The sequence below is a fragment of the Gastrolobium bilobum genome, unplaced genomic scaffold, assembly GCF_033153095.1.
Source record: "Gastrolobium bilobum isolate Gb01-03AN ecotype WA unplaced genomic scaffold, APGP_CSIRO_Gbil_v1 utg3966, whole genome shotgun sequence".
In the NCBI taxonomy this organism is placed as follows: domain Eukaryota; kingdom Viridiplantae; phylum Streptophyta; class Magnoliopsida; order Fabales; family Fabaceae; genus Gastrolobium; species Gastrolobium bilobum.
In genome coordinates, this window is record NW_026898636.1 from 4,749 (window position 1) to 76,324 (window position 71,576).

The 71,576-nt window shown below is 33.7% G+C and overlaps 6 protein-coding genes across 7 annotated transcripts; 3 read left to right on the forward strand and 3 right to left on the reverse strand.

Annotated features, from left to right (window-relative positions):
• Positions 1-7,450: 7,450 nt before the first annotated feature.
• On the reverse strand, positions 7,451-9,401 carry LOC133317897 (large ribosomal subunit protein uL23). Its single transcript, XM_061519798.1, has 4 exons — positions 9,365-9,401; positions 9,225-9,288; positions 8,087-8,450; positions 7,451-7,756 (listed from the first exon to the last, which is right to left on the reverse strand). Exons 2-4 carry the CDS (start codon positions 9,238-9,240, stop codon positions 7,672-7,674), a joined length of 465 nt encoding a protein of 154 aa, XP_061375782.1. The 5' UTR covers positions 9,241-9,288; positions 9,365-9,401; the 3' UTR covers positions 7,451-7,671.
• Positions 9,402-11,119: 1,718 nt separating this feature from the next.
• On the reverse strand, positions 11,120-14,895 carry LOC133317877 (monofunctional riboflavin biosynthesis protein RIBA 3, chloroplastic). Its single transcript, XM_061519769.1, has 7 exons — positions 14,752-14,895; positions 14,348-14,672; positions 13,982-14,203; positions 13,324-13,649; positions 13,089-13,218; positions 12,581-12,877; positions 11,120-11,519 (listed from the first exon to the last, which is right to left on the reverse strand). Exons 1-7 carry the CDS (start codon positions 14,805-14,807, stop codon positions 11,265-11,267), a joined length of 1,611 nt encoding a protein of 536 aa, XP_061375753.1. The 5' UTR covers positions 14,808-14,895; the 3' UTR covers positions 11,120-11,264.
• A 6,500-nt stretch (positions 14,896-21,395) lies between these two features.
• Positions 21,396-27,540, forward strand: LOC133317903 (UDP-galactose/UDP-glucose transporter 5-like). Its single transcript, XM_061519803.1, has 11 exons — positions 21,396-21,748; positions 22,382-22,495; positions 22,627-22,719; positions 22,828-22,893; positions 23,939-24,037; positions 24,985-25,064; positions 25,564-25,676; positions 26,209-26,297; positions 26,473-26,559; positions 26,649-26,717; positions 26,944-27,540. The coding sequence occupies exons 1-11, from the start codon at positions 21,632-21,634 to the stop codon at positions 27,061-27,063; spliced, it is 1,047 nt and encodes a 348-aa protein (XP_061375787.1). The 5' UTR covers positions 21,396-21,631; the 3' UTR covers positions 27,064-27,540.
• Positions 27,541-28,877: 1,337 nt separating this feature from the next.
• On the reverse strand, positions 28,878-43,195 carry LOC133317870 (nodulin homeobox-like). Its single transcript, XM_061519751.1, has 19 exons — positions 42,954-43,195; positions 42,768-42,823; positions 37,452-37,514; positions 37,224-37,349; positions 36,986-37,144; positions 36,369-36,452; positions 36,163-36,291; positions 35,441-35,659; positions 33,526-33,651; positions 33,325-33,420; positions 32,831-32,986; positions 32,317-32,605; positions 32,077-32,202; positions 31,924-31,993; positions 31,391-31,454; positions 31,194-31,262; positions 30,406-30,942; positions 30,292-30,326; positions 28,878-29,912 (listed from the first exon to the last, which is right to left on the reverse strand). The coding sequence occupies exons 3-19, from the start codon at positions 37,491-37,493 to the stop codon at positions 29,399-29,401; spliced, it is 2,841 nt and encodes a 946-aa protein (XP_061375735.1). The 5' UTR covers positions 37,494-37,514; positions 42,768-42,823; positions 42,954-43,195; the 3' UTR covers positions 28,878-29,398.
• Positions 43,196-51,900: 8,705 nt separating this feature from the next.
• Positions 51,901-54,239, forward strand: LOC133317899 (glutelin type-D 1-like). The gene is made up of 3 exons (XM_061519800.1): positions 51,901-52,210; positions 52,631-53,354; positions 53,847-54,239. Exons 1-3 carry the CDS (start codon positions 52,015-52,017, stop codon positions 53,998-54,000), a joined length of 1,074 nt encoding a protein of 357 aa, XP_061375784.1. The 5' UTR covers positions 51,901-52,014; the 3' UTR covers positions 54,001-54,239.
• A 4,000-nt stretch (positions 54,240-58,239) lies between these two features.
• Positions 58,240-59,642, forward strand: LOC133317904 (large ribosomal subunit protein uL29). Of its 2 annotated transcripts, none has more exons than XM_061519804.1 (4): positions 58,240-58,365; positions 58,468-58,645; positions 58,699-58,855; positions 59,490-59,642. In XM_061519804.1, exons 1-4 carry the CDS (start codon positions 58,362-58,364, stop codon positions 59,562-59,564), a joined length of 414 nt encoding a protein of 137 aa, XP_061375788.1. In that variant the 5' UTR covers positions 58,240-58,361; the 3' UTR covers positions 59,565-59,642. The 2 variants fall into 2 exon arrangements, with proteins under 2 accessions (XP_061375788.1, XP_061375790.1); XM_061519806.1 differs by having other exon boundaries at positions 58,468-58,603.
• The last annotated feature ends 11,934 nt before the right edge of the window (positions 59,643-71,576 follow it).

The following is a 71,576-nucleotide window of genomic DNA, read 5'->3' on the forward strand; positions in this document are numbered from 1 at the left end:
GAGTTCCGTCCTGATGTCTCTGCCCATTTGCCTCTGTTGAAGCGTTTTGGATCATGGGCTGCAGAGGAGCGTTTTTTCCCTCCAGAACCTGGTTTCCCTGATTCGGATTTGTCGTGTTCGCCGGATTAGGCCTTTCACGGTTTTCCACCTCTATAACCCGATTCTGATGAACCGAGTTGCGATTTCCTTCCCGGCCATTGGCATCCTGGCCTTCGTTTCTTCCAGTTAACCTCATTAAGCGTTGTTCCAGGTCTCGCATTCCCCTGGTACTTTCCTCTCGTATTGTTTGGAAATCTTGTTGCCGATGGAGGTTATTGCAATTTTCCAACTCTGCCATTCGCTGCATACTCGAAGCGAATGCATTCTGAGCCAGCCGAGTATCTGAATCGGTTGACTGGGCAATACGCGCAGCAAGATCCTCAGGGTGCTGGGGAGGGTTAGTCCTTACTGGAGCCGTGATTGGATTAGGACCCCTATCACGACGTGCTGGAATGGAAGCGGTGTCTGAGACATCTTCGCTGACATGGACGTTATCATAATCCACATTAGTTCCTAGCTGGTGCTGAGGCTGATTTGCCTCTTCCAGAACTGGATCCAGCGGTTGGTTCTGGTTTTGGGGTGGCTGCTGGCTTCTGCTCCTTGTTTGGATGCCATCCTTCGTCAGATTAGTGGGAACTTCAAATTCAGAGAAGAATTCTCCACAGACGGCGCCAATGTTCTGTCCTTGGGACAGAGATGTCCAGCCCAATAGGCTGATATGTTTTTCTTGGATCTAGTGCCCTCTCCAAGGTATCTATAGAGGAGATACCCTTGAGTCAAGCAGATCACTATGCACAGAATACTATAACAGCGTTAGCCAATGGGGTATCCTTGTGTGTGTGCGCACAGTGACAGCATAACAGTAAGAGAGATAGCGTATCGTACCTTTAGGGTTTACCTTGTATTTATAGAGGTTACCTGAGGGTAGTATGGACGGGCCTTTGGTGCCCCTGGTAAGGGCCTAGGCCTGCTTGCTATGTTGTTATATTAGGATTAGTATCCTTGATGGATATCTATCCATGATTATTATTGATTCATATCTTGGATTGTCCCTTGTTGGGCTTATCACTTGATGTGCCCCTTATATGGGTCCATAACATGTATGTTTATGTGAAACTCATAAATTCTAAAGATCATTTTTCATGTTCTTGATATGATTATTATTGAGCATGAATTATTGATTAATGCTTACATTTAGTATCAGAGCCTGGTTTAAGAATTTATATTTTTTCATATATAATTATGAATTAATTCTTAATTCATAAAAAGTTAAGGTTTTTGAAATTTCATAATCATCATTGAAAATAAAAGTATTAAAGGTACTTCTCGATCATTAAAAATAAAATTCACCATCATCATTGAAAATTCTGATCATCATGGACAAAGGTACTTCTCGGTTTTCGCGTTCATATTTTTAATGAAAGTTGGAAAACGTAGCCATTTAATACAATGTGAAGGGACATTCATTTTTTTATTTTTATGAATTATTGCCATTCGGTTTTATGAATCATTTGCACTGTAATATCATTGCCATTCGGTTTTCCGTAGCCATTCATTTATTTCTATTTTTTATGAATTATTGGAAGGCTTAATGGGAGATTGAGTGATGTGGTTTCCTTTCTTTTATCCTTTGAAGTAAGCTACTATGTCCACGGTTTTAAAACTACTATTAGGTTAAGCATGTTACAACAGGATCAAACATGGACTTGGTTCCACTTTGATTTCCGTAACCATTCATGTTATAATCATCCTTTCCGTAGCCATTTGCACTGTAATATCACTCGTTATTTTTCCGTGGCCATTCTGCTAAACCGTGAATGATTATGTGATGTGGTTGGATTAAAATTGAATGTGAAAATTTAATCCTATTATTGTTTATGAAATATTCTAGTTTTGGAATTAAATATGGTAGATTTATTAGTCACCGAAGTGGCCAAATCTTAAAGAGTTATTTTAATTTCAAATATTATGATTTTGTTTCAATTACCATGACTATGATGCTATGAATAGTATGAAATAATTGTTCATGTTATGGTATATTGAAGTTCATTATTATAGGACAGTTAGGGATCAACCCAAAGGATGATTATTTGTTTTATAGTAAATGAACATGGACGTTGGTATTGTTGGTATACTTCTGTTTTTATTTGAACATCCAAAGATGACAAATATTTCTAGTTGGGGGTATGCATCATTGCCAAATTATATGAAATTTTTATAGCATCATTATGGTTAATGTTGTATATTAATGGATCCCCAAAGGTGAACATTAATATGCGTTGAAGTTAGTATATTTGAATTTGTGAAGTATGTTAGCATGTGATATGTATGACTCAAAGCATTAATGTTTTAAATGTTATTCCTCGCAGTACCTTTTGCCACATATTTCATGTTCTCAATTGTTGCAGTTTCTAATGGGTGAACTTCTCTGAATGGAAAGAGCAAATCCAATTTTACCTTGGGGTAATGGATATGGATTTGGCTCTTAGAGAAGAGGAACCTGGTGCTGTTACTCCTGAAAGCACTGAGGATGAAAGGAACCATTTTAAGAACTGGGAAAGATCCAACAGATTAAGTCTGATGTACATGAAAATGAGCATTGCAAGCAACATTAAGTCAGCTCTTCCACAAACTGAAAGTGCCAAAGAAATATTGAAACTTGTGGAAGAACGCTCTCAAACTGCTGATAAGTCTCTTGCTGGGACACTTATGAGTACACTGACCACCATGAAATTTGATGGTTCGCGTACTATGCATGAGCATGTTATTGATATGACAAGCATTGCGGCAAAATTGAAATCATTGGGAATGGTTGTGGATGAAAATTTCCTGGTGCAGTTCGTATTGAACTCATTACCGTCTGAGTATGGTCCTTTCCAAATGAACTATAATACCATGAAAGATAAATAGAATGTGCATGAATTGCACAATATGCTAGTTCTGGAGGAAACCAGACTCAAGAATCATGGAGCTCATTCCATCAATTATGTGAAGCATCAAGGAGCTGAGAAGAATAATGCTAAGAAGCATTAGAAGAAAGGAGGAGGAAGAGGACCCTTAAGATGAATGAGGCATCTTCTTCTAAAATCCACAAAAAGGAACATAATGCAAAGAGATGTCATTTCTGTAAAAAGGAGGGGCATTTCAAAAAGAATTTCCTTAAACGTAAGGCTTGGTTCGAAAAGAAAGGTAAGCCTAGTGCTTATGTATGTTATGAAACAAACCTAGTTGAAGTTCCTTATAATACTTGGTGGATTGATTCTGGTTGTACTACTCATGTTTCTAATACGATGCAGGGATTCCTTATGACCCAAACCACAAGGCCAAATGAAAAGTTTGTCTTTATGGGCAATAGAGTGAAAGTTCCGGTGGAAGCTGTTGGGACGTACCGTTTGATTCTCGACAGTGGATTTCATTTGGACTTATGTGAAACTCTTTATGTCCCTAGTATATCTAGGAATTTAGATTCAATTTCCATACTTGATGTTGTTGGATACTCTTTTAAATTTGGTAGTGGTAGTTTCAGTTTGTCTCATGTATAATATTAAGTGTTATTTGATTTAATTAATAAAAGGGCATAATGGTAATTGACTGCTAAAGAAGTTGTTTAAAAGAATAATTGTTGATTGGTGCAGTTATCTTAAGAGAAGTGTGTAGTTTTCTAATAAATAGGGGTCTAGAAAACTGACTACCATCGTTGTCTGCCCATGAGCGTTGTATCTCATCCCTATCAGAAGAAGATACAAGAAGTGAAAGGGTCAAGACTCTGAGAAAACATTCTACCGTTAAAGATCTTCCGCAATTATGGACAAAGGTATGTTTATATGAAACTCAAAAATTCTAAAAATCCTTTTTCATGTTCTTAATTTGATTGTTATTGAGCATGAATTATTGATTAATGCTTACGTGCACTTAGGAACAAAATCAAAGTTTCTGCATATAACTAATCCAAACAAGGAATCAAGCACAAGGATCAAAAGATTCCACTTACTGCTGAATTTTAGCAATTATAGTTTTTCAAGATCCCAGCTGTCTTTTGGAGCATCAGAACCAATGTTCGCCTAATTCAGCATAAGATTGATTATTATGTTACACAATTAAGGTACAAAAGGAACAAAATTTTAGCCAGACTTACCTCTAAAATGTCATCCATTGTCAATTCAGCATATTCAATAAGAAGAGATAATAAGAACTATTTCTTCTTCTCTCTGTATAAACACGATCTCTTTGGCTGTTAAGTACTTCATCATACTCAAACAATGAATGTCAAAGAAATAGTTCTCCACTTTTCTCTGGGCTTCATCTAATGTTTGGTCAACATCTTGGACTCAATAGGTAGGTCTTCAACTCTGAAAGCTCGCATTAAGCCCTACATATCACAATATTAACCATGCATGTTTCAGGCAATCAAATTCCAAGTGCAGCAAAAACACCAAAAATGTATTACCTGAATTTGGTCTCCACCAAAAATCCGAAATATGTTATCTTCAAGACTTAAAAAAAAAAGCGTGAGCTTCCAGGATCCCCTTGTCTGCCACCTCGACCACGCAGCTTTATGGATAGAAATCCAAGCTATCATATTATGGATAACAACTTTAGAAATCATGTTATCGCATTCTTTTTGTGTTTTAACCTTATTGATATTATCAAAATATTATCATAGAGTGAGTGATTTCTATGTGTAATATAGTTTGAAAATTTGCGTTAAGCTTTGACTTTGAGGTGGTGTTTGGTTGGGAGCTTTTCAGCGGATATCTATGTTTCTCAAATATGGCTTTTAGAAACACCATGTTTGTTTCAACGTTTTTCACCAAAAACTCATCTATCCAATTTGTCTGGATTTATGAGAAACATATTGAATTGGTCAAAATACGCGGAATTTCTTACTTTTCGTAGAGGATTAGATCCCATAACTGGCGCTATTTCACTTAACTCATATAGTATGGAAATGCATTCATTTCCTATGCATTGATTCTATTTATGATACTGTCGGAGTGAAACAAGTAGATCTAAAGAAGACTGTTTAGAAACCCAATTTGAAGGTGAGATTTTTCGGAAAACCAGTTATCTGACTTTTAATGCACTGTTGATTTCATAAAGTTACCTAATTTTCCCAGTAAAGTTTTTCCCCACCAAACAATTTTTTTTTACATTTCTCTACCTATCTCACTTTATCTATCTTTCCAATCATTTCTCTATCTATCTCATTTCCCTACTATTCCAAAAAAAAATTCATGAACCAAACGCCCCCCCGAAGGCTTTTTGATCAAAAACTAATGTTTGTTTTGAATAAAAATAATTATTTAATTCATTTTTTAAAAGATCTTTTAAATTAATGCATTTAATTTCATAGTAGGAAACAAATCTCATAGGTCGTCAACGATACAAGGCTCAATGTTAGGGTGGAAGTTTCACATTTACTATGCGGGACTTAGTAACAGCGTGGCAAACATCCGAGACTTTATAACAAATGTTGAGACTTAAATGATGGCATTAAGTCCGGCATAATCAACATACAAGTTAAAAGAGTCTCGGGTGGTTTGGTTAACGTGCAAGACTTTCACCTTGACATTAAATCCTATATCGTTTACGTGCAACACTTGTCTTAGCATTATATATACACAAGCAAATGAGTTTATTCAGTCCCTTGCAAATTCTCCGTGTCTTAGCATTTATACACAACAAGCAGATAAGTTTATTCAAATCCCTTGCAAACAATTTTGGTATTGGCTAATTTCAACCTGACTAGGTCTCTTAGCACTAGCTGGATTTTATTTTACTTTTACTCCGCCACTGCTTTCAAATTCTCCGTAACTTCACATTTTTGTTAATCTGATTAAAATGTCTGATAGGCTAAACCACTGGGAGTTTGTTTGATTTTTGTATTATATGTGCTCTTTCTGTGTAGTTGAGAGGATTTTTTAATATGCTTCCGGACTACCGTGGTTCTTCCAATCAAAAATTGACACCTGTATTATTTATTTATTTTTTATTTTTATTTTTTCTCTCTCCTCAACTTTTTCTCTCTTTCTTTCACCTCAGTCCCACCCAATGCTTTTTGGTTCCGGATCACTCTAAGTTTGCTCGTAGTTGAGGGTCTCTTGGAGTTAGAAATTGGGTTCAAGGGCGACCTCTAGATAGGGGTGTGCAAAATAACCACAAAACTAAACTGAACTATGAACCGTACCGAACCGTCCTTAAAATAACCAATTTTTAAAAACCAGTTCATGAACCGAACCGGTTTTTAAAGAACCAGTTTAAGAACCGAACCATTTTGAACCGAACTGAACCGTTTCCGAACCGAACTATTTTCAAACCGAACCAAATTGATTTTAAAAACTTTATTTTTAGAATTTTAAAAAAAAAATTCTTTTCAAAAGAGGATCGACCCGAACTGGTTTCGAACCGAACCACTTCCGAACCGAATCAGTTTTGAACCGAACCACTTCCGAACCGAACCATTTAAACCAATTCGGTTCGGTTTTTTTTAAAATCCGGTTCGGTTCGACTCATGCACATCCCTACCTCTAGATATGTCCATTCCTGATTATGATTCAGGTCTCATGCACATCCCTACCTCTAGATGTGTTCATTCCTGATTATGATTCACTACAATTTTAAAGTAGTGGCTCCGAGTTCTCTGTTATGTACTCTTTTCCCCTGTCACAGTTTAAGAAAATGGAGGCAGAATAGAAGCCAATTAATGCAGACTCTGCCATTTGCTTGGGGGAATTTGAAGATGGGGAATGGCTGCTTCTTCCAAATTGCACCCACCGCTTTCATATTTCTTGCATCGACTCATGGTTTCTGTCTCATTGAAATTGCCCCCTCTGCAGATCCCATGTAAATCATAACCTCGTTGCTAAAATAGTGTTCAGCATCTTTAGACACATTGCAAGAAACTTTGAGGAGTCAAAACTTCCCCCCACAAAGGTATATCCGTTCCCTCTAAAATCTCACAAAATTTGGAGATTGGACATCAACAATTTGGTCCATTAATTTGTAATAAGAGTAACGCACTCTCAAAAACTTCGGATTTTACATGACAAAATTAGACAAATTAGACATCTACATTTTTTACACGGACTCTTTCACATAAAGTGGAGTATGTTTGAAATATAATAAAATCATTCTTAAACATATACATTTCAGGATAGTGTATTTTCAATTATAGTTTACAAAAACCTCAAGTGTTTAACGTTCTTTAAATGGCGTGAATATCCCAAAAATAACAAATATAAAAGTTTATTTCCAAAGCACTCTGGCTACTGTTTCTTTTTTTGTTAATATCCAAAAAAAAATTACGAATTTCTCATTTCTGTTAACAGTGCATCATAATTAAATTTAATTCAATATAGAATTCGTCAAAGTGACAGCACTATGACCACCATCCTTTAGTTGAAAAATCTGCCTAAACTAAAATTGGACAATAATAACGTGCTGCTTCTTTACTCATCAAATTGGAAATTGTAACAAAAGTAAACTTAATTCCGATTAAGCTAAAATACACCAAATAATAAACTGCAAAATTTAGAACTTAACGTTGCTTCAAAAATCTCCATCAATAATCACCATAAAACAGACTAACATCTAAATAAAAACCAACTTCGGTGAAGCCCGGAATTAACTTACTTAGATAATCCCAATCTTGTTTGCTACATCCAAGGCATCATAATCAGGTGTCAACCTGACATAGGCCTTCTTGGTGCCATCAGGCCTGCAACAGAAAAATTCAAATTAAAAAGTGAGAGTAGCTGTTTTAAGTAAGCATGCAACTTTTTCATATAAATTCGTTGTTCCATTTGCATGTCATTGTCACAGTGGACTATGTTAAATACATTTAAAATGTGTCGCATTTCAATGTTGCCCTGTGCAATGCGCAACATGAGCCCTTGTCAAAAACAGTAAGGGAGATTGCAATATCAAATTTAATAAAAGATTAGAAGAGAGATTGCAATATCAAATTCACTGCCGGTCAACCTTTGCCATTATTAGCAAATATGAATTACCAGACAACTTATAAAATAATCACTACTTAACGGCTCACCTGATCAAGGTGTTTACTTTCTTGGCCTGGATGTCATACATTTTTTTTACTGCATCCTTGATCTTCTTCTTGTCAGCTCGTAAGTCAACAATGAAAACCAAAGTGTTGTTGTCTTCAATCTTCTTCATTGCAGACTCAGTTGTCAAGGGATATTTCAGAATCTGATAGTGATCAAGCTTATTCCTTGGTGGAGCACTGATTCGGGGATATTTAGGGTTCCTATCCTTTTTCAAAGTCCTTGGCCGGTGGAATGTAACAGATGTTCGGATCTTTTTGGCCTTCTTCTTAAAGGTAGCGCCTGACTTGACTGCCTTAGCAGTTTTCAAGGCCTGCGCCTTTGGATCAGTCTTCTTTGAACTATCAACTACACAAAACCCTTGATCTCGTCACATTACGTACAAGAAAAATCAAGATCCAACTTTTTATACAGTATAATCTTTGATGCAATGCAAAAAAATGATTGATTAACACTGCAAGAATGAACCATACACACAGATTGAATAGCATTAACTGTACACAGAAATATATCTAATCACAGTTACTAAAACTACTTGCGAACCTAGGAATTTAGGAAGTCAACAACACAAGGTTAGACAAGAACGCAGGTTTCAGGCAACAAATGAGGTTGACAAATAGTGTAGGCTAAAAGTAAACCCAGATAATAAGCTCAAGTTTAGGCTTAAAAAATTATAAATAAAAATCCATGCATTATAATTATAATTATAATAATAATATTTATATATGTAGTCTTGAGTAATGCTCAAAAGCTTATAGCTTTGGTATAAGGGGAAAGACGGTTCCACTGAACTTGGTATAGCTCATTTATAGATGGCATAAGGAACAACATATTAATTCTCCCCTCATTTCAACTCCCCACAGTACAACAAACCAGACGACTATGATTAACATTGCATCAGATCAATATGTAAAGAACATAATTATACCGAAAAATTCACGGAAGCCCTAATTTTCGTTTTTATACAATTGCATAATGAAACAGAGGCAGAAATCTCAATACCCAAATTAGGGACTAAATACAAATCTTCAATCACTAGTTTGCAGTTTTCCTAAGCCGGATTTGGAAATCATAGGGTAAGAAAGAGTTGAAACAGAAAAGTGAGAGTGGCGAAGGACATACCTTTAGCTGGAGCCATGGGTCAGCGAATGAAAAGAAACCCTAGCTGTCAAATCTTCGTGAAACCCTGAAAGTAAAACAAGACGAAACTAAGTTTCGTGAAAGGCACTCAACAAGACACGGATTAAGGTTTAGAGCACCACCTGCGCGTGAGAAACAGAGGCACACGACATTTTTAGGGTTTGGTTTGGTCTTATATATGCTTCCTATGAAATTGCAAACCTTTCAATTCATAATTTTTTCCATCGTTAGCCCATGCGCCTAGCCCATTGACAAGTTTATATATTCAAACCCAGGAGGACTAGCCCAAGAGGATTATTTTTCAGTCCATCTAAAGAATAGGCAATAAACCATACAATTAACGGTGCTAAACCAACCAAGTCTTTGCCCCCGAGTGGTAAAAGTTTGAATTTATATGTTTAAAATTAATTATTGGAATCAGATTTAGACTTGAATAAAAGTTCGTTTAATAAAAAATTCTCAGACTCTAATTCAAAAGTTCGGCTCAGGCTGGCCGAGTATACTAATTTTATTTTATTTTATATTTTTTATACTACTTATAATAGCTCTCTCCTCAATCCATTTCATCTCATTTTATTGGCTAAACAGATTTTTCAATGATTTTATTCTATATTATGTTATTTAGATACATTAAATTCATGAATCTGTGTGAAATTATTAGTGTTGTTAATCATATATTTTGTTTAGATAAATTTTTGTTATCTTATTTTTTCTTAACAGGCTAACAAATTAAATCAAGTTTTTTTTTTTGTATATAAGTCATGTCAGATCGATAATTATATTTATAACAGGTAATAGGCTAGGTCAGACTGACATATTTAAACACAGACTTAATCTTTTAAGATCAAAATTCGACTCGACTCAGTCCGTTAACACACGGACAATTGTTATTTAGCCTCAAAAAGGGAAAATATCTTCTTTTGAAACAATGAGAAAAATCATAAAAAATATTATATTATGTTTTTTAAAACAAAATCCTTTGTCAATAAAATAACAATTAGAAATCTTCCAGAAAAGGCAGTATACAAGTCCTGTGTTTCAGGAGATATAATTAACTAGTTTAGTATAACATGTTTGTGGATCGAACAATGTTCTAAATAATTGTATTTTAAATAAGATGATTGAAGGATTGAAATCCAGTATTAACATGAATTATCGGAACTTTGAAATAGTTTTTAAATTAAACCTTATACTAAAATGTTGAAATAGATTACTGTTAGATATTGATTGTAATAAATTAATAATTAGAATTGTATAACACTAATAACCATTGGTTTAAGTGGACAGAAAATCATTTACTTTTTAAAAAAATGGCAATTGTAATAACTTAATAATATTATAGACTTCTACTATTTAAATATTTCGTGGCAGTATATGGCTCCTTTTAATACTTCGAACTAGGTCGTGATCTTAGTTTAAGTGTCTCCAAATTCTTTTAAAAATTACGTGATCTTAAGTTTAAATTGTGCTCCTTCTCGAACCAAGCTTCAGACATCTGCAAGAAAAATAAAAAAATAAAAAAATAAAATAAGTATTAAAATTAAATATTAATGATGTAGGTAATTTTAGCAATGTATTTTAATTGTTAAAATATGCAAAATCTGAACTCGAATTGCATTTTTTATTGTTTAGATTATATTTTGAAAATTAGACAACGTTGAATTTGTAAAATTAGAAAGTGAATAAATACGTTTGGGTTCAAATATTTGAGCTTTTGGTAGGAATATGTATTGATAAGTTTGGGTATTATGATTCCCACCTGAATCTATTTCGTTTCCGTTCTTCTGATTTTGTAGAAGGTTTAGCAATGGCTGGCAGAGATTTGAAATTTCTGATTGTAAGAAATAAAAAAATAAAAAAATAAAACTAGCATTGAGACATATGATAGTCTGAAACTTTTGAGTAGCAAACTGTACACACAGTAAACTGATTACAATCTTTACAAATGAATTTCATCGTTTAAATATCTATACCTATATATGTTGTTGTTTTGTGTGTGTGTGTGTGTGTGTAGAGTGTAGACTATGTGTTCTTCGGTGAGTCTTGGTTATTTACATTTGAATCGGTGAATCCAGGTAATGATCCTTGTAAATCAGACCCATAAATGTGACCCATTTTGGTCCTTTTAGTTTCAAGGTAGCGCTTGTTATCCTCAGTGATTGGTGTCAACACAGGAACGCGTCCTAGCACTGCCAAACCATATCCTCTAAGACCAATGAATTTTGCTGGGTTGTTAGTCATCAGCCTCATAGTTCGAACACCTATATCCCTCAGAATCTGCATACTTCGTGATCTATTTATGAGTAGCAAGATATATATACTTCATCAAATAAAATGCAATCACAAGAAGGCTGATCACTACGGAAGGTAGCATAGATAATAGAACATAATCCATAACAAGAGAATATGTGATAGCAATACAATAACTTTACAAGTGTATTTTAGGAAAAGCAATAGGGGATTTGGCCTTTCCCAGATGAGTGTGCGATTGATTCAATATTTATGAATGATTGACTTTGTAATTATGAGTGATTATTCTTTATTTATGGGGTTGTTTTATTGGTAATTGATTCTAATTCAATTATTTATGGAAAATTTATGATAAATGAGGGAGAAGGAAGAAGTGGTTATTGGATAGACTATTGAGTGAATCAAAATTGGAAGCTGGGAGAAGTCAAGTTTTTCTGCCCTCAAATATTGTTATAAGAGGTCACTTATTCCATATGCATATCACAGATTTAGTAATGATACTCTCTTCTTCCTTATTTATCACATATTCTTCATAAAAACATGATCAATCACCCATAAATTGACCCTCTAAATACATAATTAATTACTCATAATTATTTATCAATCACCGTAAACCTACCCATAATTACATAATCAATCAATCAATCACTCTTGCACATGGAATCAATCACCTAACACTCATACTCAGAATGGAACGGGCGTAGAGACTTACCCCTACCTAAATTACATCCATAGGGTCATTTATTCCTACCAAAATATCTGAATAAATGAATTTAATACTTTTAATCCAGAGGTTTCATATTTCACTAGCTAGAAGCGGGTTGTGTGAAATTTATAAAAGAAAGAGCCTACATTGTGTATATAAAGTCCAAATAAAAAAATAAGGGAGCATAGAATACAAAAAAATAAATTCTTTTGCAGGATTATGCATATTATATGATGGTTAAATATCTCTATCACATAACATTTTCTTGCCTGTAATAGTGGGATATAGATAAAGAGGTCACATATTCAAACCTACATCCATCATTGTTTATATATAAACACACACACACACGCTATAAGCAAAAATGATTGATAAATCTGACCTGGGCACCAATCCCATACTCACGAGCATCAACAGCTAACCCAAGTTCTATGTTTGCCTGGACTGTGTCATGACCTTGATCCTGCAAATTATAGGCTTTAAGTTTATGACCCAAACCAATGCCTCTTCCTTCATGACCTCGAAGATAGATTACTAGTCCTCTTCCAGCTTCTTCGATTAACTGCATTGCCAAATCTAATTGGTTGCCACAGTCACACCGAGCTGATCCAAATATATCCCCAGTCAAACATTCTGAATGTACTCGTACTAGAACATCTTGTCCATCACCTATGTTTCCCTATGTATATATTTAGAAGAGACACAACTAACTGATAAGAGATTATAAATAAGAAGAGATTTTTTCAATTTTTTTAGTTTCAGATATAAGTTTGTTTTCCCAAGGAAATCATTAACAAAGTTATGTTTAATGAATGTATTAGCATCTTAGAAGTGAAAATGAATCCCATACAACAAACTACTTTAAATTGTTAGAGAACTTTCTTGCATACCTTCACAACAGCCACATGTTCCGTTTCATCCAACTTGGAGCTGTAGCTATATGCTTGAAATAGACCCCATTTAGTAGGCAAGCGAGAAACAGAAGTTCTTTCAACCAATTTTTCTCGCTTTCTCCGATACCTTGAAGCAATGCATACATTCACATCATTAAAGTGAAGTTTATAAGCTTATAGATCAGATTAAAGTCTTTTATAGTTTCTTAAGAAGTGATGGCAACTTACTTACCTTATCAAATCAGTTATTGAGACAATTGGTATGCTATATTCCAATGCTAACTTTCTTAAATTTGGCAAAGATGCCATAGAGCCATCATCCTCATCAACAAGAGCTGAAAGAACAGAAACTGGTCGCAAGCCAGCCAGTGCAACTAAATCCACTGAAGCTTCAGTGTGACCTGCTCTCCTAAGAACCCCACCGTTTCTATACTTTAAGGGAAACACATGACCAGGCTTTCTGAAGCCTTCTGATTTTGACTCTGGAGATGAAAGAGCAAGAACTGTTTTTGCTCTATCAGCAGCTGACACACCTGTGGAAGTTCCATATTTTGCATCCTACCCAAGGAAACAACAGAGTTTTTACCTGAGATAATTTGTTATAGTAAGCTTGCAAGAAGAAAGTAGGCTACAGCAATAAGAATATGATTATACATAACCATTTCAACTCAAAAACTTAAAAGGGATAGTTAAAGACATTTGATATTATATTTCTCAAATATGTTTCCACAAAAGAATTTATTGAGTTTGAAAGGTGAATAATGCATTAGCTCCACCTCCTTATACTAAGAAACTCCACGATGTTTAATTAATAGAAATTGTAACCATTTAACCACGGAAGCTCTAATATAATAATGTAAAAAATTATTTCAACTCAAAATGATACTTACCACTGTGATAGTGAAGGTGGGGGCAGAAGAATCCTCTTCTTCAGTCTCTGGTGACATAAGAGGCAGGTTCAGTCTTTGAAGATCCTCATCTTTCATGCCAACAGAAACAATCCCTGATCCGTGCTTAATCATAAAGGCTACATCCTTGGGACTAGTAAGAGATGCTGCCATTATTAGATTTCCTTCAACATCCCCGTTTTCATCATCTACCACAATCACAAACTAAAAAATAAAAATAAAAATTGCGTTAGTTGTTAGATTAATCCATCATTCTTAAAGCACTTATTTAAGAACTGTTTTCAAGATTAATCTAGCATGTTTATATGTATATCATGCTCATAAGAGTATGTTATATATAAAACCAACCTTTCCTTGGCGTAGGGCATTAAGCGATTGTTCAATGGAAGAGTACCCTTTAGAAGGACAGTCTGGATCACCATCGGCATCACTAACAAAGAAATCAGTGGTTTCTGGTGTTATTTCAGCGTCTAAAGTTCCAAATGGTGCTGAAGAAGACTCATCTAGTGCACCTAACAAGTATCCGTTCTCGTTTCTCTTCAAATTACTATCATCAAACGCGTCTTCAACTCCAACCGCTGAGAACCCAATAGCACAAGAAGCTGAGCTCCACACCCTGTTCTTCCATAGGCCAAATCTTGCACTCTGATGAGTAGCGTAAGAGCGATGCAAGCTGCAAATAAAGAATAATCTTATTTAAGTTGAATTCAGCAAAAAGAAGAATGATAGTGCTGTGTAGAAAATGAAAATACCTTGAGCTGGTGATGGCGTGGGAAATCAAAGGATGAGGGAATGAAGCAGAGTCCATAGGCTAGGACTTCAAAATTTATTATCAGAAACTGAAAATAAAATTACACAAATTTGTGTTGTTAATTCATGTCACGCACAATATAGAAAGAAAGTCCACCTCTAGTTATGGATGTGTTTCCACAAGGAACCGTTATCCAATATTCCTAGCTGTACTTTCCAATATTCCTAGCTGTACTTTCGCAAGCCTAAGAACTACAGTAAACTTTTGAGTAAATGCCCAAATTGGACAAAAACAAATTTTGGTACCTAAATTAGTCCCTTACAAAAATAAATTAGTTAGAAAGTTCTCAAAAAAGAGAAACAGGACTCACGTTAGTCCTTCTGTTAATCCAAAACTCACGGTGTCAACTGACGTTACTGATGTGTCACGTTAAGTGACATGCTGAAGGCCACTTTGGTTTAGGAACGACGTCTTTTGGAGAGACTCATCCACGTTGGTCAGAATCAGTTCACTTTCATCCAAGGAACGTCGTCGTATGGTTTAGGGTTGTTCTTAAACCAGAAAGCATGGGATTGAATCGAAGATTGAACACATGAATTTGGGGAAAATTGATTGATGGTTTAATGAAGGTGGGTTTATACTGTACGATTTAGGATTATTCTTACTTTTTATGCCATGAATATCTCTTCTGGAAGGGGAAGCTCAAGTAGTTCATTTGGGTCCAGAAGTGGAAGAAGGAGAGTTACTTCATTGTGTAAATGTGGGAGGCACAGTGTTGTTTACACCTCCAAGACCATTAGAAACCCTAATAGATCATTTTTGGGTGCCCCAACTTCAAGGTGAGGTTGATTTTTTCATGCATTATTTTTCTAATGTCAATGTTATTAACTGTATAGTTGAATTTGGTTTAGGAAAAGAAGCCACACTGTAACTTTTTTACATGGGTGGATGATGCTACATCTGATACCATAGAGCTGGAAGATTGAACAATTAACAAGCTGGAGTTGAACGTAGCTGAAATGGAATTCAAGTTGAATTTTTTGGACATGAAGCTCAATGATGAACTGCAGCTAGAGCTGAATGACCACAAAAAGAAGATTAATGAGCACTGTATAAAGATTGAAGACATATCAATGAAGATGCAGGTAGACTTTGAAAAGGGTTGAGAAGGAAATGATGCATGTGTGTAGGTGTGCTAAGGTGTTTGTTGGATCCATTATCATTGTCTTTGTAATATGTCTATATCTTTGTAGTAAGGTGGAGTGAAATGTTCATTTTTAATCTCTAATATGTATGCTTCTTTGTAATGGAAAGACCAGTGTTGGGATGTAATGAGATGTTGTTCATGCAATGTATATAATTTGGTTAATGTCCTTGAACTTGATTGTTCTGAAAGCACAAAATGTACTATTAAGTTATCTGGAAATGCCAATTAAAAATGCAAAAGACTGTATGAACACTAACGACAAGGATGTAGGGAATTATACAGAAAAGGGGAATGAGCAGTGGGTTTGGTAACAGCTTTTTGTGGCATTGGTGTCACTGTCATGTTTAACAGGGACCAAAAAAGACCCCGATGAATTTGTTAGGGACCAATGTGGCCAGGTGTGGAAAATAACAGGGACTAAAAAGGTCCTCAATAAAAAATGTGGAGGACCTATAAGGTATATAACAGGGACCAATGTGCTAAGTTCAGGTATGTTTACACATGACCCCAAAATGACACAACATACAAAATATGAGCACCAGTATTGACAGAAACAAAAAAGTGTATCAGTATAAGTTGTAATGACAACAATGACAGCAAAGAGATTGTAAGAAGACCAACACAATCTTCCATTCATTTCACAGCAATGACAGCAATGAAAAATAGTAATGACAGCAAAGATATAGTATTTCACAGAACATACTCCATTCATTTCATCAGATTGTACTTACAATTCCAACTGACATAATATACCATTAAGACCAACACAATAGTCTTCCAAAAAACAAAGTGTTCCTACTTAAAATGGCCATAACCAGAGGCATACAAAAAAAGCCATTGGTGAATCATTTGAACAGGGCCAAAACCAAACTAATTCCAAAAAACTGGCCTAATTACAATTCCAATGAACTGGACTAATTACAAAAAAAATGCCAACTGTCACATTTGAACTGGCCTAATGTTAATGATTATCAGAGTATTCCAAATCATTTATGTGGGGCTGGCCTAGGTGGCCTGAACCCTGGTGTAGACATGAAGCTCATGAATCTGGCCCTGGTGCCACTGCTAGCTGCAGTTGTTGTCTTACTGGTCACTGCCTCCGCAGGATTGCATGGAGGTGGGCTACTACCTCTTGATGCTCTTGTGTTTGGTTCAGCTGCACTTGTTGCATGCTGGCTGCTTGTCTCTAGTGCAGGGCAGCCCTGACTCATGATGATTTCTTCAACTGTCCTTGAATGAACTTCAACATTAACCGATTTATTCTTTGACTTTGATCCACCAGCAGGTCCCTTACATGTCTTCGGGTAATGACCAGTCTCACCACACTTGGAGCATTGAACTGTGTAAGTCTTTCTAAGCTTCTTGTTGGTCTTCATAAGCTCTTCAGTGGGATCCTTCTTGCGATGCTTTTTTGGACGTCCAATAGGCCTTTTCAAGCGTGGAGGAAGTGGTTTTGGGGTATCACAATGTATCATGATGATACACAATCAGCATGTATTCTGACATCTGTCAAAACCAAAAAACCAAACCTATCATTAATCAAACGACCACACACAATAGACCACTTAAACAATACAAAGCAATAAACAAACAAACATTTTTTATGGATGCTGACTTTTTTTCCAACGATTTCCATAGATTTTTAATTGTTACTGGGTCAACCATGGACCACTTTCTAAAACAGGGACCACACCATCCGGTAGTTACATTCTTTAACCTAAACCCTAAATGGAAACATGGACCACAATGTCTACTTGGCAATCAGGAAAAAAAACACGCATTAAACAAAGGGGAACAACATGGGGACCACAAACAAATGAGGACAAAGAACAATAAAAAAATGTTTCAAGATATAACTACTCTCTTACCTTTTTGTACAGAAGGTTCTGCCTCACACAAAACCAAAGTTATTTTACTTCCACCGGCTCCCTCCGATTGTTGAAGAAGTTCGTATTCCAAACGCAGACGAGTGTTTACTCCACGGTCCTCTTCCTTCTCAACAATGGAGCGTCGAAGTTAGAAGAGAAGGAAACAGTAAAGCGACCAATGGTTAGGTGAGGGGAAATTTTGGGCTTAATAAAAAATGGTCTGACCAACGTGGATGAGTCTCTCCAAACAACGTCGTTCCTAAACCAATGTGGCCTTCAGCATGTCACTTAACGTGACACATCAGCACCGTCAGTGACACTGAGAGTTTTGGATTAACAGAAGGACTAACGTGGGTTCAGTTTCTCTTTGTTGGGGACTATCTAACTAATTTATTTTTGTGAGGGACTAATTTGGACACCGAATTTTTTGTCAGGGACCAATTTGGGATTTTACTCTAAACTTTTTTTCTTTTCTTTACTTCTTATATCTAGTAAATAAAATGGGGCCATCAATTTAGAAAAAAATATTTTTTATATGAATATCAAATGAGAGATGAATTTTATATAACATGAGAATATACTTTTTTTTTATCCCAACAATTGGTGTGCCCCACTATTTATCTTGTCAAAGTATACTTATACTTAAGTTTAGAGTGATTGTTTAATAAGAAAATTAGGAAAATCTTTTATCTCTTAATAAAAATTGCAAAAGGAATATATATATATATATATATATATATATATATATATATATATGGGTTTATCGTTTCTTAAGCTGTTTGAGATAATCTTAGAATCATAACCATTCAAAGGTGAATCAATTAATATAAAGAAATAAATAAATAAAGTGACGTAGTTTTGGGGTAGCCGGAGATAAACTTATCTCAAGCTGCTCGAGAAACTTATCTCAAATACAGCAATCAAATACATATGTGTATATATATAGATATATGTATATGTATTTGATTGTTGCACATACAGCAACTGCAAAAATGTAAACCTCATATATGTGTATATATGTATGTGTGTGTGTGTATATATATATATATATATATATGAGACATGATCCTTTGACAACAGATCTTAACCATTAATTTTTGTCAATGTAACAGTTATAATTTATTAAAAATTAATAAATAAGTACAATTTAATAAATTATAACCGTTAGATTTACGAAATCAATGGTTAATATCTTGTGTCAAATATAACCATATATATATATATGGATCCTTTGACACTAGTATCAAATTTTAAAATTTAACACCAAATTCTAATAGTTGATTCCCGTCAATTAACGATTATCAATTATTGAAAATTAATAATTAATTAATGAATTTGATTGGCGGAAATAAATGGTTAAGATTTGGTATCAAATTTTAAAATTTGACAATGGTGTCAAAAGACCATATATATATATATATATATATATATATATATATATATATATATATATATATATCAGGAAAATATTTCTACAGTTATGCATTTATTCCCAAAACGACATCGTTTTGGTGTTGAAATATTAAAAATTTATAATTATAAAGACTACTATAACCCTGAAATAAATTAAAATTACAAAAATACTTTGATTTCTTCCCCAAAACGACGTCATTTTGGGTTCAATGCAAATAATTTATCTGCATTAACTGCATTAATTTCGCAAATCAAATTTATTAATTAATTATTAATTCACAATAAATGACAACCGTTGATTGGCGAAAATCAACGGTTAAGATATGGTTGTAAGAGTTTGTAAACTATTTGGGTTGTAAATATAACCCCTCCTCCTATATATATATATGGGATAGGTTATTGTGCCTACTCCTATTTTACCTACTTTTGCATACCCCTTTCGTTACCGTTCGATTACCATCTCATCCAACGATCCATATTTGTGATATAAAATAAACCTTTTTTTTTCCTTTCTTTCTTCTCACTTTCTCCCATACCCTTTCTCTCTCCTCCCCTTTCTCTCTTCCTCTGCCATATACCTATTTTTTTCCTTTATCGTTAATCTCTGCTCAGGTGAACGGCGCAGAAGCATTTGAAATCAATTACCACAGCATTTGAAATCATCGTCAATATACATTAGTCTCTGTTTTTATTATTGTAATATAAATTTTCTCCTTCTGAATCAGTTTCTATCAAATTACCAGTGTCAATGGATTGAAAAATCACAACAAGTTTTTAGATCTGAAGAACAACATAAATTTTATAAATTAATAAGATTGAATCGATGACTAACAAAGAAGTTTTAATGTGATTCAAAAGATCTGTGCAGAGTTGGAAAAAATTCAAAATAAATAAAAAAATTAAAGAATAAAAAAAATTGATATTGGAAAAATCTGGAAAGAGGGTTAATTGGTGCCATTCCAGCAATTATGTTGATACGGATAGCCAATTAATTATTAGAAATTAAGAGTATCTATCATGTGGAAGAACAGATCGACATATTGAAGCAGAGACAAGGAGGATTCTGTGAACAGATCGACCTAGTGGCACCACCGCTTTGAATCACATCAAAACTTCTTTGTTAGTCATCGATTCAATCGTATTAATTTATAAGGATTAAAAATATCATTAGAATCGAACAATTTGTCAGGAGATTGAGGTCCACGACGGCAGAAGGGAAAAAAATTAGGTATATGGCAGAGGAAGAGAGAAAGGGGAGGAGAGAGAAAAGGTATGGAAGAAAGTGAAAAGAAAAAAAAAGGGAAAAAAAAAGGTTTATTTTATATCACAAATATAGATCATTGGATGAGATGGTAATCGAACGGTAACGAAAGAGGTAGGCAAAAGTAGGTAAAATAGGAGTAGGCACAATAACCTATCCCTATATATATATATATATATATATATATATATATATATATATATATATATATAAACTCATTGGTACCAAAGAATCTGTAAAAAAAAATGTATGTGAATGTATGATATGGGCAAAACACCTTAATTTTCTTTAAATATTAAAAGGATTTTAATTTTCTTATATAATAGGAAAAAAATTTCTCATCAACATCTTGTACGAGGCCCACATCTATTAAAAAAATCAAAGAAAATATCACATAAAAATCAAAGAGTGAAGAAAAAAATTCTTGAGAAAATATTTCCCCTTATTAAAATGCAGCAAACTGTTGCCACATCAGTTCTTGATGGTTTCTTATATAAGAAGGAAAAAAAATTCTTATTTTATGACATGCGCAATCATGGAAGGACATTGGTTTTTGCTCCATTTGGATTCTTGAAGTCTCATTGTGAGAGTAAAATGGATCCAAATCCAATTGGGCCTTGACCAAAGAAAAAGGTAGAATGGTTTGATTGAAATCTAATTGGTTAAAATAGAAAGGGTTGACCAGACCAAATAAAAAGGGCTTTTTGATTTTGAATTCATCACATAAGCAAACAAAGGAAAAGAAGATTTGTTTCCAAAAAAAAAAAAAAAAAGGAAACAGAAGATTGCAAATCCGAAGTACGGTAACATATTGGTGTTGGTGTTAGAATGCTGAATGCTGACATGGCAGACCAATTCCTTTCCTCTTTTCTTTATCTCGCAGGATACAACGCCGGACAAAGCGTGTCGCATGCCATGAGTCCTAACTCCTAACAGAACACAAAACTATGTTTCACTCTGAGTCTGAGGTTAAGAGTTAACTTCCATCTCTCTCTCTCACCAACATCTACACTTCAAAAGTTCCATGTTCGGTGTGTTTGATCCTCAAGCTTAGGGTCCCACAGTCACTACTCGCCCCCAATACTAATACGACGCCGTTTCCTACATTCTATGTTTGTGTCCTACTTGTGCTATGGCGGAATCATCCACCTCTTCTCTTTCAGTTGATTCCAGAGACAACAAGTTTTGGAAAGGGGCATTCGCGGTCTCTGGAATCATGGTTACTCTCGTTACCTATGGCGTCTTGCAGGTTTTCCCATCAATTTTTTTTTCTCTGTTTTTTCTTCTTCATTGATTTACTTGCATCTCTTCATCTATCACAGGCTAGAACACTAGGATCTCCTTATCCTGATAAAAAAAAATATTTTACTGAATATTTTTTCTCTTTCAACCCGATTATTATTGTTGTTGTTATTATATTTTCATACAAATGTAGATTTTGGGTGGCAATGAGGTAGTTCAAAACCGAGTGAAATTTGTGATCTTTAAAGGTTTCGTCTTAAAATGAGAGGCCTCTTCCGTTTTAGGATATTCCCTTCTCTGGGTCTAATTAACGTTAACTATATCTGTTTGAAAAAAAAAAAAAAAAAAGAACCATGGGCAATCTGTTATTTAAGGTTTGGTATTGTTAAGAGAGAGAGAGAGAGTAGCATAAGCAACAAACATTAACGGGTTGGTAATACTCTTGGTTGAAGTACTCTTACTTAGTAGTAATTTGATGCTTATTTAACTGTATAATTTACATTTTACATACATAGTATGAACATGTCCCTACAAATTAGACTAAGATTTTTTATATTTTTAATTTTTTGAGTGGATAGTATCAAAGCCCTCTCAGGGTCCAACATCTATCCAGTGACTTATAGATATTCGTTGATTGCAGGAAAAGATCATGAGAATACCATATGGGGCAGAAAAGGAGTATTTCAAGTATTCTCTCTTTCTTGTCTTCTGCAACCGCATCACAACATCAGCTGTTTCTGCTGCTTCTTTGCTGGTAAGTAGATGTTATATGCAAAAATACTGTCATGTGCATGTGTAACTTTGACACATTTTGCAGTTTTTGAATTGTTTTGTGTCTTTCTTTTGACTAGTTTTGTTCTTCATAATTTTCAACCTTTCTTATAGGCAAGTAAAAAAACGATGAACCCAGTAGCTCCCATTTATAAGTATTGCCTTGTCTCAGTATCAAACATACTAACCACAACTTGTCAGTACGAGGTAAGCTTCGCACTTTCTGTGTGTTTGTAACTTCATAAGAAGTCGCTAATATTAATGGTTTTAAGTTAACAACTATATTTAATGGAATGGCCATATTTCTTACTCCAGGCCCTCAAATATGTCAGTTTTCCTGTTCAGACTCTTGCAAAGTGTGCGAAAATGATACCAGTTATGGTATGTCAAATTTTAATACTGTACCCAATGTATAAAATTTTCTTATGTTGATTTTTCTGGAATGCTTGGCTGATTTCTTTATTCATTATATTATCTTGTCTCTGGTATTTGTCTTGTATTGTTTATTTGTAGCTTATTTTTAACCTTCTCAGTCACCGCTGCTTTTGTTGATGAAGAATAGTAATAATTGCTTTGTGTTGTTGTTCAACATTGAATTTTCATGCTCTTTTCCTCTCTGTCTTCTCCCCTCCCACCCACAATGAAGTTCAATTGCCATTACTAGTGGCCCCTTTTCTTTACTCAGATGGGGACATATCCAAGAAGACTAAAAAATGTAAAGTAGATGGTAGAATTTTATTATTTACCCCTCTTGAAAATTTTGGTTGAACATACTTTTCAAATTGATCTAATACTTGACCCGACTCTCTCTCTCTCTCACACCTTTATCCTGCCGTAGCGTAAATCAGGGGGGGAAGGAAGGAAAATTTGGAATCTTTGCATTTTCACAATAATAAACTGGTCATGACAAGCAAGAATCATGTATACTCTAGATTCTACTGTGGGGTTTAAAATGTGATCCATGAAAATGATTAATTAAATGATTTTAAAGTTGATGCTTTCTCTCCATGAAAGAGAGAATTCAGAGAGGCATGGAGCTATGTGGAAATTATAATGAAGCTAAGAGGAAACTATACGGGTTTGAAAGTTCTTGAGGATTTTTACTTGTCAGCCACGTTGGTTATGAATGTAAAAGGGCATGTTATGTGTAGAACGAGGTATAATTTTGGTTTTAATATTTATTCAATGGACTTTCCTTAAATTCTAGACTAGAGTAGCAGAGTTTCTACCTAGTGGAGTCTGTCTAGGTTTTCTACTTTTCTTCTGAGCAAATGCTACCCCTTATTTGTTTTTCTTCCATCCTATGTAAAATTTTGTTCTTGATTCCATGAATCTCATTTCTTCTTTATTTTTTAGTTAAGATTGATTGATATCTTTTGCTAGTCTTGCACCTTGAATCTTATAACTTCTTTTGTATGTTATACAGGTCTGGGGTGCCCTCATAATGCAGAAGAGATATCAGGGACCTGACTATTTGTTGGCTTTTTTAGTTACCCTTGGCTGCTCAGTATTTATCCTATATCCGGTAATTATTGGGTCTTTAATCCTAATAATTTTCTACTTGTTTATCATCATTCTGTCTGTATGTGATTGTATTCTACCAAATAACTGACAATGGGTGGTACCGTTATTTCTTTTGGTAGTAAAAGAGGGGTTTTGTTGACGACATGATTAGGAAGTTGCACGAACCAGGATGCTATTATCCTTTAGACAGAACTAAAAGAAAATAACAAGGCTCTTGAATCATCTGGAATCAGTGTAGAAACACTCTTAAGAAGGCTATATGCACTATTTTGTCCCAAAGAGCTGGAAGTTCTAAACTGACCAATAAGATTTTTGGCATTGGTATCTACTTAAATATACCAAAACAAATAAAGCATGGTTCACCTTCAGCCCTTCACAAAATGTACTATAATTATGCCATGTTTAGTAAGTGGGGGTAATAAAGGCTAAGTTTTTAATGGAGAAAATTTCATGAAATCAATTGTGTTTGGTAGTTTAATGTCAGAAACAAGAAAATTTTGAGGGAGTCAAATTTTCGCTTATTTTGAGGGTGAAATTTGACATTTACATCTGACAATTATATGTCTATACATTGCTTTGGTATCTTGATATGTAACAATGACCCAAAGGGAGAGAGGCGATATAGATAGAGTATACTCTTTTGAACAATTGAGTAATTAACTGCAGAGTTGATATTGATATTTCGGATTGCAATTCTTACCAGATTATATGCTTATAGCAACTGATAGATTGCCTTTGTTGACAAATGTTTTCTGGCTCATGTTCCGTTTAGCAAGCATGATATAAGAAATAGTACCTTTTACTCTTTATTGATCATGCAGTTGCTGATACACAATCACCTCAATAAGCTGGCTCATGCTGATACACAATCACCTCAATACACAATCACCTCAATAAGCTGGCATCATTCTGTAATAAGCTAATGTAATTCTTGTGTTTTTATTGTAGGCAGGAACTGACTTAAGTCCGTACAGTAGAGGAAGAGAAAATACAGTTTGGGGTGTTCTCCTAATGCTTGGCTATCTTGGGTATCGCTACAGAACTTAATATCTCTTCCTGATGAGTGATTTTATGTATTATATTGGGACAAAAAAGTCCAAAATTCATTGCTACCTTTACTCATTGTGACAAGGAAGGTATTTTATTTGTTCAACTGTTCTCATTGTTGGGGAAAAAAAGTGCCTAGCCTACCTAAAAGCTTGAATAATTCCCTACATATAATTTTTATTTTTTCCAATTTAGAAGTTCAGAATTATTATGGGCAACAATATAATCAATGTGAACTGTTTTTTGTTGGTTTGAGCTGTGCTGTTTATTTCAAGCTACATTATACAGTTAAGACTTTATTTTAAAAAACTTTGCATTGTTTACTTATTTTTAGACTCTTAAATGCATGCTTATTTATAGGTGCACTGCATTACTAATTTTATGCTTTATCAACTTTTTTTTAAGAATTTATCTTCGAAAGTGATTCACATACAAGTCTCTCATTGATCAGATTCTGATTTTTTTTTTGTGTTATTATAGGTTTGATGGCTTTACAAGCACGTTCCAAGATAAGCTGTTTAAAGGCTATGACATGGAGATACATAATCAGATATTTTATACTACATTGTGTTCTTGTATTCTTAGCGTGACAGGTAGGTTTCAGACAGTCACAGTGGAATGCTATGTTGAACATTATACTTTGTCATACATATCTTGTCGGGTAATGTAATGAAGATTTGTTTGCTGGGGTACTTAAGGACAAAGATTTATGATGGATAAAATTTCCTATTAAGTCTTGGATGTTGTTTGGAAAATATAATACTTTCACCTGAAGAGTTCTATATAAGATTATTTAATACAACATTTGACCCTCAAGCATTTAAAATGGGAACTTTTGCGTTGGTATTTCTTTTGTTTTTTAGGCCTTGCTTTCTCTTTTTTTAATCTGCTCGCAGTTCACCAAAGACTCCCAACTTCAAAACGAGTATAAACTATCTTGACAGCCAATAGTCTGAGTTGGCCAAAACCTTTCTCTAGACTTAATTTGGATAGTAATTTTTCTTTTTCTGGAATGCGAGTTCTCTTATATTTTTCCATTCTTCAGTTCTTTTAGGTTCAGTTCTGTTTCTTTTCCAGCTTCATGGTTTGAAATCCATTATTTTGACATTTTATTTTTTTTGTTAGGTCTTATCTTACAAGGACATTTATTGCCAGCGGTAGAGTTTGTTTATCGCCATCATGATTGTTTCTTTGACATAGTATTGCTTTCGACTGTAAGCAAACTTCATCCATCTGTTTTAAATTTTGTAATGCATTTTTTTTTACTGTTTGTTTGAAGAGATTTTTTTAAATCTATAGCAATCCCTAATACAATAGCAAAAACAAAAGCATTCCCCCTTTTCTTCATCTTCCATTTGACTGAAGAATTTATATTATTGGGTTACACAGGTTGCAACAATTAGTCAGTTTTTTATTTCCTACACAATTCGCACTTTTGGTGCTCTGACATTTGCTACCATAATGACCACAAGACAGGTAACTTGCATAGAGAAATCTAGTTTTCACTTTCCCTACAATAATGTATTTTTTTTCAATGTTTGTCATTTTTTATTCTAATTCTTCAGTTGGTGAGCATTATGCTGTCATGTGTGTGGTTTGCCCATCCTCTTAGCTGGGAACAGTGGATTGGAGCCGTAAGACTCACTTTACCCTTTAACATTTTAATGAATTGCCCTTTAACATTTTAATGAATTGAGTCATGCTACACTTGCACCCTTAAATCACACTCTTTCTTTATCCTTACTTGCATTTATTTTGAACCTAGTAGATGATGGATCAAATCTTACACTTTAGATGTGTGATCCAATCATTTACTTGATGAATTTTGTGGTAAGCATTGTGACACAAGTACATTATCAGGTCATTGTATTTGGCTCCCTTTATGCAAAAAGCTTCTCGAGGAAAGCACCTCAAAAGACAACCTCCTCTGTAGCACTTGTTCAAAATGAGGGTTCAAATAATTTGAAGGACAACCCGTGACTGAGATGGAGGTAAATTTTACTGACATGACACCTGGTAATGTCTGAAGTGGTGGGGTAGCTTCAGTTTTAAGTTCTGAGCTGCACATTCAATATTTAAAGATCATGGATGGTTCATTATACAGAAGTGGTTTGACTTAAATCCAGACAGCACCGACTGCAGCTAGATTCTTGTATTTTGGTATCACCATCATAACAACAGAGAACATTAAAGGATGTTAACCCCACATTTTTTTCTTAGGGGAGATCATTTATAGACTGACTAAGGCCAAAAGATGTTTATAGATTGAAATTGTGCAATGCTTTTGCTCAGGCAAAGTTGTTTCTTTGTTCAGTTTTCCAGAAATATGGAGGGAAAGATGGAAGGTTTGTGGTAATTTACTGGGCCCATCATTCACTTAATACCATATTTGGCAATTTATTTTATGATGGTATAATCTATGATCATGCTATGCAAAATTATAACAGGCATAGGTTGTACGTTTAACAGAAGGGAACTACGATTCGCAATTTCATACTGCATGCACCATGCACTGACCGGTTTTTGTTGCAGGAAAATACTATCATGAAAAAAAATTTAATTAATTTGATTTGCGAAAATTAATGTACCATAATGTTAACGATAGAGACTCGTTAATTTCCTTTTTTTTTTAAAATAAAAATAATTGTGGGGTAATGTATTTGTGATAATTTGCCTAAATTTGTTTTGGGTTCCAAGAAATTTTATAGGTAGATATTTCGGTTTGAACTGGCACGTCTTTGAAGTGGGGCATCCCAAATGCAACATAGCTACTTCAATGGCTTGCGTGGGTAATCAGACATGTTACTTTTTTTTAACAAATGATGTCGTGCTCTACACATCAAAATATTTTGTATTTTTAAGTTCACGCCACATTTAAAATGGCATAATTTCTGTCTGTCAGTTTCTGTTAGATTCATACATTTAACATCCTTCAATTTTTTTCCCCACCAAATCTTTAGGCCCTTACATATTTCTCAATCAGAGATTTTTCCCATCGGCAGAACTGCAAGAACTTTACGTTGCATTCTTAAATACGATGCTAGGAGGAATTAAATAACGAATTCAGGGGCAGGAAAACGGAGCATTCAGTCGATAATTGCCTGTATCAAATAAACATCTTGCAAACTAAGAGCACGATTGTTTTTGATCTGCAATAATGTAAATAAGTTATCTGTATTTACTCTCAAAACAACGTTATTTTGGAATTGAAATATTAAAAAATTATAATTATAAAGACTATAATAACCCTAAAATAAATTAAAATTATAAAAATATCATAATTTCTGTCTCAAAACGATGTCGTATTAGGCTTACTGCAGATAATTTATCTGCAGTAACTGCAGAAAAAGTGAACCCATTATTTTAAGAATGCTCCTTTTATTCAAATCAAGCTTTTTAGTCTTCAAATGCAAACATTTTAAGGTTGAAGCATAAAAAATTATTTATTTTTCATTAAACAGTTGTTTCTCTAAAAGTTAGAATTTTAACATTTCTGTTACTGATTCTAGATTATTTTATAAGTTGAAAATAAATATTTCTTTCTCCATTAACATAACTATTCTAAAACGGTGATAAATATAACCTTGTACATCATTATAACTCTTTATAATTTAGGATAGAAAAGAAATTTTTATAAAATCTACACAAATAATTTTCTCATAATTGAGTTTCTTGAAAATCAACTTTGTGCATAATGTTAAACATTATCATTTTCATAACTAATCCAAACATAAACAATCACATAGTTGAAATTTTATTATTTAAGTTATTACTCTTAACATGAAATGAGCGATGTTTGCCAATATTAATCCTAATAGAATTTACGTCCCCTGTTTTCCTTCAAATTAAATTCAACTCTCTTGCCCTTTTTTTGGGGGGGTGGGTTACGGGGTGCATCGGACAACTAGTTTATTCTCAATATCTGAGTATGGAAAATCATATAATTCCAGATTATATCACGCCCTACATAGTTTCTGCATAGTCAGTTGCTGGGAAAATTCTGAGAAGCATGTTCTGTATAAGACCCTACTAACCATTTTTTTCCGCCGGCTGTGGCTGATATCCTAATCTATCTTTCATTGTTGAATCGCCCTTGCTTTCTCCATAACTGTCCTCTTCTACTTTCTATAGTCCCTTCGTAAACAACCTGGACTCTTTCTATTCGTTATCTTTGTTCTTCTCAGCTATCCCTTCAATTACTGTTTATGGGAATAGAAGACATGTACATACAGGGAAAACCGCAAGCAAGAAAGATTTATAACAGATTGCAGCAGGAAGCAAAGGAATAGCTGCAGCCACCGAAGCATCATTGAATTCATTCAGACCGCAACACATATACTCTGTTCAAATCCCATAATACTCTCATGACACCTAACTTTGTTTCAGCCTCTGCAAATGAGGTGCCAGTGGCTTCTGAAGGGTAGGGTAGCCGTAACCCATTATCAACCTTAAGCTCATAAACATCCACAAGACAGGTTGCTAATTCGTCCAAGCTCTTCCCATACCACTTACCATGCACCTGAAATACCTTTCCTTTGCCAATCTCCTCTCCTCGCCCACCTACAAGCACAACATATTGACCTGCATGGCAATGACCAAATTCTGGAGAACCAACATTAACAAATCCAGCCAGTGAAGGCTCAGGTTTATGCCCTGCAGCGAAACTAAAAAGGTCTTTTTTTGCATGTGATGCATCACCTGGACTGTCAGGTGAGTCATAGGACCCAATTACCGGTCCTCTTTGCTTGTCTGGGACTGGATTGTCAACATCAGCTGCTGCTCGAACATCCCTAGCTGTGCGAGCTAGCCTAGCTTTTCGATTATTCAACCTGATAAGACAAACATGAAATTCCACAGCAAATCAAGCCGGATAAAAATAAATTGACCTAGCTATAATGTACATGGGCAATTGCTTAATATGTTGCAGGCTTCAAGACCAAGAAATATGTCAATGTCCACGAGTTGCATAATATTTCTTGACACCAAACATTGTTAAATAAAATTAGAAGATACATGAGAAATAAGATCCATACCTAGTAATATTCAGCTTCATACAAAATATAAACAAGATTAAGTAAATTTTGGTAAAGAAACCTTGATATACAACTTGATACTAGATGTTCTACTAAATCATCCTATATGGACAAAAAGGTCGTGCTATGGATCCTGCATTCCTAAAAAGGAGTATGCATGTAAAATTAGGCATACCAATTTTTAAGCTGTGAAGATGTAACCTCAGAACCCTGAAAAACAAAATGCAGAAAGTCTCAGGAAAATATGTCAATGAAATATTACTCAAGAGTTGAGTTGCATTTCACATACATGAAAACTCAATTTATCAGCCCATGATTGAAGTGAAGCTGCATTTCGCTGCATATCAGGCTCATCCAAGAGTGCCCTCTCAATCAGTGTCACTTGTTTATCATTCATTATAGTTCGCTTTCTTTTTCTCCTCTGTGCAAGTTCAATCTTTTCATCCTCTGCATTTTCTTCAACTACAACTTTTCTAATATGCTCATTTGATTTTGAAAGCTCGCCGTTATCCATATGATCAACAACATTCTTTCCTTTTGCAGAACTAGTATCTGAACCACTCGTTTCAACATTCTGAGCATCCTTGTCTGTATCTCTTGCTCCTCCTGATGCAGTTTTACCAGATATTCCTTTATCTTCTACCTGATCTTGCTTATTCAGGCCATTGCCTGGATTTGTGTCTTCAGCTCTGGTATTATGTTGGTCCATGTCTGGAAATGCAGAACTCTCAGACATTCCTTCCTTGAAGTTACCACCCTTCTTGTTAAGATCAGCAGATTCTTTTCCAGTTAAAGGTGATGGGCATCCCCCCGCACTCTGAGCCTCCTACAGGAAATCAAACTTTACTTTTCAAGTCACTATGTTAAGGACAAGCTACATAGTAACCAAATAACCCAATTTGAGAATTGGTTTATTTTGTTATTTAACAGTTAAAGGCATTTTCTAGTTCTAAAATAGGAATAATTTTAATTACATATCTATTGGCACACTAGCGCTCATAACAATTTGAACAAACATGTAGCTGTACAACGTGATCAATAAATGTGTTAGTCAAAAACAAAAGCCCTTGCAAATACCTGATAACATTCATTGATGTTGAGTTTAGAAAGCTTAGCCCAAGATAATGACTCCTCAAATTTGCTATCCTGAGTTTTTCCAGCAGAATGATATTGGCACATTTGTACACAAATTAAAGACATATGAGTAGAGGAGAAAAAGAAATAAATCACCAAAAAACAATATTAACAGCTCAAACTAAAGGACAAAGATTTACTTGAACACGATTTTTCTCAAATCCCGTAGAAGTAATTAGTGATTGTAATTCGCCAAAAAACACCCTGCAAACCATGTACAAATAGAAGTTGTTTGTTTTAAGATGACGCTGATGATAGTATAAAGCAGGATTTTCGGGAGCTATATGCTTAACCAGGGAGTTGAAGTGGAGCCCAGGGGGAATAAAGAGGAAGATGGCAGAGAAAAAAGTCAACAGAAAGAGATAAAAAAAACACATTCATTGAGATTAGTATAAAACCAAATTTTATTAAAAATTCTATTCGTAGCATAGATATTAGAAAAAAATGGCTAGTAAATATTTCTATTATATTGTCAAAATTTCCTTTTAATGTTTGGTCAAGAAGCTGCCATTGATGCCATAATGCTCTTGCACAATATATATATATATATATATATATATATATATATATATGACTGATACATGATTAACCGCTGAAACAACAGTTCAAAATCAGTCATGCTAAAGTCGAAGTGTCAAGTTCTACAACAAAATTTAAGAGAGAAAAACATTACCTTAAAAGTTGCACATCCTCCACATTTAAGAAGTTTGGAATCAAAGATTCTGCATGACTTAACAATGAGCCTACAAAAGGAGGTTGGTTGTAAGGAAGTAACCGTATATTGCTTGTAATTCCACAAAAATAAGTATTTGAAAACAATCATTACGGAGGTTCTTGGTAGCAGTGGCAGCTTTAGGAGCATCAGAAGCAAAAGAAAACCCAGGCAGCAAGTTAGATAGATCGATTTGCAAGCACTCCAAGACCTTGAGAACAAAAAGATTCCTCTCCTGTTCTGGGGATTAAAATTACAGGGGAAAAAAAGGATAAATGATATGAGGAAATATATATATCTGTAAAACAATCAAATTTAGCCTAAAAATGTACAGAATGTTGACAATGAACCAACCTTCACATATGTTGGGAACAAAACAATGAAGATTTGCAAAGAACTTGACAAATAATGACGTCCTATGATGTGCATAAGAAGCCCTAGGCATGCTGTTAGGAATCAGATTGAATTCCAAATTTGCGGCATTCCGCACATCCGGTGAAGTATTATCCAAAATCCATCCAACTGCAGCAAATATATCATATTCAAGACTTGCATCCTCCTCTGTCTCTGGGAGATTAGACGAACACCAACAGGATAAAAAATCTCCATGAGTGAGTGAAATTATTGCTGTCAGAACTTTAGTCTGGAATCACATGCAAAGGAAACAGTCAAATTCCCAAAAAGTGAATAACTTTAAGATTTTAGCACTTCTTTTGAATTAAATTTAGTGTAATTTTACACACACACAGTGAGAGAATGATGTTACTATCACCTAAAATTTTTTTATGGCACATTGAATATGAAATCAATAACAGTATAATACTAAAGCAAGTTAACTCTATAATCTTTAAAAAAAAAAAAGACTTACAAAACAAAGTATCATGTAAGATCTAAAGTTTGAATCATCTGAGAAGATGTCAGCTAAACGCATTGCATTGAGCTGTACAAACCCCATTGGGTGACTTCTGTCAGCAGTGAGATGCCCAGGGTCTCTTCCAAAGGCTTTCTTCAACAAGTCAAATACCTACATCACAAGAAATATATTAAAAGCAAGATCAAATTAATAAAGACATGACGTGAATGCATACTGCAGACCACCATGGAACAATGCCAATTTAAAGATTTCCTGAAGAACTTACACTTCTACTCAACAATCCGTATTATATGTTTAAAACTCAGAAATCCAATCCCAGTTGATAAGTAACATACCCACAGATAATAGTGAACTGATAGGAGTGGCAGAAAAAGTTAATAAGGTAATTTTCAGGCAAAAATTTTCACAAGCCAATTATCAGCAAAATCCCACTAAAACACCCTTTATCTTCAACAGTATGCATTATAAGCCAACAATTGAAAACTAACCTCTAATGCAACAGATTTAGCCAAATCTAAACTTCGTGTTGAGCTGGCTACTTCATCAAGATAAGACATGCTTTCTGCTTCACACAAACTCAGCAGCTGAGTAAAGAAAGCAGTGACTGTACTGTTAATAATATGCATAAATTATAAAGTAGAATAAAGCTAAAAGCAGGGATTTATAGCAAATGTTTCCGTTGGACTCACAATAGATAGTATTTTAGCTTTTAGCCTAGATATAGCCGCCATGATCCTAGTTGAAAAAGATGGTTGAATGTGTAATTTCAAGACGGATTGAGCAAGAAAAAGAATGCTCCCCTTTCCACATAATTCCTGTAAGTAAATGAAAAATACATGAACTGATGCAGTTATATGTATGTATAAAGCACATTCGTCCTATCCATCAACCAAATTAATGCAATAATATTAAGCATCTTCTGTGGTGGCTAGGTTGCAAGTAGCCAGTTTGTCATATGGAGTCTCTGGCACCTTAAACTCCAACTTATTTCAGTAACTGTATCTATCTTATCTGATGCAACACATTAGCTTGGAGTTAGTAGATTGGTCAACTTTGAAACAGGGTAACAAAAACAATACAAGAACTCAGAATATGGAATACAAAGCATTTTATGGAAGAGTTCTCAAACTTAAAGTATTCAAGTAGAAGAGAGAATGATAAGGTACACTTTTTTCACATAAATATGGGTATAAAAGAGTGGGTGTTAATCCATCTTACATATGGAAATAAGGACATTAATGTTTGTATAGCATTAGAATTTTTAAATCAAAAATATTAAACCAGAATCCTCAATTATGACCTTTCTAAGAAAGCTTCTTGTCCATAGGATCTTCAAATTATGTTCAACTTAATTAATCACAAAAGGAGATTACATGTGTAACAGTGTAAGTCTGACAAAAAAAATGAAGAATATGATATAAAGTCTATTCACAAATAAGCCCATAAAAAAGCACATAAGAAAATTTCGTTTTAGAAAGCTATGCTAATATTCTCACCAGAGGCATCAAGTGGGCACACCATCAAACAAAGAACAGCTCATGGTTGAGCATCTAGAGCCGCTTCAAAAAAGAATTTAGTTGTGATGCTAGAGAAAGGTAACTCTGCTCAGATAGTTGAGAAGATCTCACAATATTTTGTTTGGTGAAAAAAAAAAATTAGAAGGAAAGAAGTGATACACAGAGCAAAAAGGATAGGGAATCCTTCTTAGAAAAATTAATAGGAAAACCAATAACCAACAGAAACAAACAAAACCATTAATAACAAAAGAGCTCTCTAGTCCCTCTGTAAATCTATCTTAGAAAGGTAACCATGTGCCAAGCACCACAGAGTGTCAATAAGGCCAAAATTGAGATGCTACTTCATTTTTGGATGTTTGACCATTAACAGTGAGAGAAAAAGGATGGTCTTGAAGGAGAGTAAAGAGATATAAACATGTGATTACTTCCTTTCTTGAGAAAAAGTATGTTTACATCAGTTTGACTTGAGAATGAATTTGGTGTAAATTATTTATGGAGCTATCCAATTTTTAATAACTTATATTTGGACAGATAGAGAGACAAAGGATGCAACCAGGCTTCCATAAAGTCCTCATCGCCAATCAAACTTTAGAAGGATTCTGATAGGAATATACTCATGAAGGTGTACATAAGGTGGGTAGTAGGGGATTATGTTCTACCAATGAGGTGGCATAACTAACTTTTGGAGGGAGAATAGAATATTCTAGGAGGTTAGGCTTAGTATAAGATGGGAATGTGAAGTGTGTGAGGGTATCTTGGATATGTTTTGGAATTGGGACCCTTGGGAGAGTATGAGGCCTCTCGAATTGCTTCACTCACTGTTATGTTCATTTTATCCTTTCTTTCAAGTCATTTGGATTTCTGTAATTTCCCTTTAGCTGTAGATCAATTTCCATCAGTTGTAATCGTTCTTTTGTTAATACATATATCCAAAAATTTGGGTTTCCAGGACAAAATCTTGTGTTCTGTTATTTTTAATTGATTTTGGAGTTGAGTTCTTATCAGATTCCCTCTTAGATAAATTTAGGGACACAGTCACCTCTTGATGTGTTGCTCCAAATTTATAAAGTAAGTTTAGTTTGGAAACCTTATTCTTAAGCAGACGCTCCTTAAACAATTTCTGTTGACATAGTGACTGAAGAAACTGCAGAGAAGCTTCACACTGCTGGCAGAGATAATAAACTACTCTTTCAGCTGTCAGATTTGATTCCATGGAAATATCTTTGTAATAAGCTACCACTGCATTGTCAAGACACCTAACAACCATGCGAACTGATCCAAAAGCTGCATCAATAAATATGTCAACCTGTCATAGAATTCACGGTTAGCAAAAGAATAATTGTATAATAAAAAAATAACATTAACTTATAGAAAATGTCACGAGAAATAGAGATTGTTAAGAGACGTATGTGCTTAGATGTAATTAAACCATTCAAGTACTTTCACCTAATAGCTTAAGCTTTTACAGATAGTTGGTTCATCATAGGGATTATATGTAAAATAGAAATGATCTGTCTGAAAAGAAAAAGTTCTAGATGCATGCAACTAGTCGATTGAAAAAAATGCAACTTAAATTAGTTTCATATCCTTTTGGGGTGAAAATCATTTTCTGACACCAAAAATTCCTTTTTTCAAAGTGTTGGGAAAAAATAAGAATATCAGTTTGACACAAGTTAAGAAAAAAGATTTTAAATAGTTGTGACATTACAAAAAGCATTCTTTTTACCAGTTATAGTAACAACCAATGGACACTAACAGAAAACTGTTTTTGAATCCAGCATCTAAATCTTAGGGTGTAGGTGAACAAACCTTGGGGTGCGCAAGCAATACATGAACAATATCTTGCCATTGTGTTGATATAAACCCTGTTAGTAGATACAAATTGCATGCTACAAGAGTTGAATGCACAAGGTGCATATGACTAAAACCATGGTCTTCCTGCAACATGAGTGCGAATCTCAATAGACATATACAATACAGAATATCAAACTGTAAAGAACAGGGCTGAGAAAAACCTGTCTATAACCACCAAGAACAATTAGCATGTAGAAAACCAAGTCAATCAGCTGTTCCATCACTTTCACATCATCCAGCAAAATCTGTAATCATATTCCAAAGAAATCGGAATCAAAAGTGTTTTTTTAATTTGCAAATAAATATCCATAGGACACCACAACAGTTTATTTTTCTGTAAACATGCAAAACCTACAGGATTGTGAATATAACTTTTACAAAACTCTACAACGTTTGTCTTCCTTTGCTAAAATATGACCACATTGTAAAGAAATAAATGGAATAAAAAAAGAAGACTACATCCAGAAAAAAAATTAGGTACCTCCCTCGTGCCTTAATTTTTAGAATTTAGAATATAGATGATAGACCACCAAATTTACCACTGAGTTTACTCCCTGCTTTATATCTAAAGATAGGGTGTCCCAACTACACAGAGTCAATTGCAGACCAGCAAAGCATTATTTAGCACACCATAAATGCTGTTCAAACTTTAGAGGAATTTTAATTAATATCATTCTTCAACATCTTGATAACATGTCTTTGCCGCACAAGAAAACAAACACAAAACCACAAGAGAAGCAAAATATGATAAATGTTAATAAGCATTACTAGTATTAACCTGCTCAAACTTAGAATTTCGGGAGGCTAAATCGCACAAGGAATGCAAGAGACGAATGCCATATAACAAGTATCTGAACATGGCTTCATCTCTATCAGATGACATTAGCACTGCAGTAAGGTGCAATGGAAGAGATCCTGCAAGCTTTTCCATATCAATCTGTACACAACACAATTAGAAATAACAGTCTGATAAAACAAAATACAAAATAACATTATGATGCTGAGTATGAGACAACCTTCAACAATGATCCTTTTTGGGTAAGGAAGTGAATAGTAAAATTTTCAGAGTCCCTCAATAATTTATTAAGATCCAAAGAGGTAACCCCATGCAATTCCTTCACTGTTGATATCAAGCCTATTGCCTGTTCAAGCAAATAAATAAAAATTATTCATGCTCTATCCACTGAGAAGTGTAACAAGAGAGTCTCGTGGATCCAAGTTTTATTTAAGTGGTGGATACTTGCCTGTGCAGCACTGCTTGATGATTCTTCCTTAGTAATCCTCATTCTTGAAAATTAGTAGGAAGACTGAAGAAGCATACATTTGCGAGAAAAATTAGAAACATAAGAGACACATATATAGCAAAGTAATCAGTATGCATGTGCACAAGTTGTAAGCACAAGATAATTGCTAACTTTTCACTTTGGAAGAGAAGTAGGCAGTTCATGTCAATAACACTGAAAATCCATAGCAGCGGGCAGATAGTTGCACCAAGAACAAGCTAGTGTTTCAAAAGAAAAAATGTATTGAAAACGCACTAGCATTTGAACTAGGTTTTATTGCTGTATCTTGTACAGTCATCAAAGCAGATTTAGCTTCCTTTCTAGAAGGCATCAGATGTTTGCACTACATGAAATACCGATTTCTAGATTGACCTTCAGTATACTAAGTTATGAAGCATGAAACATTACTTATCAAACAACAAAGTTAGCATCAGAAAACAATGTCCAAAACTAAACATGTCCACTTTTCACCTTCAAAGTTTTAACTGCTTCTCTAAGAGAAAATACTTGCTTACTCAATACTCACTAATTCATTTTTTACAAGTAATCTAATCAAGGAAAGGGGCATCTAAAATGTTGATCAAAATAAATCAGTAGGACCCAAGAACTCAATCAATTGTCATCACTTGTACTCATGATGCATATCTTCAATGCCAGAATACAGTTTTTCAGTTCATGATCCCAGTAAAAATCAGGGGTCTCTGTATCAGGGTCTAACATCTATTACTGCAACCACATACACTTAAAATCATTAAAACATCACACGTTATAACTATTACAGAAAAAAAAAAGGTTCAATTCCCTCTTAAGATTTCATATCAATGATAAAGGAATGTAGTAAAGAGATTTGAACTAATAATATAACGCTATATATGGACACGTTTATGTCAAACCATTACAACCCCTTCTACAAAAAGTCAGCAATCATATATATCTTCTCAAGATAGTTAGCATTTATTCAAGCAACTGTGTTTACTTGTCTAAATTTATGTAAGGCCATTACATATTTGAGCAAGTCACTAAAGAGATAATATTTAGTACAGAGAGCAATTAGACTTTTCTGATACTAGACAAAATTTGTAATTTGTCATCAATATTAAGATTCAGCTAGGTACTAACAGCAATCTCCCACTTATGGGATATTAGTTATACACGGTCCTCATAAACTGAATCAATTAGAAATACAGCTTATGCAGAGTAAGCAATCCTATCGTTTATTTATTTTCTGAAACGACATTGAGGGTCATACATCTAATCTCTTAACCAATCCGCACAACACATTGATGTCCTCTCAAGAGTTTCCTAACCAAGCAGATTATGCAAAATATTCTTCTTTGGCTTTCAATAAAAGATTCAGACAAATAGAATAAAAGAAATACATTCATAATTCTTGCCAGTGATTCTGAGTTCAATACCCTTAACAAAACCACGATTTAGGTCACACAATCCTAATCATAGGAAGTTTCACAGTTTGGATCATGAAAAATAGTGATCCCATGTATTTTACAACATTTGCAAATTGATTATCTAGAAAGGTAGAATATTGACCTGAATGCCAAAGATAGTTTCTTTCTTCACAGTATCGGCCGGTATTGATTTACATCAAGAGGAAGAGGGCAGCGGCAGGGGAGATAGAAAGGCTAGTCCAATAGGGCTTAACCGATGGAAAAGTCTTATCGAGTCTTCTAGAATATCCTTTTTTATATATTATAAGTACCCAATATCCTTTACGTTTCACCTGTGCTGACATATACTTAGGCCCTGTTTGTTTATGCTTTTTTAATTAAAAAATATGATTAAAAATTTTATAATAATCAGATAAGTTTTTTCATTAAAAAAAAACTAAAAAAACTGTTGTCGTGCTTTCTCAGAAGCTAAAAATAATAGCTTCTGGGGAAAAAAAAGCTATAAAAAAGCAATATCATAAAAAAAAAATCAAAGCTTAACCAAACAGGCCCTTAATTAACAAACCATTCAAGTAGTTCATTATTTATTGTTCACATGAAATCAAGTAATCAACTATAACATGGCTTTGGTATCTTTGGTGTCTCCAATGTACAAACCTGTGCTGCATTAGGGCTACTTTTTTCTTTTGAACTCTTTTATTTCTTGTTTATATTTATAATTAAAAAAACAGAATGACACGATCCTTTAAGCATGTCGAGATGCTAGTTTCAAATAAACCTCACCTATAGATTTTAAGTCTATGACAACTTGCATATATCCCTTGTATTGTTCTAAAGACATTTAGAATATTAAATCTTTAATCAATGGTAAGTATTTATAGCAAAAAAATTTCTCAATATTTTTTCTTTCTATAAACGAAGAAATTTTATTGGGAAGAAAGAAAGATGACAAAGAAAAGGAAACATAGTATCCTCCTTAACAGAACAGCTAAACCAGAACGAAGAAATACAGGACAAATGTATTCAAAGGAGCACACCAATGACCAATCCCTATCCATACATACTGAAGATACTCCTAGAAACAAAAGGTTTGGAATCAAAAGGTTTTATATTACATATAAGTAAGACAAAGTATATGGGAAGTAAGTTCAGTAAGATTGTTAATTAGCAATGTTTAATTGGTAAAATTTAAGGATCAAATCATACAATAAGTTACATGATTTAGGCATCTTGGATCCATCTTATATAGTTATTGGGAGATTAATAAGGATATCGCACATAAGATTCAAGATAGGTGGACAAAATAGAGAAATGCTGCAGGCAATAGTTTATGCTTGCAAATTCCCTATTAATTTAAACTCAAAGGAAAACTCTCCCAACTACTATAAGACAAGCAATGCTCTATGGTGGTAAATGTTGGGCAATGAAAGGCCAGCAAATGCAAAAAATAAGTGTAGCGAAGATGAGAAAATTGAGGTGCATGAGTGGACTGGACACACAAAAAACATATAAGATTAGGAATAAATATATTCAAGAGAAAGTTAGAGTAACGCCTATTAAGGAGAATAAGAAAGAGATCCACTTTAGACGGTTTGGTCACATGAGAAGAAAACCAATACTGGCATAGTGAGAACAGTTGGTCAAATGAAAGATAATCCGATTAAAGGGGGCAAAGGAAGACCTTGGAAAAATTAGGAAAAACCATTAGAAAAAAAGACCTTGATCTAATGTCTTACTGAGATTTGGTTTTGACAGAGCTCAATGATGTCAATACTCGATTGATCCATGTAGGCAACCCCACCTAGTGGGACAAGGTTTGGTAGTTGTTGTGCATCAAAGGTAATCCAGTAAATGCTCCTGAGTCCTAAGCATATTTCAACCTCAAATAGTATTCCAACTAAGCATAACCCTATCATGTTGCTTACCATACAAAGTGTCATAACTGCGTCTCTCTACCTTTGTGATGCACCCTAATGTACCACGAACTTACTAACACTACTTCTTACAGTTTTTTCCTAAACAAAATAGCTATAAGCAGGTCATTTGGATATTTATATTGACGTCTTCAATATCCAAACATAGGAAATAATTTATATCCATATACAATAGATGAAATATAATCTTGATTCTCTTATGTACGGCCACATGTCAGCATATAACAATATATTATTCTTAATTTCCTTTAAGAATGAGGAAGAATCAATTCATAATTTCCTAAAATCTCTCAGATATAAACTAATCTTCATTATCCATAATTTTAACTTGAAGTCATTCATTTTAAGAAACAGTTTATGGGAACAGGTACCTACCTCAATTTTCAGCGAGCATAGTATTCATGATCATAATCAGCTTTTGATGAATATGATTGGCAAAAAGTTCAGAGGGAATGATACAGTTAAATATTTGTTTTGATAATTATGGAAAATATTAACTTACAAGAAAAATATAATCACCTCCTATCAAGGAATAGAAAAGAATGAAAGTGATACTGATAATCATTCCTCAGGTAGGATGCTTCAATCTAGGGGGAAAACAACTAAAATATGTATATTTGGGTGGATATAGAATGGAAAGGAGATGAAAGAATTTTTGTTCCTATACGAGGTATTAATTGGTCACGAATTTGAATCCGAAAAACAACATCTTTGCAAATATGTAAGGCAATTGTTGTATACAAGGATTGCCCTCACTCCACCCCTACTAGTCGGAGTTTAACGGGGAGTGGTTTATATGAGGTATTAATTGGCACATTACATCATGTCCCATTCTCTTATCTTCCATTGACTGATACATCCATCGAAATAAGCTTTCAACTTCGCAAGTAATGATTATCCTTCAAAAAAAAATGAATACTAACATATCTCTCTCTCCCTTCACGTTGAATTCCCATTATTCTCCTTCACTATCCTTTTCAAATGCTATATGCAAATGGCCACTTATAGAACCTTTTTGGAAGCAATTCCATAAGGGATTCAATTCAATTCTTTTAAAGTCAATTTATTATATTATTTAATAAACTCTCCTTCCCATCCTCACCCCACCTTTGCTATTCGGGATTCAACGGGGAGTGTTTTTTTTAATAAACTCTCTTAAATTCAATTCTTTTCAAATAGATCTCCTGATGACACAACTATATAACTTGGGTTCGAGTCTAGGAATTCCCATTCGTAGGCGACTATATATCCTCGCTAAGATTAGTGGTTTGCCCTGGCTTTGAAATGGGGAGAGCCTCCCCTCATTCTAAACCTTTTTTTTTTTTTGGTACCAAAAAAACTCTCTTGTTTGTAACAAATCTAGAAAATTCATGAAATTTAATTGAATCCTATGGTTTGGAATGCAATTTAAAACGAAAAAATTCAATTCAATTTCTAATTTTATAATATTATCCTTAGAGCACCAATAACAATTACATGCTAAGTTAACATATTTTATCCTAAAGTTAGATTCAAAAATAATGTCATGGGGGAAAAAACTAAAATACTAACGTTAGATTCTAAAATAAGTAATCACGAGGATGGCCTTGTTAACTTGTTGGGGAAACAGCCATAGCCCATAGGTTGGCAAGCAGTGGGAACAAAATGTCCAAAGAGTAACAGAACAGGTATTGTTTATGTCTTAAACTGATTGCTTAGCCTACACTAAGAAGTAAGAAGCAAGGACGAATAGAGAAACGAACAAGATCACAGATCAAAGCAAAATAAACCTATCATTAAATAATCTTATTACAAGAGTGCAAAATGTCAAAAAACATTGACCTGAAGGAGAATGCATGAGAAGAAGAAGAAGAAGAAGAAGCATTTCTAACTATAGAATGGTAATGTCGTGATAGGTTGAACCATGTAGCACAGCACAACAAATTTCAAGAACGAACCTGAAAATAGCAAGTAAGCAAGACCGAGCACGCTGATGCAAGTGCTTGAGGAAGCTCTGCCGGTGTTGTAATGCATGAAAACAGTGCGAAACAGCCAAATCAAAACAAATTGCTAAAATCGGGCAAAACTAAAGAGTGAAATTGTTTATGCGTCATGCGCGGTGACTGAAGAGGCGGAGAGAGAACCTGAAAGTAGAAGAGTAGTGGTCGATGGTGGCGGCTACGGAGGAGGGGGTGAAGAATAGAATATGATTATTTATTTTAATAAATAAATAAAAAAGGAGAAAGAAAAAGAAAGAAAGAAAGAAAGAAAAGGGAGGGTAGTTGACTAAAGTTGATGTTGTTGGTGGCAGTGTGAATGGGACGGTGGAAAAATAAAAGGTGAACCGGCGAATGGCGATTGCTTTGGGAGGAGAAGACGCGATCACATTCCCTTGAGCCCCCACTATGACAACACAGCCAGCACAGTTCGGAGCCCCCATATTATACTGCCGGATAAGATTAAAATCTATTCGCATGGCCCCAATCTAAATTTTTTTTAATATATACAAGTGATATATTTTTCATGTTGCGTAAAATAAATTAGAGTAATATAACTTTCAATGTTAGGTTAGGTAATTTTTATCTCATGCATTCACAACCGATAAGAGATAATAAATGAGAGAAAAAAAATTAGAAAGTGAGTTTCATTCTTAATTTGTGAGTGTATAAGAAAAAAGTTTTCTCATACGTAACACATCCAAAAAATATATGGAAAAAAAAGTGGGTCCATCAACTCGAGTTAAATAGAGAGAAGTAGAAATATAAATAGGTTAGGTTAGCCTACAACCTAGCATATATTAACTCAGACTTTGATTATTACAAATAGTCAAATAGAACATATTTATGCTTTTAAGAAAACCTATTTAAAAAGCAAATCATACGTTTTTTTTGTACATGTCGGGCCTATAAACTTGTAAGCTGACTTATATAATATTATTTATTTTAAATAAAATTATTATATTAATAATTTTGAATAATAAAATAATATTATTTTAGTTATTTTTTAATTATTAAATATTTAATAGGCTTAAACAGGCTAACAGGTTAGGTCAAAACTTTTATTTTTTAAATATTGATCGGTTTAACTTGTAATTTAGGGCCGGCTAATAGATCAGGTCAAATCTAAGATTTTTTTACACAAACCTGATCTATTTAAGTCAAAGTCTAACCTAATTACATCCAGAAGATAGTAGATAAAAGCAGTTCATCGTAAAAATAATTATTAAAAAAATAAAATATGTTAAATATTGTATATATAGACACTAGTGATCATCAAGAATAAGTTAAGCAATGTCTTGCACTACGGGTCATGGACCTGTGATTTGGGTTTTTATGTGGCTCACTTCCATCTAGGGAAGGATACGATTAGTTTCGAATCGGTTTTTTACAATGAACTTAACCAAATTAAAAAAATGGTTAAGTTCCCGTAAATCAGATTGATTTTAAAAAGTGGTTAAATTCTTGAGTTGGTTAAAAAATGGTTCGGTGTAAAAAAATATGGAGTTGTTCAGTTTGATTCATGATTAAGTTTGGTTCATTTAATCTTTTTCATATTTTTAAGAGTGAAATGGTTTAATTTGATTCAATTTTTAACCGGAACCGAACTGAACCAATTAAAAAAAATAATTTGATTTTTAAACTGATTGAAAAAATATGACTTTTTTTAATATAATTCGAATCAGTTTAGATTGATTCATTTAATTTTTTCTTACACTTAGAGTCCCTCCTTTAATTCAGTTTGGTTCATTTAATTTTTTACACTTCTAAGTCAATTTGGTTAATTTCTCCTGAGATAATGTTTTTATTTACAAATTCTTGAATGTTGTCTTTTTTTATAATTTGGGGATTTGAAGAAAAATAACAATACTGTGAGAGAGAAACAAAAAATAAAAGACATTTCAAAAAAAAATTAATATTGTAAGAGAGAAACAAAATTCTCAAAATATCACGTATTGAAAAATAAAATAAAAATAACTTTGTCTTGTATTGTCACTTTTCCCTTTTATATAATAATGATAACGATGGTAATAACCTATAAAGTACCGACACTTTAAAATTCTTGATGTGTCGTGTCCGACACTAATCGATACTCCGATACTTCCCGACACTCCAATACTCGTTGCAAAGACTCAAAAAGGTTACGTTACGTTGCGTTGCATTTTGAGTTCCAACTATTAGATTCGTTGGATTACGATTACTATTTTATTGAGTTTAATATAAACATTTTGGATATCTTATATTTCTTTGCAAAATTGATGGGTATTATAAGTTTAACATTATTTTTTTGTTAAATTATTAAATATTAAACATAATATATACTACATAAATTAAAAATGTTATATAACATCAAAACGTGTTCTAACGTGTCGAAATTTAACTTTTTTAAAATTAATGTGTCGAAGTATCGTGTCGTATCGTATCTCATGTCCCGTGTCAGTGTAAGTGCAACATAGATAATTACAATAACATAAACAAATAAATGATTTAATAATTTATTACCGATAATAATTAGGTTTCGTTTTCTTCTGTTTAAATATTATATTCAACCTCAAATGTACTTAAAAAATTGTTAATATACTAAGATATGTTTTAGAGGAAAGTTATAGTTACAACTTTTTTTTTACAACCTCTTACAACCATATATCATAACCGTTGATTTCCGCCAATCAACGGTTATGATTTTCACAAATTAAACTCATTAATTAATTATTAATTCATAATAAATGACAACCGTTGATTGACGGAAATCAACGGTTATGATATATGGTTGTAAGAGGTTGTAAAAAAAAAGGTTGTAACTATAACATTCCTCGTGTTTTAGAACTTTTAAAATTAAATATTCGTTTGCAGTATGTGAGTTTTTAGATATAAAATATTCGATATTTGAGTGTCTTTTTAAAATAAGATATAGTTGTAAGGTTTACTCACTTGTTTTTTTAAATACTCGTTTACTCACTTATTTAATGATAAATGAGTATGTCAAGTTTTTAAAATTTTGAATAATTATTATGTAAATGAATTTAATATTTTGAAACACTTTTAAAGTATTTTGAATAAATGATGATCTGAAAAAAAAACAACTAAACTTATTTTCGATATATCTCACTTGAAAATTTATTTTTTAATTTTCCTCTCAAATCAAATCATGTTCAACGAGTTTCACTGAATTTTGTCCCACAACAGAAATTAAAGAGTGATAGATTGAAAAAACTTTTCACGTCTGTTTTGATTAGGTTTTAAATTTAAATATGAAAGTTGATGCAATTCAATTAATTTGTTTGAGTTTTTTAATTTTAATTTTTTAACTTTGTGCTGTATCAATTCTCTTTAGAATATCCGAATGCATGACTTTCAATAAAAACAATATATGTTGAAGGGCCGGTTTGGTAAATATAGAGCCCGTTTTGATTGCTTTACAAAAAAAAAAAAAAATTATACCTTACTTATTTTAAAAGTATTTTTTATAAAAGTTAGAGTAATTTAGATTTTTAAAAAAATATTTGGTTTTTTAAAAAAATATTTGACTTTTGACTTCTACTTTTTTTAAAAGTTAAAATTTTTAGCTTTTAAAAATATGTAAGTTTTTGACTTTTTTTATGACTTCTATTTTTTTAAGTAGACATTCAAATAACCTTTTCTTATAAGTGTTTATTAAAAAAAAAACTTTTGAAGAAAAAATGTTCATCAAAACGGGCTTATAATAGGATATAAGCGCCAGATATAGGTAGGAAAAGTTATTGGCATAATAAGCCTCTATCGTTTGATTTATGTAACATCTTCCATAACTGGCTAGCATAAAGGATATTATATAAATTCTTAAATCTTATTTTAAATTAAAAAATATTATATTCTCACACAACGGATATAAAATAAAGCATATGATAAAATAGATTTAAGATTTAATTATACATAGGACTGAGTCAAATACATTGATTTTGTGTCTCTAAACTATTTAAGATCAAGTAAAAACTTTAACTAAGCTTGTATACACGATCTTCATGAACTTCATACTGTCCTCATAATCTTTAATCATGGTGCTTCATCCTACTCAAATGATACACATACTAAACATCTTTATTTTCTGGAAAAGATAGCATAAAAACAAACACACTTGAGATAAATCTCAGTAATATTGAAGTTTTTGAATTATAATCAATCCAGCCGCTTTAGCGAAAAATATCATTCTCCCATAAACATGTTTATAGTAAGAAAATAATAACATGAATAACAAATATATACCCAGACCTTTGTGGGTTCTTAATAAACATAAACCCATAACTTTGTGGGCTTTTACATACAAATATAGAAAAGAACGTATAACCTTTAACTGCCCAAATCTTTGTGGGTGCCAAACCTTTTGTTAGTTTTGTATGTGAACGTTTTTGTTTGGCGGAGCTCAAGCCAAATAAGGTGTAACACCTCATGTGGCACCCGACGTCTTATCATCACTTAGGGCATTAAACGCAACTATATCGAATTAATGATTCTAGTTAATGTCTCAAATAAAATTCTCCTTTAGGTATCAAGGAACTAGGTTCAATTAATGGTGCTACGTGGTCTACACGTCCTTTATTTTTTATTAACAATCAAAAGGATAAGTTCTTTATTCGTTCTTCGCACTAAACTGTCATTGCTAATTACATGTTGTAAATTATATGACTTCACTATTAACTCTCATATTTTATTATATTAGAGTATACATCTTGGGCTTTTCAAAAAGGTGTAATATTAACCAATCGATTAAGTATAGCCCGAGTTACGCATCTACAAGTTGGTCGCTCCAAACCCTACTTCCGAAAATAGAGTATCGACTCCAAAATGGAACCAGATCTAATCCAAACATCAAGTGGTCCTAAGATTTTGTAGTGTTGTAGGTCTTTGTGTTAGTTTCATGTAGCAAAGAATATTCTCTTAGCTATTAGCCTTTCTTGGACCTTCTAGAATGTGGGTCTTTGTCAGGTTCATAACACCTTTCTTTTTCTCTTCATTGTTATGCGTTTTCTCTTTTTCCCTATTCCCTTTCCTCTTTCCTCGATTTCTCCCTTTTTCTCTCACTGTTTTTCTTCCTTTCTTCGTCAAGTGGGTGTATATATATATAGAGAGAGATGTATATATGCAATGTGCTCATTACTTTTAAAATATCTAACCTAAACTTATCTAATTAATCATTATAAATCCAATAAAATCAAAGACTCCAACCCTTACCCGTGCCTCCACGTGGTTTTACTATATTTTTATTTATACACGTGTGGCGCTACTTGCGCGCCACTTCGGCGCTACCAACAAATTTTGCAGTGCCCTCTGGAGCTACTGGCCCCAACATTGGTGCTACTAACCCCAACATTGGTGCTACTAGCGCTAGTCCCCCTCCCTTTTTTTTGTATAAATTATGGCGTTAGTGGCACCACCAATATTCAACTTTAGCGCCATTGGCGCCAACTTTCTCTTTATTTATTGGTTGTTACAATTTACATTAGATAAACAATATAATAGATCAATGTAGGGAAAAATATTTATGTTTTTGTTGTAGAAATTATTTTTCACACTCACATTAAAGTTAGTGGGTCCCAATATAATAAGAAGAGAGATAAAAAGTTAATAGAATATAATGGGACCCACTCACTTTTATGTGAAAGTGGCAAACAAATTTTTTTTGCAACAAAAGCAGAAATATTAAACCCATTAATATAATAAGATAGTGTTATCATATCCGATACTTGAGGCGAATCATATGGTATCATGATATGATATAATTAGATAAAAGTATCTTTTTGATAGAATTTCAAATTATTTTTTAAAATTGAATTTTTTTACTTATTTACACATTAGTTCTTATTTTAAATAAATTAAAATTTTCAATAGTCACAATTTTAAGCAAAATATATTAAAATACATAGATCATATACAAAAAATTTTTTTTTTTTTTTTTGATAACACAAATTTTTTTTTTTAAAAAAAGGTATATCATCACCAAAGTCTAAGGGATAATTTATCCCATGAACAGAAAAAAATGAGTTATCTGGATAAACTCATCATATCTTGTTGGTTCATCAAACAATAAATAAATAATGAGATATGATAATATATCTTATCTTATCCTCTCTACACTTACCACCAAACGGGCCCTAAAGTGAGTTAACATGGCATAAAGATATTTGATTTTTATTGGAAGTTATATATTGTGATATTTCAATTGGAATTGTTACAATAAAAAAACAGATTTAAAAATTTAAAAGTTGAAGTTGAAAATTCAAACAAATTAATCGAATGAACTCTAATGTTTAGATTTAAAACCTAATCAATAATAAAAAACTAATTAATTGAATTCAATGAACTTTCAAATTTAAATTTGAAAGTTGGTCAAATTCAAATAAAACTGAATATATATATATATAATATAGGGCTTATTGTTTATCAAGTTGTTTGAGATAATTTTATCTCTTGCTACTAAATCATAATCGTACAAAGATAGATCAATGGTGATAAAGGGAGAGAGAAAAAGGAATCATAATCATTCAAAAGAGAATCAATTAATATAAGAAAATAAATAAACAAAAAGACATAATTTTTGAATGGATGAAGATAAATATATCTTAAGCTGCTTGAGAAATATTTTTCTCATATATATATATGTGATAGGATATTGTGACACCCAAGTTATGTTACACCCATGTGACACCCAATCAATCTCACCGTTAGATCGCTTATGTTGATCCAACGGTTATATTTATTTTCATCTTTGTATGGTCATGATTTCCCAAATTTAATATTTTATATTTATTTCTACCTTTGTATGGTTATGATTTCCCATATTTAATGCTTTCACTTTAAATTTGGGAAATCATGACCATACAAAGATGAAAATAAATATAACCGTTGGATCAACATAAGCGATCTAACGGTGAGATTGACTGGGTGTCACATGGGTGTAACATAACTTGGGTGTCACAATATCCTATCCCTATATATATATAGGGAAAAACATTTAGGGATAGGATATTGTGACACCCAAGTTACGTTACACCCCTGTGACACCCATTCAATCTCACCGTTAGATCGCTTATGTTGATCCAACGGTTATATTTATTTCCATCTTTGTATGGTCATGATTTCCCAAATTTAATATTTTATATTTATTTCTACCTTTGTATGGTTATGATTTCCCATATTTAATGCTTTCACTTTAAATTTGGGAAATCATGACCATACAAAGATGGAAATAAATATAACCGTTGGATCAACATAAGCGATCTAACGGTGAGATTGATTGGGTGTCACATGAGTGTAACATAACTTGGGTGTCACAATATCCTATCCCATATATATATGGTAAAATCATTTCTGCAGCCGCTTTATATACAACAACGACAGGTGTATGGTTATGATTCCTCATATTTAATGCTTTTATCCTTTGTATGGTTATGATTTCTCGCATTTAATACTTTCAAATATATATATATGGCAAGTATTTGATTGCTAATGTAAACCCTTATATATATATATATATGGGGCATGATCATATTACTAAAAAGTTAGAGCCCTTAGATATAAGTGGGATTAACGGACAAGATTAAAAGTGTAACTTACACTGGTGTAAAATGATCCTGACCCTATATATATATATATATATATATATATATATATATATATGAGACAAGATCCTTTGACACCGGTGTCAAATTTCAAATTTAACACCTCATCTGAGAGCCGTTAGATAAAAAAAGATTGACGACTCTGATTTGTAAGCATGTGACACCATTGATATTTTTTGATCTAACGGCTATCAGATGAGGTGTCAAATGATCGTTCTATATATATATATATATATATATATATATATATATATATATATATATATATATATATATAAAACTGATAAGAATACAATCTTGTTACATTGTTGTGCAACATGGCTCTTGAATACAACAGAACGATATACAATTTGAATTTTTAAATTATTCTGATAACTAATTCTAATCCTATATTGACAATATGCTAACAATGCAAGATATTAACATATTAATTATGCTGACAACTAATTATAATCTTCACAATTTGCTGACAACTAATTATAATCCTATCAGTCTACTTTAAAGTTTTTCTATTTCCTCAATAAAGAGTTTGAACGAGTATTATTCGAGATAAGATGCGTGGTTTATCTTATCATGACGGAAACAAAATATTTCTAATCAATCTTATCTTTTATGTTTGTTTTTTTCTTTTTCTCTCGGGTGAAATTCTAAAATGTACAATAATTAGATTTATGCGTAGATACTTAGTTTTTTTTTTTAAAAAAAAATTAACTTAGATATATAGAACTCATGCACGCCTATAGCGATACTTTTCTCGGACGTTCCTGTCAGCACAATTGTTAGTCATCATGAAGACGCTTACTGAACCAACTAAGGATCGAAGTTAAAAAAAAAAAAGGTGGCAAGATGCTAATTGCCAAGATCGTTGCTACACTCCCATTGCGATTGTTTTAAAAAATAGTTATAATATGAAAAAATTAAATGCAGAATGTTTCCAAAACAGGATTTGTTCCTCTAATAATATATATAAATATAAAGTGAAGCTTTTTGTTTTAAGAAATTTCATATTATTCATAGTTATTATGTCTCAAGATAAATTTATTTTCTTCTTAGATTTTTATATATGTTATAATATTGTTAAATTGAGATTATATTTAAAATTTAAATTTATGTTTGGATTAATTTATTTAATTTGTATTCAATATATTTTGATAAATTGAAATTTTGAATTATGATAAATTTATATATTAATTTTTTTCAAATCAAATAGAATTAAATTGATAATTCTAACAAAACTAATTAACTAACATTATAAAAAAGGATTAAATTGAATCGTTTTCCTAAAACAATAAGATTTAGTATAGTTTATTCTACTTGCAAAGAAAGAGAAGAATTACATGAATCTGCTCTCTATCCATTATCCAATCCCAAATTTAATGGGATTATTTACTCCTCGTTGGGAATTACGGTTACGTTTGGAATTTGGACTGGATCAAATCCTTCCACTCCTTGTTTGTCACTATATATATACATACGCGCGGTGTGGTTCTAGTGATAATATTACGAAGTAGAAAAAAAAGGGCTTTTCTTCTTTTTCTTTTTCTGTGTTAGTGTTTGGGTAGTGGGAATCCGCAGGAAAAGAAAAGAAAATAAAATAAAATAAAAAAAACAAGATGGAGATTGATCTTACTCCCCAGTTGGCCAAGAAGGTTTACGGAGGCAATGGTGGCTCTTACTACACCTGGTCTCCCTCTGAGCTTCCCATGCTTCGCGAAGGCAACATCGGTGCCGCTAAGCTCGCTCTTGAGAAGAACGGTTTCGCTGTTCCTCGTTACTCTGACTCTTCCAAAGTTGCTTACGTTCTCCAAGGTACATTCAATTCAATCCCTCTCTCGCTATTTAATTCATCTACCCATTTTATGATCTGGTGGACATTTCTTGAATTCGTTGTCGACGATCCTTTCTTTTTATTTTTATTTTTCGTTTTGAGGGTTTATTTGTTTTAATTGATACGTTCTAAACTTTTTTTATTTGTTTTGATGGTTATGATGAGATTCATTGATATTTGAAGGTAATCTGACTGATATGAAATCATATAATAACTTGATTGTGTGGGAATCAAATAAATATTTTTTTAGTGTTTTTTCTTATATGCAATATATTGGGATCCTAAAAGTCCTCTTTTTTTTAAAAAAAATATATATTTTATTTGTTATTATTAATTATTGTCAGTGATTCTGTATTCTACCTTTTGAATTTATGGTGTTATATTGGTTATTTGTGAAACAGGAAGTGGAGTTGCTGGAATTGTGCTCCCTGAAAAGGAAGAGAAGGTTCTTGCAATCAAGAAAGGTGATGCCTTGGCTCTCCCCTTTGGTGTTGTGACCTGGTGGTATAATAAGGAGGATACTGAGTTGGTTGTTCTGTTCCTGGGCGACACTTCAAAAGCTCACAAGGCTGGTGAATTCACTGACTTTTTTCTGACTGGCTCCAATGGAATCTTCACGGGCTTTTCAACTGAGTTTGTGGGCAGAGCTTGGGATTTGGAAGAGAAGGATGTTAAGACCCTTGTTGGAAAACAATCTGGCAAAGGCATTGTGAAGCTGGAAGGAAAAATCAGCCTTCCTGATCCTAAACAAGAGCATAGGAATGGTATGGCATTGAACTGTGAAGAGGCTCCATTGGATGTCGACATTAAGGGTGGTGGAAGGGTTGTAGTCCTGAACACCAAGAATCTCCCCTTGGTTGGTGAGATTAATCTAGGAGCTGACCTTGTAAGGTTGGATGGAAGTGCCATGTGTTCTCCGGGATTCTCTTGTGACTCTGCTTTGCAGGTTACTTATATTGTCAGGGGTAGTGGTCGAGTTCAGATTGTTGGTGTTGATGGCAAAAGGGTTTTGGAGACAACCCTAAAAGCTGGTAATTTGTTCATTGTGCCAAGGTTTTTTGTGGTCTCAAAGATTGGTGATCCTGATGGAATGGAGTGGTTCTCTATCATCACCGGGAGCCCTGAGTATGTCTTTCTTACTTCTTTTCCTTATTGTCAGTATTTGTTTGTTGTTGTTGTAATACAGGTCATTACAGAAGTAATCATTCCTTTAACATTCTATTTGTTGCTTCGTAGATTGGATATTATACCTCTACCATGTTTGTGTCGTTATTCGTGCATGGGAACCCCACCCTATTGTAGTTTATTTGTATTTCAAATTTCTCTACTCTCATGCCTGTACTAATTTTTAATAACTAGCGAGTGACACATAGAACCCATCATAAACGAAAATTTCTGTTCCTAATCCCTATGATTGCAAGGAATCTTTATTTGGTTGGAAATTGTAAATTGGAAATTCAAATAAGTGAACAACTATTCTGTATTGCTTGCACATTATACAAATTGATTGATACATTTGATTGTCAAAGGCATGCTAACCTTCACAGTCATAATTGTTTTCTATATGATAACTTGCAATGGTCCTTTTATTAATCCGTATGATTCTTACTTTGGCAGTCCTATATTTACCCACTTGGCTGGAAGTTCCTCGGTGTGGAAGGCTTTATCACCTACGGTTCTGCAGGCTGCATTCAATGTTGATGCAGGAGTTGAGCAACTATTCCGTTCAAAGAGGACTGCGGATGCTATTTTCTTCCCACCACCAAAGTAGAATAAATATATCATTGCTTGGTTGTAGAGATTCCTCATCCATATTCCGTCTCATCAAAACGGAAAATAAAAGCTTCGTATGCTCTAGGAACTCATTATCTAGTAGGGGACTGTTGGGTTGAGGAATTAGTGGAGTCTACTTTAAAGTTTTTCTATTTCATCAATAAAGAGTTTGAACCATTATTATTCGAGATAAGATGCGTGGTTTATCTTATCAAGACGGAAACAAAATATTTCTAATCAATCTTATCTTTTCTGTTTGTTTTTTTCTTTTTCTCTCGGGTGAAATTCTAAAATGTACAATAATTAGATTTATGCGTAGATACCTCAGCTATTAGTTAATGTCCTGAACTAATTAGATTTTTTTTTTTTAAAAAAATTAACTTAAAGATGTATAAAACTCATCCACGCCTATAGCGATACTTTTCTCGGACGTTCCTGTCAGCACAGTTGTTCTTCATCATGAAGACGCTTACTGAACCAACTAACAGCCTGTTTGTATTGGCTTTTCAAAGAAAGTATTTTTTATCACTTTTTATTTTGAAAGTACTTTCTATAAAAGTTACAGCTATTTAGATTTTTAAAAAAATATTTGATTTTTGAAAAAAGTATTTGGTTTTTGGCTTCTACTTTTTTTAAAAGCTAAAATTTTTAACTTCGAAAAAAAGTAGGTTTTTAGCTTTTTTTTATGACTTATGCTTTTTCTAAAAGCAGACATCCAAACAGATTTTTTTTAAAAAGTGTTTTTTTTTTTTAAAAAAAACAGTTTTTGAAGAAAAAAAAATCATCCGTAAGGACCGAAGTTAAAAAAAAAGGTGGCAAGATGCTAATTGCCAAGATCGTTGCTACACTCCCATTGCGATTATTTTTTTAAAAATAATTATAATATGAAAAAACCGCCTCGTAAAATTAAAGAATATCAAAGAAAGGAAAAGGTTGATTGTGATTTCTTTCTCTCTTCATTTAATTTTATTCCCCATCATGTCTTCCTTTTAGTGTTTGGTAGAAGATTTATTTTGAGATTGATGAGAAAGTGTAACTGGATATTTGGTTCAGGTTTTTGAAAAAAATACTAGGCAAATAGGATAGATGGAGAAATAACTTGTGTTGATTTTTGGATGAAATTCACGGTTACAGAATACCACTTGAGATGTGGTATTTTGAGATAACTAGGGTGAAAAAACATGTGAAGTTTCTCCCGAACATAAATTTTGCAAATTTAAATAAATTTTCCTGGTAATATTTTGGTCAACCAAACAACTTTTTTTACATTTTCTTACCAAACTTACTTTCTAACCATTTCTCTAATAATTACACTTCCCTAATATTCAAAAAAAAATTCCTCAACCAAACACCTCGTAGTGTCTCAGTTCATTTTGGGTCTTCGCTTCTTATCTCAAATTCTGTGCAAAAGTTAAGTCACATTTCAGCCTATGTTTCCTTTTCAATTAAAAAAGGGTCAGAGTTCAAGTAAGCTTAAAGTAAGTCTCGATGAAGAAATTCAAAAAAGAAAAAAAAACACTAAAAGAAAGCAAGAAAAGGTCATATATATATATATATTTGAAATTATTTTTGTAATAGCAATAAAATTTAACGATAACTTATTAATAATTTAGTTTTCTGAAACAAATTTAAATGAGTATTCAACTATTCATATATTCCAAAATTAGTTTACTTGTAAAATTTTCAAGTATTTAGAGAATTGTATTCCATACTTTAAAAACTCGATAAATGTGATTTCAGCACCAAGACTTAGCTTTTAGTTACCGTACATTAGAGCTACCAAATTCAAAACCCTTGAAATTAAAAGTCAGTGTAGTAAGCATATAAAAGATAGGAGATTTCTTTGGTATCTGTTTTTTAAGAGTATTAATAACTTTAGAAATTAGTGTTAAGTAAAACACATACATAAATATTAACCATTAATTATTAAATGATAACGTATAACATGATTGTTTTGCGGGAAAAAAAAATCATTCTCACTTTAGTTAAGTAGTCTTGATAAAAGTGACTGCTGAAAAAAAAAGCATGGTGGAAATTGGAAAATGAGTTCATAATTACGTACAAATAAACAAATGGCCTCTCCAATTCTATGGCTATCATTCAATGTATTTTTTAAATTAAAAGCAACTTATAAGTTAAAAAAAGAGATGTGTCAAATAGACTATGTTGATTGAAAATAATTTGTTAGATAGATTATCAGAGGTTAATTCTTTAAGCAAATTATTTATCTATTTACGGTGAATGTGTGCGTTTAAATCGCACATCACCCATATATAATTTGTGTAAAAATCAATGCAATACAAGACACGTGTTTTGGCAATGAGCATTCAAATATCACATCTTTGGATATGTATTTTGCAGAGTGCAACATGTAACATTTTTTTTTTTTGGTTTTATACAAATTGCGCATATGTGCGACTTAAACACATATTCTCCATGTGTGTTTCACTCGCAACATATGGACAAATAATTTGACAAAAAAAAAAACTAACATGATGATATGCTTAAGTTTTTACGCTGTAAGGGTAAAATAGGCCATTTGTGAGAGCTAGTTATACTGAGATGCGGTTGTATTAATTGATTCCCATCGCTCCTTATATGATTAATAGATGTCAATGCTTTTCTAGTGCTCAGCCCCAAGGTCTAGAAAATAACACATATTTCATTTTGGTGAATATGAATAGCAGTTTTTTTTTTTGGGTTGGTCTTGCACTTGTTTTGAATTCCCGAATTTCCTTGGAAACAGATTTCAGATTATATGTCCCAACAAACAGGAAAAAAATTAACGAGTCTAACTTTTTAACTTCACATGCATTTAAGTTTATGAACTCATTTTTTCCCGCACCATGTTTTTTTAACTGGAGAACAGTTTTGGCCCTACCAGGTGCGTTTCAGCTTGAGTGAACAAGAGAAAAACATTGACATATATTTGTTGGGAAAATTGTTTGTCCTTTTAAATGACACAACTTATGTTATTTTACTCTCACAAAGAGGTGGGACCCGTACATTTATATTTTTTTGTCAACTCTATCTCCTCCTTTATCTATCTCTTTCTCTCACTTAAAATGACATAATTTTACATCATTTAAAATAATACACACTTTTCCCATATTTGTTTCACATTGGGCTTTGTTTATTCTGGTACTTTTCAATTTTCATGTTTTGGATGTGATACTTCAAGTTTTTAGATCGTTTTATAGACCTTTATCTGATCCTTATACATTCTTGCTTTAGATTTGAATTGGGTCCTGATTGATTAAATATAAAGTGCCTCTTGTGGATTTTTTTTTTAAGCTAGAAGTTACTTATAAGCATAAACTAGCTCAAATAGATTTTGAAAAAAGCTCTTATAATAAAAAGCTTTTTTTTTTATTATAAAGAAAAAAGCTGGAAACTAAAAGCTCCTAAGATGAGCTTTTTTTTAAACTCTTATATGTTTTTCTTGAATTGTGTGCTTTTTTTTAAATGAAGAGTGATAAAGATAGAAAAAGATAATTTTTTTGAAATATGTGCTTTTAAGTAATTTTTAAGCTAAATTTTTTATGTAATTTTCAAACAGTTTTTAGCTTCTTTTTTAAACTCTCTTTTTTAGCTTTAGTTTATAAATAGCTTCTAACTAAAAAAATAAGAGTATTCAAACATGCTCATAGTCTATATAGATAATTAGTGGAATTGTAGAATGTGGAGGACACATGGAGCTAGCCTCAGCTCACATTTCTTCGAACAAGTGTTTTTTTTCTTTTCTTTTTACTTAAAAAAAAAAAAAAAAACAGAAAAACTGTGACGCAGCACTACAAATTGATCCCCCCAAACTTTGAATGACTGGAAACTGGATTCAATACAATTTTGTCAAGCCAGTAAGAAGTAAGAACCCAGTTTCAATGGATTAATTAAGACTTAAGAGCCCAAAAGTAACATTTTGCATTTAAATTCTCTTAATTTAAATCATTTTGCCGTAGCTGTTTTCTCGCCCAAAAAATGAAATCCTCCATTGGTTAATTCATATAAAATAAATTTAATTCTTATAGATTAAAAAAAAATTATACTTAAATTGAATAATTATATATTTATCTCAATTATTTGAATGGTATTATCCTCCTCGTTTGCAAGTCTCTAGTTAATTTACGTGGACTTTCTCTTAACAGGAAAAGGAAAACTTGAGGAGCCCATTAAGTTTGTCCCTTGTATAGAAGGCCCAGTGAATGAGGCCCAGATTCACTTTGATACGTTCACTGATCTTAGCTTTTCTTCTCCCAAATTAGGGTTTCGGAAAAGGAAAAGAGTAAATAACAGAGCATAGCAATCAACTAAGGTTTCTCTTTCTTTAGACCCTCTCTACAGCGACACAGGAGCTTCGCAATGGGTATGAACAAGCATCTACTACTGTGCATGCTTCTAAATTGTAATTTCCTTCAATTGGATTATGATTTTTCGATTTTCCATTTTGTTTTGTGAAATGTAAAAGCGAGAATCAAGGTGTACGAGCTCAGGAACAAAACGAAAGCAGAGCTTCTGAACCAATTGAAGGATCTCAAAGCAGAACTTGCTCTCCTTCGCGTCGCTAAGGTCACTGGCGGAGCCCCTAACAAGCTTTCCAAAATGTGCTCTCTCTCTCTCTCTCTCTATAATTTGAGATTAAATCCGTAATCGGATTGAAGCATTTACGCATTTGATTGCATTTGTTATGTGAATGCAGAAAAGTGGTTCGGCTTTCGATAGCGCAGGTGCTGACGGTGATTTCCCAGAAGCAAAAAGCAGCGTTGAGGGAGGCTTATAAGAAGAAGAAGTACCTTCCTTTGGATCTGCGTCCAAAGAAGACCAGAGCTATCAGAAGGCGCCTCACCAAGCACCAGGTACCCCCTTTTTTTTTTCTCCCCTGCATTCATTGCATTTTTGTAATTAAGAAAAAAAAACTTTTCTTATTATATTGATTATGTGTTGCATGGTATGGGTGAAAGATAAAAAAGTGAGGGGGGTAAGTGCAGAGAGTTAATGTAATAATATGTCCTTACGGGTGTAGATTGTGTAATGTACAGAAGTTACATGTTGCACTTTAATAAGGGTGGAAATAAGTGCCAAATTGATAATCATTTATGAAAATAAATTACAGTATTAGCATCCATGATTATTACTTACCCTGTAGTGGAGCATGACATGATACAATTGCTTGTTTTTGCGAACTTGAACTTAACGCGAAAATTACTTGCTAGATGCTTCACAAAATTACTTGCTAGAAGCTACACAATGCTGATTCATGTAATGTTTCTATGGTTGGTGTGATCTAAGTAGAAGATGAACATGCTTTTTAAATTCGTATACATGTTTTGATATGTGGGGTTCATTCTTCTTAGTAAGTAGTGTGGTGTTTCCTGTGATGTTTACTGTAAATTATTGTTTTACCTTGAGTTGCTGAGTTTAATTGAGATGTCTAGTCACATAGGGTTATTACTTAAAGTGGCTAAACGGTTTGCTTTGTGTTTCCTACAGGCATCCTTGAAGACAGAGCGTGAGAAGAAGAGGGAATTGTACTTTCCAGTGAGAAAATATGCAGTTAAGGTGTAATGTTGGATCCAAGTACGGTTGATAATTTTGGTGTCACTTTCTATTTGTTATTGGACATAATTTATTTTTTCTGGCTTATCTGCTTTTATATTGCATCTTTTCTAGTTTCTTTATTTAATCATCATGAAACTGAATTGAATGTTAGGTTGTTTACTCTGGTTTTTCCATCACATACGAAGCTATCAATTTCTTTCATGCTCAAGGAAAGCTATCTTCTTTTGTATAAATGATTCACCATTTATTTGTGTGTTATTGGGGTCAGTTTGATATTGAGTTGAAAAATTCATACATCAATTTTATTAGTAAAATTGTATTGAAAACTGATTTATGAATTTTTTACTCTTTACCAAACTGGCCCTTGCTTTGACAAAATTACTCTAGGTTGGATGAAATTAGGGTTGGCAAAAATGAGCCAATCCGTCGGGTTGGCTCGTAACCCATAAAAAATGAGCCAGGTTGGGTTGGCAAAAATGAGCTGCCAACCTGACCCGAGTCAGCTCTGAAAAAAACAAGCCAACCCGTGAGTCAAATGGGCCAGCTCGCGAGTTGAGTTTTTTTTTTTAATAAAAAAATACAAAATATAATATACAAAATGGACAAAACTCACACATGCTGTTATCGTCTCTCTTCCTTCTCTAAACTTAAGTCCCTAATTTTCTCACATTGCTGCCATTTTTATATTGTTAGGCTATGTTGGCTCTGTTTGGTTCAAATATCTTACCCATTTGGTTGCAAGCGGTTCTAATTGTTTCTCGATGTTGGTGCAAATTTGTTGTGAAGAAAATTCGAAACTAAAACATTTTGCTTTTACTTCTCATTTTGTAACTTTCTATTTTGCATTTTTTTTTATAAACTATTATGTAAGACAATTGTATTGTTTAAACTCATGGAAGTCGTATAGCTGGTGCATTAATACTACAGGTTCATTTAAATAGGCTGAAAACGAGCCAACCCGCGAGCCATTTTTGAGCCATCCCACGAGCCAATTTTTGAGCCAATTCGCTAGTCATTTTTTCAAGCTAACCCATGAGCCATATTTTTGAGCCAACCCGTGAGTTGCCTCTAACTTCGCTTGGCTCGGGTTGGGTTGAGTTTTCTGGCTCGTTTTTTTTTTTCATAACCAACTCTAACCCGACTCTTTTTTTTGTGTTGCTTGCGGGTTGGGCCGGGTTGGCCCGTTTTGCCAACCCTAGATGAAATGACATACTGCATCATGTTTTTGTGTACTGCAAAATTCCTTTGAGGCTAAAAGAAATTTTTTATAAAATGGTAGTAAGACTTGAAATGTTATATGGATTTGAACTTTGGGTAGCATGTAGGCAACATGAGGATAAATTATGAGTAGCAAAAATGACAACGTTAAGGTGGATGTATGGTCATACAAAGATGGATAAGATAGAAAATGAAGATATTCAAGGAAAGATAATAGTACTTGTGGCTTAAAAGTAGAGAAAATGTAGATTGAGATGGTTTCGATTTATAATACGAAGATCCCTAAATGCTCTCGCAATAACAAAAGTGTTATCAAGAGTTTGATGTACACAGGAAGAGGTTTTCCTTCTCTCTTTTTTTGGGGTGGGGGTGGGGAGTAGTAAAACAAAATTTAATGGCATGAGAATTAGATTTGCGGATAATGTGTCTTAGGTTGGATTGGAATAAAACTATTAGCTCTATGGAGGGGTAGACTTGATGTTGTTCCTCCTATGTTTTAGTTATTTTCCCCTTCATTTTTTATTTTGTTATTTAACTTATTTCCTCACAGTTTTGTTTTTTCCTTTTATTTATCTATTTTTTATTTTTACTTATTGTTTCTCTTATCTTTCTTTATTTTCACTTTGTTTTTATTCCTCTTTTTTGTTTTTTTCTTTTTTTAAGTTTCAGCTTTCAATTTATAGTTATTTATTTATTTTTGAATTTTCAATAGGTTGATCAATCACAAAATAGTGCACCATGTTTAGTTTTTTTTTTTTTTTTTTTTTCCAGTTTCAAGGGAAAACTATATATCCCAAAGCTTCATTGAGTATCCATTTCTTTGTGGCCCCAATTAACAATCACTGTTGAATGTGAAATTGTTTGGTTTTTTGTTTTGTTTTGGGTAAGAAGAAAAAAATGACTTACAAAAAAAAAAAAAAAAAAAAAACCTATTCGGCCGTTACAATGGGCTCTCAGCTGAATGGTGTGTGAGAGCTCAATTTCACCCGGCCAAGACACTACCTTTTGGGCAACCTCAAGGTTTGACATGTTTTTTTCCCTCATGTTTCAATTCAGGGAACTGACTAAATGTTTTAATATTTGTAATTCTTGAATTATGTCACCACGATTATTACACTACTGAGTTTAGGTTTTTTGTGAGGGTTTAAACTTTAAAAGTTTGTTATATTCAAGGAGATAAAATTATGTTTTATATGTATATAAAAGTACGTGGGATTTAGTTTTTTTTTTTTTCTTTTCATCTGACCCCTGATGTCCTCTACACACTTTTAAGTGTGTGTTTCCTATGTTTAATTGCTTGACTATCCATGATGTAAAGATTAGTTTCTATTGGATTTAGAGCCCGATTGTTTGGGTTTCTCAAAAAAGTAATTTTTATTTTTTTTATTTTAAAAATGTTTTTTTACAGAAATTAAAGTTATTTATATTTTTATAAAAATATTTAATTTTTGAAAAAATATTTGATTTTTGACTTCTGCTTTTTCTAGAAGTTAAAATTTTTAGCTTTTTTTGTGACTTCTGCAGGCATACAAACAAACTAAAAATGAGAAGTATTTTTTTTAAGAAAAAAACAGCTTTTGGAGAAAAAAAAAGTCCATTCAAATGGACCCGCTCCATGTATTTTAGGTTGTGATTAGGAGTCAAAGGTCTTAAATCTTAGGAGCTTTGCTAAAATAGAAAAGCCAATTGTTTGTTTGAAATGATTTGGTAAATTTGCTTAACTAAATAGGTTTCAAAACATCAAGTTATTCCAGCTATAATAGCTTTGCTAAATCTATTACGATATAAATACTTTAAAGTGGCTATTTTTATTTTTTTTTAAAAAATTACAACAACCTTTTAGATTTATACATTTGTAAAAAAAATTATTATTATAATTTTTTTAAATTAAAACAATATATTTTTCTTTAAAAGGCATGGTATAGTCAGCAAGTTGCCTCGTGAGTGGTGAGTACTAGGAGTGTACATGGGTCGAATTGAACTGATATATTTTTTTTAAACTGAAATGAATTGATTTAAAAGGTTGGGTTCAGTTTGAAAACGGTTCGGGTTAAACCTATTCTGAATAGAAAAGAAAAGAAAAGTAATAAAACGGTTCGGTTTGGTTTGAAATCGGTTCAGTTTGGTTTCAAAATGATTTGGTTCGGTTCTTGAATTGGATTTTAAAAATTAATTTGATTTTTGAATTTTCAAAAATTCATTATTTTAAGTGTAGTTTGGTTTAGGTTGTTTATACGTCATTTGTGGGTTCTTTGACCTATTTGAGATTTTTACCCCTTTAATTTTTCAATTTGGTATTCGATTCACAATATTTACCAATGGAGGTCGTTGAGTGACGCGATGGGGACCTAGCGACACTGAGTGCCGCGAACCACCCCCCACGTCACTCACACATTCGTTTTTTTCTTCTTCAATTGAGTGACCCCCCTTCTCCTTGGGAATTATAGGATTGTGCCAAGTGGCACAATCTCGTTAGTCCCGTTATCGTAAAATTTCAGAAGTTAATAACTTTTGACTCGGAATCCAAATCAAATAATTTTTTTTTTTATTTTACATAACTTTTCGAGATTTACGCAATGACACCTCATTTGATATATTTTATCTCTCACAAACATAGTTCGAATTTGTAAAAATGTGAAACTATTGTTGCAAATTTGAACTATATTAATGGAAGATAAAATATGTCAAATGAGGTGTCATTGTGTAGATCTCAAAAAATTATGTGAAATAAAAAAAGAAATCATTTGATTTGAATACCCGAGTCAAAAGATATTTGCCTTTCGAAATTTTACGATAACGGAACTAATGAGATTGTGGCATGTGGCATAATTCTATGAGTTTCCCAGGGAATGAGGCATCACTCAACTGAAAAAATAAATAAATGAATGTGTGAATGATGCAGAGGTGGGTTCGTGGCACTCAGTGCCGCTGGATCCACTCGCATCACTCAACGACCTCCATTGATAAATATATGAATCAAATATCAAATTGGTACATTAAAACCTCAAAAAAATTTCAATGGATCAAAGAGTCTCATTGGTGTCTTTTTTACCCGCAAAACTGTACGACAAAAAAACAGTTACTCGAAATCGGAGAAACCTCACAGTCAAGTGGGAAACGGGGACCCGTCTTTTATTGCAGCCTGCAACTCAATTGAGTCAATTCCACAGTTATATCTTTCTTTTCTTTTTTTAATAGGTCCACATTTATATCTTTTATGAGAATTGTAAAGATAATGTTACACGAAAATTACCGTAGCTATCTACACACACAATAAAATCATGGGCCCACAAGTTTATTTTTTTAGTTTTCTTATCTCACTTTTTCTCTCTTCTTTGCGGAACAGTAATCATTTTGTCACGTTTGGACAAAAAAAATTACCAGACTGTCACGTTAACAGTAAATTTTGCCAAAATGCCACGCGGCATAATTCGCTACACAGTGTAGCGAATTATGCCGCGTGGTATTTTGACAAAATTTACTGTTGACGTGACAGTCTAATAATTTTTTTGTCCAAACATGACACTTTAGTCACTGTCCCCTTCTTCTCCAGAAAAAATTATTGTTCCTTCTAGCAACATGATACAAACATATCCCATCTTTTATCAATACTTCAAATATACTCATTTAATATTTACGACTTGCTTGTTCAAAGAATAATATTTATGGCTTTTTTTTTTATCTTTACTTGTTCAACTAAGCACGACATATTAATGAGAAAATATTTTGTTATATTGTTGAAAATATTTTGTCTTATATTACTGAGATAAATATGTAAATTTGTAAATTTGTATTTTATAAAAAAATAAAAATATTGTAACAACCATGAGACAAGATATTTCAAATAACATCATGAGATAAGATATTGTAACAACCAATTAAGGTTACTACCAATTAATTTCACTTTTAAATTAATTATGTTAATCTAACGGTTATATTTATTTTCATCTTTGTATGATTATGATTTCTCATATTTAAATTTAATATTTATTTTTACCTCTGTATGGTTATGATTTCTCATATTTAATACTTTCACATTAAATATGAGGAATCATAACCATATAAAGATGAAAATACATATAACCGATGGATTTACAAAATCGATCTAACGGTGAAATTAATTAGTTATAACATTAATACTAACTTTAATTGATTGTTACAATATCTTACCCCTAACAACATATTAATAAGTCCAAATTATATTTCGTTTCCTCGAGGTTGGCAGTAATCTTTGGCGTCGTATGATCAGAGTTGAAAATGATTACTCTGTATTTAAATCTTTTCTTTTAAGAAAATGTTTTTATATTGGATTTGTTTTTCAACAAAAAATTGAAATTATTTATGTTAGACGAAATGAGAGTAACTGTTCTAGATTAAGAACTTTTACCTTTTACGGGAAAGTAAAATATTTCAGTCATTGTTAAAAATCTAACCGTTGATATTATGGTAATATATATTAAAAAAATTGATTGTTGATTTGTTTTTGTTTTTTTAAATTCGGAAATAGATCCTCTTGTTTCCATATGACTTTATGTGATAGATCACAATCATTTATTTACAAAAAAATCTCTTTTTAATTATCGAGATTTAAAAAAATAATGGGGAATAGATGCTCATGTCTTGTTTCCATATGACCTTAACCGGAAGATTTCAATTATTTATTGGAATAGGTTATTTTATTTATTTTTTTCTGCCTATTTATACGTACCACTCTATAATATTGTTAGATCATAATTTCAATTATTTTTATCATTTTTTTTCCTATTGAGATTTTGATATAACAGTGTTTGAGAGTAATAGGCAAAGATGGACAGAAAAAAATAGGTAGAATAACATACCCTTTATTTATTTACTAATCAATGGTCAACAATTAAGATAATAATTTTCACTTTCTCATCTTACAAATTTCTTGTCACCGTCGATCCATCAATGAATGGTTGAAATAATCTATATGACATGGTCATTTGAAAATAAGACATGGAAGGTGATCTGGATAAAATATGATAGGCCCATCAAAGGTCAAAATCCATAAGAGCAAGGCCCAAACCCACAAGGCCCAGATTGGGGCGCGATGTCTCCTATCGCGCATCAAAGGGCGCGATGTTACCATCGCACCTGAATCGACTTTCGACATAACTTCAGAGATAAGGAAGCAGTCACAGGAACTAATAAAAATGATCGCGGGATACTTCTAGCATCAAAACAAAATCAGACAATTTTGAAAAAGATGTCCAAAAGAATTTTCAAAGACGATTCCGCGAGAAAAGAAAGTGGGAAAAGTTCGATAATTATACTCCTTTGAACACATCCCGCAGACGGATCCTAAAGGAAGTCTTCCAAACCGATTATGTTCGCGTTGCTAAACCCCCCACCTTTGAAAAAAAGAGGACAACATGATGAAACCAAATTTTGTGATTTTCATAATGACACCGGTCATACCACGGACGAGTGCTTTGATTTGAAAAACACCATTGAAATACTTATCCGAGGAGGCAAATTTCAAGAATGTGCGATCGAAGTCCTGATCACGATCAGAATCCTGACCGACAAAGGGCATATCCCAGGAGGGATTATAACCCTGCCAGAAATAACAATAATAGGAACGTGCGCGATGTCCCTACTGATAGACGTTAAGGAATTCCAACGCGTGATAGACAACAGGAAGCGCAACAACATCAACTGCCCAATAATGCTGCCGGAGTGTTAGCCACCATTGCTGGTGGAACAGCCGGAAGAGGGGCTACTAGCTCACAACGTAAGAGAATTTAAAATTAGTCATGACAGTTCGCGATCATGCACAGGCATCTACATCACGCGTCAAGCGTCAATCCATCAGCTTTGACAATGATGATAATGGCGACATCGTCCCATACCATGATGACTCGTTGGTGATGATAAAACGAATTATGATTGATAATGGCAGTTCTGCTGACATAATCTTCTAGGATGCGTTTCACGTGATGAACACCCCAGAAGAACATTTAATTCCATGTTGCACAGATTTGATCAGTTTTTTCGGTGAATATGTACAACCTAAAGGTACCATCGAAATGTGGGTAACCTTTGGGGTCATGCCTCTAGCTCGTACTATTAAAGTACGCTTTTAAGTTATCAAATATGCATCTGTATATAACATCATCTTGGGACGTCCCATCATTGCCGCTTTAAAGGCAATCATCTTTATGCCTCATCTTCTGATGAAATTTCGAGACTCCACTGGCGTTGTTGTTGCTATTAGAGGAGATCAGAAAGCGGCACGAAGCTGTTACAACACCAGCTTACGAGTAAAGTCAGCCACTCATCGCGTTAAGAAAGGCAAGGCATCAATCAATATGACTAACTTAGACATGCGTGAAGATGTACGCAATGCGCGACCCCAGCCTGATGGTGAGTTAGAAGATCTCCAACTTGGTTCGAAACCTGAAAACGTTACCAAAATTAGACGTCACCTACCAGAAAGTGAGAAAAAGGAATTGATGGCGGTATTATTAAAAAATAAAGACCTTTTTGCTTGGACATCAGCTGATATTCCTGGAGTAGATCTTGATGTAATATGCCATTATCTTACTCTTGATCCTAAAGCCAAACCAATCGCGCAAAAGAAGCGAAAAATCTCTCCTGAAAAACAACAGGTAGTTGATACTTAAGTAACAAAGCTTCTCGATGCAGGGATTATTAGAGAGATCACGTATTCCACTTGGCTTTCTAATGTCGTGTTGGTCAAAAAAGCCAATGAGAAGTGGCACATGTGTACCGATTACACAGATCTTAATAAGCATTGCCCAAAGGATTTTTATCCTTTTCCTACCATTGAAAAATTGGTAGACAATTTTGCAAGATATCAAATGCTTTCCTTCATGGATGCATATTCAGGGTACAACCAAATATCCATGTTCAAACATGACAAGGAAGCCACTGCTTTTATTACCAAAAAGGCTACTTATTGTTACAATATGATACCATTCGGTCTTAAAAACGCTGGCGCGACATACCAACGGATGATGAACAAGGTATTTAGCCAGCAGATTGGTCAAATGCTGGAAGTATTTATAGATGACATGATTGTCAAAACCATGACGACTCCACAACACCCTCAGGACTTAGAGCAGGTGTTTCAACAGTTCCGCAAGCATAAATTATGACTCAATCCAACCAAATGTGCATTTGGAGTTCTCGCTGGAAGATTCTTGGGATTCATGTTAACACATCGAGGCATAGAGGCAAATCCTGACAAATGTAGAGCAGTCCTCGACATGGCTAGCCCTCGAAATATTAAAGAATTACAACAATTGACTAGAAGGATAATAATTTTAACTCGATTCCTGTCTGCATCAGCTCAAAAGTCATTACCCATGTTCAATTATTGTAGCCAAGTAGGTAAAAATCTTCAATGACTCACAATTGGTGACTTCGCAAATAGAAAGGAAGTATCAGGCCAAAGGTCCTCTATTAATGAAATACCTGAACAAGGTTCAAGAGATGATGGCCTACTTCGATGAAGTGCAAGTTACTCATATTCCTCGAGGGAAAAATTACCGAGCTGATATCTTGTCTAAGTTAGCAAGTACCAAAAATCCGGGTAACCACAGAACCGTGGTACAACAAAGCATAATTGTTCCGAGTTGCGTGATGATCATCACCTCGGAAAATGACTGGAGGCAATCCATAGTGGCATACCTTGAGAAAGGAACATTGCCAGAGGATCGACTATAATCCAGGAAGCTGGTCCGAGATGCGGCACAATATGCAATTGTGAACGATCAGCTGTTTAGAAAAGGGTTGCATATCCCTATGCTGAAATATTTGAACGAGGAAGAAGCAGAATATGTTCTGGTCGAGATACATGAAGGAATCAATGGCCATCACATGAGAGGCAAAGCTTTGGCTAGAAAGGCCCTCCGAGCTGGTTATTACTGGCCGACTATGGAGGCAGACTCTAAAGAACATGTCAAGAGATGTGATAGTTGCCAAAAGCATGCCAAGCTAATTCTTTCACCACCTGAAGAACTGAAATATATCTCGGCTCCATGACCCTTTTTCAAATGGGAAATGGATTTGCTGTGACCCTTTAAAGCTGCTGAAGGACAATTAAAGTGGTTGATTGTAGCTGTGGATTACTTCACAAAGCGGATATAAGTAGAACCAGTCACCACAATCACCTCGGCTAGAGTACAAAGGTTCTTTGAACGGAATATTTTCTCCAGATTTGGAATACCGGCCGAAGTAGTAACTGATAATGGAACACAATTTGCTGATAAAAGGTTCCAACAATTGATGAAAGACTTACTAGTCAAACATCGCTTTGCATCTGTGGAGCACCCACGGTCGAATGGGCAAGCTGAAACAGCAAACAAAGTAATTGTAGACGGTCTAAAAAAATGGATGTTTGACGCCGAAGAAAGCTGGGTTCAGCAACTATACTTTGTCCTTTGGCGATACAGAACGAGTACCCAAACTACAACAGGGGAAACCCCTTTTCGACTGACATATGGTTGCGAAGCTATGATCCCGGTGGAAATTGGAGAACCCTCTTGGAGGAGGATGAATAGTGTCGAACAAGACGAGCAACAAAACAGAAAACTGCTCACTGTGGAGTTAGATTTTGTTGACGAAGCCAGAGTTATAGCTCACTGCCGAGATATGATGGCCAAACAGCAAACAACAGTCAGATATAACAAAAGAGTGACGCCAAGAATTTTTGAGAAAAATGACTTGGTACTCAGAAAGGCAGACATTGGCAATAAAAACGCCAAGGACGGAAAGCTAGCTGCAAATTGGGAAGGCCCATACCGGCTTAAAGAGAAGCTCGAAAAATGAGCGTACGTCCTAGAGACAATAGAAGGCAAAGGAATTAAGAGAACCTGTAATGCTGATAAATTGAAGATATATTACAGCTAAATCCGGGATCCACCTTATGAGTTTTGCAATATTTCAATTCAGTTATTTTTTTCTCTTTTAGGGATTTAACTAAAGCCGAATATGTCGACAAATTCATCTCGTTAACAATTTAATATCAATAAATGAGGAATTTTTCTTTTTAAGATTTATCCTTGTCTATTTTTGATGCATCAATACTAAATCCGAGGTACAAATACAATTTGTCATAGTGACTCTGACCAAGTCGAAATGCTCCTTATTTTGGTCTAAGCACCAAGGGGGACAGGTGACAACATTGTCTTTACCTTAGATGAATTGAATTACAAAATTCAAGTTATAACAAACGATTAAGTCGGTAAAGACAAGACCCATTATCAATACAGACTTACCAAAACGGTTAAGTCAAAACAAACATGCGTCATGGAAAATGACAGAAAACGGAATCCGTATAATGATTTGACCTCGGCCAGGTCAAGAATATAAAAACTCGTAAAGAGCACGGGTTTAATAAATTTATCTGAGTTGAAAAAATCGCCAATGGATATTGGATAACACTCGAATAAAACTTAACGCAGAACTCGTAAAAGCACGGGTTAAAGAAGAAAAATCTACCCAAGTTGTAACTCAAGAAAGATGGAAGCAACTCGGGCAAGGTTTGAAATACGTGAAAATTGCCTAAATTATGAACTTAGATGGCAAAGGCACAAGCCCATTTGTCAAAAAACAATGTCGTACTAAACCTTTAGAAGTGTTCAATGAATGCTCCAGGCGAATTCCGAGTTGGTTATTACTGGCCGACTATGAAAATCAAGTACCTAGATAAATGCATCTACGGTAAAGTCGAAAAGTAAAAAATGCAAGACATCAAATTATAAAGCGGAATATGAGAAGATAAAAAAGGCTCAACGAGCAAATTAAAACCGGAGTAAAACCGGAATATTCATTACAAATCAAAAAGGGGCTTCAAAAGCCCCAAATAGAACTGGAAATTACAAAGGTAACTGGCATCCCAGACCTTCATTGAGTTTTGCCAGCGGGAGGTTCTTCGGACACCGTGATCTCCTTAGCGGGTTGGTTAGCTGCCTCGTCACCATCTTCAATGGCAGCACCCCTCTCTCAAATTGAGTAACCGAGTCACCAGCGGGATAGGCATCAAGAGGTGGAAAGATTTGACCATTGCTGACATATGCACGAGCATTCAAACAAATTACATTCAGAGGCACATCCGGATTAAGTACTTGGAGTTGGTTAAGGGCATTATAGAAGGAGCCGGTGACCGACTTCTTAAGTTCACCCCGGTAAAGTTGGGCGTTACTCTCAGCTTCCTTCAAACTCTCCTCCATTCTCTCATACATAATCCGGAAGTCCTTCATCCTCACGGTTTCGATAGCTTGCTCGTCTCGAAAATTTTCAAGATTTGCCTTGGCCTTTACCAGCTCGGCAGCAGTTTGGTTATACTTCTCCTTAAGAGAGGATAAATCGTCCTTCACCTTCAGAAGCTCGGCATATGTCTTGGCCCTCTCCTCCCGGGATACGGATGCCTCATTCAAAGAGCGAAGATACTTTTGCTTAAAAGTCAGCAAAGGCCTCGTTAACCCGGCCATCTTCATACAACAAAGTTCTGATTCTTCCACCTCCCTAATCTGAGCAGCGGTAAGAGCGGAGGAGTTGTAGAAGGGCTCAGGAGCACAGATCGCATCCCGAAGAACGTTGTTCATTCCGCCCTGCCACTCCACGTGTTTCACAAGCTCGGGTGGTAGAGGAGGAGGAGGAGCTTTCATTGCTTGCTGAGTAGAAGCAGAAGCATCGGCATGGGCAGCGCCCACCTTATCTTTGGCGCTGCCCGCAGTAGCAGTACCTTTAACAACCAACGTGCCTTTGGGTATACCGGGATCATCATTCGCAACTTCAGAAGATTTCCTT

What these genes read in the sequence shown, in the direction of transcription:
- LOC133317904 (XM_061519804.1), top strand. An exon ending in TATAATTTGAGATTAAATCC is followed by an intron (nt 58,646 to 58,698) that starts GTAATCGGATTG and finishes ATGTGAATGCAG; the next exon opens with AAAAGTGGTTCGGCTTTCGA. An exon ending in GGCGCCTCACCAAGCACCAG is followed by an intron (nt 58,856 to 59,489) that starts GTACCCCCTTTT and finishes TGTTTCCTACAG; the next exon opens with GCATCCTTGAAGACAGAGCG.
- LOC133317903 (XM_061519803.1), top strand. Translation starts at nt 21,632, where the DNA reads ATGGCGGAATCATCCACCTCTTCTCTTTCAGTTGATTCCAGAGACAAC. An exon ending in CCACAACTTGTCAGTACGAG is followed by an intron (nt 22,720 to 22,827) that starts GTAAGCTTCGCA and finishes TTCTTACTCCAG; the next exon opens with GCCCTCAAATATGTCAGTTT. An exon ending in ACATAGTATTGCTTTCGACT is followed by an intron (nt 26,298 to 26,472) that starts GTAAGCAAACTT and finishes TGGGTTACACAG; the next exon opens with GTTGCAACAATTAGTCAGTT.
- LOC133317877 (XM_061519769.1), bottom strand. Translation starts at nt 14,807, where the DNA reads ATGGACTCTGCTTCATTCCCTCATCCTTTGATTTCCCACGCCATCACC. An exon ending in CCACCTTCACTATCACAGTG is followed by an intron (nt 13,650 to 13,981) that starts GTAAGTATCATT and finishes TTCCTTGGGTAG; the next exon opens with GATGCAAAATATGGAACTTC. An exon ending in AGTATGGGATTGGTGCCCAG is followed by an intron (nt 11,520 to 12,580) that starts GTCAGATTTATC and finishes CGAAGTATGCAG; the next exon opens with ATTCTGAGGGATATAGGTGT.
- LOC133317899 (XM_061519800.1), top strand. Translation starts at nt 52,015, where the DNA reads ATGGAGATTGATCTTACTCCCCAGTTGGCCAAGAAGGTTTACGGAGGC. An exon ending in AGTTGCTTACGTTCTCCAAG is followed by an intron (nt 52,211 to 52,630) that starts GTACATTCAATT and finishes TTTGTGAAACAG; the next exon opens with GAAGTGGAGTTGCTGGAATT. An exon ending in ATCATCACCGGGAGCCCTGA is followed by an intron (nt 53,355 to 53,846) that starts GTATGTCTTTCT and finishes TTACTTTGGCAG; the next exon opens with TCCTATATTTACCCACTTGG.
- LOC133317897 (XM_061519798.1), bottom strand. An exon ending in AAAGTAAACACCTTGATCAG is followed by an intron (nt 7,757 to 8,086) that starts GTGAGCCGTTAA and finishes TTTCTGTTGCAG; the next exon opens with GCCTGATGGCACCAAGAAGG.
- LOC133317870 (XM_061519751.1), bottom strand. Translation starts at nt 37,493, where the DNA reads ATGAGGATTACTAAGGAAGAATCATCAAGCAGTGCTGCACAG. An exon ending in AAAAAGGATCATTGTTGAAG is followed by an intron (nt 37,145 to 37,223) that starts GTTGTCTCATAC and finishes TGTTGTGTACAG; the next exon opens with ATTGATATGGAAAAGCTTGC. An exon ending in ACATCAATGAATGTTATCAG is followed by an intron (nt 30,943 to 31,193) that starts GTATTTGCAAGG and finishes GATTTCCTGTAG; the next exon opens with GAGGCTCAGAGTGCGGGGGG.